Source organism: Lynx canadensis, chromosome E1, assembly GCF_007474595.2.
Source record: "Lynx canadensis isolate LIC74 chromosome E1, mLynCan4.pri.v2, whole genome shotgun sequence".
Taxonomy (NCBI): domain Eukaryota; kingdom Metazoa; phylum Chordata; class Mammalia; order Carnivora; family Felidae; genus Lynx; species Lynx canadensis.
In genome coordinates, this window is record NC_044316.2 from 38,833,407 (window position 1) to 38,904,459 (window position 71,053).

Consider the following 71,053-nt stretch of genomic DNA (forward strand, 5'->3'; position numbering starts at 1 on the left):
TGAACATCTGCCATTAATGAGGGGTCTGGAGTTTCTGAACCAAGGATCGAATTGCAAGGCCTGACAAGGAGACAAGATGTTGAAGCTTGGGAAGAATCCAGGAGGCGAGGCTGCGGGATCTGGGCGTACCTCATACCCCTCCGGTGTGGACATCGTTTTCTCCATTCCGAGGAGAAGAAAGCTGAGGCTGGGAAGTTGAGTGGCTTGCCCAAGGCCCTGGAGCTAGTGAGAAGAGGAGGTGGGGTTCCTGTGACTGCCTCTCCAGGGTGGGGTGGGGGTACTGTGCTTTCAGGGGCGGACAGTGCTGTTACTTTTTTGAGTCAAAGACCTTTTTTTCTTTTTTTTTTTTAAGTCTATTTATTTATTTTGAGAGAGAGAGAGTGTGTGTGTGTGTGTGTGAGCAGGGGAGGGGCAGAGAGAGAGAAAGAGAGAGAGAGAGAATCCCAGGCAGGTTCCGTGCCGTCAGTGCAGAGCCTGACGTGGGGCTCGAACTCACAAACCGTGAGATCATGACCTGAGCTGAAACCGGCTTACCCAACTTGCCCCGAATCCAAGGCCTTTTAAACTCGTATGGGACCACTGCTCTGGCTAACTTGCCTGGAGACTCCATTATTGTTCTTCTTCCTTTTTTGCTGTCTCTCTCCCTTCCACCCCATGTCCTGCTCCCTTCCCACTGATCCCTCCACTTCCCAATCTCTACCTTGCTTCTGGTCCCAGCTGCTGGCCTTGGGCTGATGACAGAAGCCAGCTGTAGCTGCTGGGGAGGCTGGGGACAGGAGGAAATGCTTTCCCACCATGCCCCTTCCCCAAAGCTTTGTTCGGCTGTCTCTCAACGTTAAGGTGATTGAGCTGTGCCAACAGGTGTGGGTGAACTTCAGGTGTCTCAGTGTTACTGGTGAGTGTCCATGGCCCCTCGGTCATGTGTGTGCTGCAGTGAGTGTGCATGGAGGTTGAGGGGACTACTGCTCTACGTGGGAGTGTATGCACATATCTATACTTGTGTGTGTGTGTGTGTGTGTGTGTGTGTGTGTGGTGTATATAAATGCTTGTGTGTTTCTTAAGCATATTGTGAATGTACATACTTTTGCGTGTACACCAGCAGGGTTCGGTGCAGAACTTGTACAGTCCAGTCCAGTGCAAAATGAGAATGCTGAGCCTCTTGTGCAAAAATTATTAAGAAGTTCAAGATAGAGACAGCTGAGCATTAAATCAGGTGTGGGCCCTTCTGAGCGCAGCTCTGTGGGACTGCACGGGTCTCAGGCCCGTGAAGCTGGTTGTGTATATGAGTGCGTGCAACTTGTATATGTGTATGTGCGTGCCGGTTGTGTGCAGGTGCGGTCTCGGGCATGAAATCGAAGCCTTTTCCTCACCGCCCCCAGGCCAGGCACCTCGGCAGCCGCTGGTGTCTATCAAAGGAAAGGTGTGTTTTATTTTTGGCACTTTTGGCGCCCTTTGCTGCCTGCTCCCATAGTGCCCCGGGAGGCTTTTGTTTTACTGCTTTGTTGGAAGGGTGACAAACACTTCCCTCCACCTGCTGCCACGGTGGCCCCACCAGAAACCACAGCTGGGGGTGGGGCAGCTTCCTCAGCCCCTCACCCACTCACTCTGTACCCCTTCCAGGCATCAGTGTGCCCAGAGCCCTGCCTGGCCGACCCCACCCAGGTGAGGAGCCGCCACCGCGTCAGAGCGGGAAGCAATGGTGGAAATCATTTGGTGCAGCTCCCCCACCTCACAGTTAAGGAGATGAAGGCCCGGGGTGGGGGTGGGGGGGAGCCACTCACCGGTGTTGCCCAGTATGTCCGTGGCAGAGCCCAGACACTTGCCTCCTAGAGCCTGCAGCCCTGCAGGGCTGGCCTGTGGGGGAAGCTTGGGTGGGAAGCAGATCCTGGAGGAGAGAAGGGGAGACCAAACTCTCAAGGAGCAGCAAAGACCTGGTTGCCACAGGGCCCGTGGGGTCACATCCCCCTGGTGGATGGGGGCTGTATCTTTGTTATTTGGTTCTCCCTCCTCCCAGGTCAGAGCTTTGTGTCCAGTAGGTTTTGCAAAGTTTTGGCTGGTACATTTTGAGAATATTGGCACAAGGCCTGGCGCAAAGGAGGGGCTCCATGCATATTTGGTAATGACCGAGCAGCTATTTAGTTGGCTTGTGTAGTCGAGTGGCAAGAACACGGGCTTCGGAAGCCAGCTGGTCAAAGAACTGGTCAAGAACTAAGCCACTTAGTGAAGATTTATCACGTAGCAGCTGTGCGTTTTGGCCAAGTTACTTAACCTCTCTGAGCCTCAGATTCCCGGCTGTAAAATGGGACGCTAGCAGGGTTGCTTGAGGATTAAATGAGTTAAGGTTTGATGCTTAGTGCAGGTTTGATGCTAACACAATTGTGGTAAGGTTGTAGTTATTCTTACGGCTGTGTTACTTCAGGTAAGTCACACAGGCTTTCTGAACCTCAGCGTTTTCACCTGTTTTAAGAATTCAGCAGGAGGTGGTATACCCAGCAGTCCCTGGCACATCATAGGCACTCAGTAAATGTGAGCCTGTCTCCCCTCCTACGTGAGGTCTTTTCCACCTAGAGGCTCTGTGATTCCTGCAGTCACTTCTGTGATAGCCTCCCACCCTGTAATTATCCAGCCTCTGACTCAGAAGCTCCACCTCTGACAGGGACTGAAGGATTTCAGGCAGGTGTAGGCCTGTGTCTTGATCTGAAGGTGAAGTTGAAGGCAGAGGGGCCTCTCCCTGAACTCCCCAGGCTCAGAGCTTCCCGTTGTTCTTCCTGCTCCCCTTTCCCTGGACCCCCAAGGCCAGAGGTTGCCAGAAATACCCCTTGGTAGCTGAGCGTCCCTGAAATGGGGGTGTCCAAAGAAGGCAGGTGGCAGAAAGAGGTGTTAGTGCAGGCAAGATGGCAGGGTCCGGGGAGTTAGCTACCGGGGTGGGAGCCCAGGCTTCCACGCAAGAGACAGAGCTGGTGCCACCAGAGGTGACTCCTGGCCCCTGGCTGGACCATAGGCTCTGACCATGCCACAGAAAACACCTCCTGGGCCTGGGAAGAATGCTCCACTTGGCCTTCACACGTGACCATGTTCCTGTTTCAGTCACTTGAGTAGTTTGCATAAACCATAGAAGATAAATGTGCGTGCATTTCCAGGCCTCCTTTTAAACTCTGGGAAAGGGTCTGGGGCATTTCATCTGTAGTATCTGCTGAACTTCACCGTGTCAGATATTTACTTGGGACTAATATAAACTACGCTGCCCTAAACAAGCTCTGACATAGGCAGGAGAGAACGCTGGGGCAAGGCATGTTTCCTCACTTGCCCTCTTGCTAGGGGGATGGCCGTCTGACCTCTGGACCTATTGCACCCGGAGGGAATGAAACTGGCCAGAACCGGGCAAAGCCTGACCCCACCCTGCTCGTGCAGGCCGCTGTTTATTTACACAGAGAGGAGCACCTGGAGGCCACACGGCGTAGTGGTTACTATTACACATAGAACAATCCAGCAAGTGGATTCCCTGGGGTTAGGAAACAATAGACAAAAATAAGGTTATATCCATCTTCACAGCGAGTGCGGGAGGAAGAGCAATCTGAATTGGCCACGCACGCACCCAAGGAGGGGAGTCGCGGAGCAATCACGTGCCCTTGCTGCTGGTTTTGGAGATCAGATGAGATTTGTTGGTCTAGAGCTGCTTTGGCTGAGCAAGGGGCCATGTAGCCTTTTCTACAGCAGACCCCTTGTCTGTATCTCTTTCTAGGCCCCCGACAAGACAAATGGCTGAGCTGGGGGGTGGTGTGTGTGCACACGTGTGTGTACGTGTGTGTGTGCGCGTGTGTGATGAGGCTTCTCCTCCCTGCAGTGCCTCTCAAACATCTGCTCTCAGAGTGGAAGCTGGGAGGGCTGACACGGTTGCTCTTTTGATTTCAGGGAGAAGACACCCGCTTCTTTTACTCCATAGGGTTTTTCTAGGGGCTCAGACTAGGGGAACTGGACTGTTTCTAGACTCCTCCTGGCAAAGAAGGCCATGAGCCCACCTGTGTCTTAGATTAATAGAGCCCCTTTCTCCTCACCTGTGATTGGGAGGCCCAGGGAAGCCGTGTGTGTGTGTGTGTGTGTATGTGTGTGTGTGTGTGTGTGTGTGTTGGTGGGAGGACATCTTTCCATCCACTGACAACAGTCTCCAAGTCTGGTCCCTACCTGAGTAGTCCCTAGAATACACCCCTGCCCCACCTTCCCCCTGCCTTTTGCCCCCACTCAAAATTGCGCCCCTCTGCTTCCCATCTTATTCACCTCAACTCCCACCCCCGCCCCCACAGGCCTGTTTCTTCTCCCTCCAACTATTTACCTTCAATACAGACAAATAACTGAGAACGTGACCCCCAGAAAGGATCGTTTCTTAAAAAGATCAGTTGCCTGAATTCCTTTGGGCCTGCTGCCATCGTTCTTTTCTTTGTACCTCATTCTCCCGGACTCAATGGCAAGGACAGGAATGATTTAAGGGGGAGAGGGGAGAGTCTCTTTAAGGACCTGGCCACAGGACAGGAGGGCTGGCGCTTGTCAGGGCAGAGCTACATGGTCTGGGATGAGGGTGGCAAACGCCAGGGTGGATGTGTAGGGCAGTGTGAGTGAGTGCAGGAGGTCCGGAGCAAGAGCTCTGGATGGAGCTTGGGAACCTGGGTTCAAGTTCTAGCATGGCCAAGAGCTCCTGAGAGACCCCAGGGGAGTCATTCACCTCTCAGAGCCTCAGTTGGCTCACCTGTACAATTGGTGGGAAGGACAGACTGACTAATCCTCAGCTTGTCTTCCAGCTCAATTTACAAATTGTATGAGGATGGAAATGGGGCTAAAGAATTGAATTTGGTTTCCTTGTGGTTAGCAACTTTTTTTTTTTAGTTACCATGTCTTGAACATTTCTGAACGATTATCAACAACACTTCCGTAAGGATTTCTAAGCATTTTACATATATGAATTTTATTTGCTCCTCATGACAACCCTAGGAGGTAGGTGCAATGATTTTTGTTTCTATCACATGGATTAGGAAACCGAGGCATGGAGAGACTAAGACCAGTAGCGCAGCTGAGATTCAAGCCAGGCAGTCTGGCCGCAAAGGCTGGGTTCCTCACCGCCACATGCAGCATTCCAGGCACCGTGCTAAATGTTTGCCAAATCCTCTCCACTTTGCAGTTGAGAAATCTGAGACTCAGAGCAGTTGAGCAACAGTTGGAGGTCACACAGATGGGAGGCAATAGAGTTGAGGTTCACAGTCAGCCAGTCTCCAGAGCCTCGGCTCTCCCCCATCCGCCTCCACAATCTTGCCAGATCCTCAGGCGCCCAAAGCAAGTTTATCCAGTATCCGTACATTGCAGTGTCGATTTAAGCAAGTCAGTTCCTCTCTCTGAGCCTCAGTTTCCCCATCTAGAGACTGATTGGGGCTTGGGCCAGCTGGAGGCCCTCCCTGGAAACACCATTTTGGGGATCTTTGAGGCCCCTTGCAGCTCCGTGAAACCATGATTCTAGAGGTGTGGTGCTTCTGGCTGGAAGGGCAGATTTGTGGCCTGGGGTTGCAGCCAGGGAAGCTGGGGGGCAAGGTGCTGGAGCTGGAAAGAAGGGGGAAGCTGTGGGAGACGGGGAGGGGCTGTGGGGGCCATGAACCTAGGAAGACGGGGCGGTTGTATGAAGCAGATGAGAGAGAGAGAGAGAGAGAGAGAGAGAGAGAGAAGCCCTTGGGGGAGTGCTCCCCAGTGAGTCGATTCTTTCTTCCTAGGGGTCCCCCAAAGTTCATTGAAGGCACATGAGGGTGCTGGGCAAGGAAACAGGGGCCAGGCCAGCAATGAGCTGAGATAGAGCAGTTTGGGGAATTAACTTTGCTGGGGTTTTGTAAATACTTGGAGATGTCCAGTTATTTTAGAAAAATGTATTTGAAGCTGAGATGGCATGTTTGTGCGGTTGGACTGGCTTCCTGTTCACGGCCATTCCTTTACATTTCTCCCTTCAGGAACTGAGGCTGGGTTTCCTGCCTGTGCCCTCGTTAGGATGTGCACACCAGTGGGCTCCACGCTCCTCTTGGGGTCCCACAGGCACTCTGGGGCTCCCCCTTTCTCCCCACACTCGTGCACACACATTTGCAGCTGCACCATTTAATATTTAATGCTGCTGCGGCAAGCACTGCCCCACGCTGACTGCGTCCGTGCCGGGTTCCTTTTTCCCACGGCGCCGGTTCCCGGTGTGGAAGCCGGCTGACAGTGCCCAGGGCATCCCACGGCAGAGGGTAATGTAATGTGCTTGTGAAATTGGACAATGGGCTTCATTACCAGACAGGCTTTTTTTCACTTTGTAAAGCTGATGGAATCACCTTTGCATGAATGTCACCCCCTTCCCCGCATCAGGCCCCCAAGTATTGGTGCTCAGGGCCCTTTAGACCCCTCCTCATACGTCACAGCTTGGGCTAACTTCTGCTCTGGCTTGGAGGGGTCAGGTTCTGGGCATCAGGGCACCCAGGGACATGGATATATGTGGAGGGCAGTGGCTGTTTCTTGATTCTTGCCCCTCCATGGTGGGTAACCATACATTGGCTATTGCTGCAACAATGGTCAGTAGGGAGGGACGTGGGTGAACCTGGCTTTCAAGCAGCCAACAAAGGGTAAGCCTATCACATGGGTCTCATCCCAAGCCCCCTTAATCCATCATGCTGTGGTCTCTGTGCCCAGGGGGAGGCCCTCCCTGGAAACACCATTTTGGGGAACTTGAAGGGACTGACAAAGGGTCAGGGGCTCTGGTTCCAGGCTGAGCCGGGACAGATGAGCAGATCAGTGTATAAATGTTCCTAAAGGTCAGGGAGAGCTCCCAGCCATTGAGGTTACAGGGACAACTTGGTTCTTTCCAAAGGTCAGCTCACACTGGTGTCTCTAGATCACTGCTGATGGCGCAGGCTTAGGTCCTCTCCCATGAGCTCTGGAAGGGCATTTGCAAGACAGGCACCTTGTGCCTCCCCTCCCCCTGCTTCTTTTTGTCTCTTGGGGCTGTGTCATTGGATGGGCTCAGGACATAGCTCGGCAGACCTCGTGGCTCTGAGCATCTCTGAGCAATGAAGACCGGGGCAAAGAGAGGAGTGGGGGTGGTCAGGTGGGAAGTGAGAGTTTGCAAAACAGGAACATGCCCATTTGTCATTTATCAAAAAATGTTCCCTTCTTTTAAAGCTGTTGTTTCCTCAAGGGAAAACTTGTATTTGTATGTGAGTAAACCGTGCTGGACAGGATGAGAGTTTTTTGTCCCCACGACTAAGAACAAAAAGCAGCTCATTGGTCTTTGGCAGCCAGCACTGTCACCACCCCCTGGCCCCTAACCCCTCTCCCTGCCCTCTCCTCCATCTGAGCAGAGCTGAGACCCGAGAAGGGCTGGCCACACGTCATCCTTGCCCCAGAGTCCTGGCTGGGAGCGTGGCTTTGGCCGGGCAGAAGCGGCTGGCCTGACCTGCAAGAAACACCACACCCCTCCCCGAGGAGAGCCTGGGAGGGCAGCAGCCTGATGAGAAGTGGCAGGCAAGGGGCAAGTGTGCTTTGGGGGAGGCCTAGAGGCTGCCATTTCTTGCTGGCTCAGATGACAGTGGAAAAAGCGATGAAGGCAGAAAGTCGGAGTTGGGCCCACTGGCATCCCCCTCTCGCTGCCATGCCAAGCCTCCCCACCATCTCTGGTCTTGGAGACAAAGCCTTGTTTTCTGGAAGACCTTGTCTCAGCCCTTGAATCTCAGGGAGGATGTCATTCTAGGTCAGAAGGAGTTTCCTTCAGAGGACCCGCCGGGCCCCCTCCGCCAGCCTACCTGTCACCAACTACTTGTTCACCCCAAGAGTGTGGACCGTATTCCGACTTCCACTTTGGGTTTTTGGTTTGGGAGACAACAGCCTCGGTTTGGGAGTGTTGCAGGACTTGGTGTGGCTCATCGGCCACAACTCTTTGCAACCTTGGTGGAGGTAGCTAGGGCCGGGGTGAAGCCCGGGCTGCGGCACGGGCTTTCCCCACGAGATAAAACTTAACAGCCAGGACTGCTTTTCCCTCTGCAGTTTTTGGAGCCCAAGTCATCTGCTCCCTATCCCCAGCCCAGAGGCCCTGGGGGAGGTCCATCTAGTCCTGGCAGAGGAGCCTCCTACGGGGAGAAGGTGGTGGTGGTCTCAGCCTCCACACTCATGGAGGAGCGCCGGGTGTGGCGGCAGGAAGACCACTGACGGAGCCGCTCCTGGCTCAGGCAGCCCAAGTCCTTGAAGAGTTTGAAGAGATCGCTTCTGAACTTGACGCCAATGAAAGCGTATAAGAAAGGGTTGACACAGCAGCGGACGCAGGCCAGGCTGTAGGTGATGTCGTAGGCGATGTCGAGCTGCTTGCTGAGCTCACAGCTGCCGCTGCCGGTGATATTGAAGTTGGCCACCGTCTGGGCCAGGACCACCCCATTGTAGGGCAGCTGGAAGGCTATAAAGACCACGACCACAGCGATGATGACCTTGATGGCTTTGTTGCGCTCAAAGTTGCGTGCCTGGAGCAGGGTGCGGATGATGACGAGGTAGCAGAAGCTCATGGCCCCCAGGGGGATCAGAAAGCCCACCACCATCTGGGCCACCTGGATGGTGATCAGGGCTTCCACGTGCTCAGTGATGAGGGAGCACCGCAGTGCTTGTTCGCTGCTGCTCTTCTGGAGGCCGCTGTACATCAGCTCTGGGGTGGACAGCACCATGGCCAGCATCCAGATGCCCACACAGGAGAGCTTGCTGATGAAAAGGACGCGGGCGCGGTGTCGGTGGGCCGACACGGCCTGGACAATGGCCACGTAGCGGTCAATGCTGATACAAAGAAGCAGCAACATGCCGCTGAAGAAGCTTATCTTGTAGATGCCAAAGATGATCTTGCAAATGTGGACGCCGAAGGCCCAGGACTTGGCCGCGCTGTATGCCCAGAAGGGAAGGGTCAGGAGGAAGAGGATGTCTGCCATGGCCAGGTTGAGCAGGTAGGTATCGGTCATGGTCTTGAGCCTCTTGAAATAGATGTAGGTCAGCACAACCAGCCCGTTGCCCAGCAGACCCATGAAACAGATGACGGAGTACATGACTGGCAGGAACCAGGCTTTAAAGTTCCGCACGTCTTTCTTGAAGCATACGGACTCATACAGCGTGTAGTCCACCGTGGTATTTTCTCCGATGTAATCATCTGTGACCTCATCTTGGCACAGGCACACCTGCGGGGACGGGAATAGGGCAACATGATCCAGCTTAGTGAAGTGGTTTCCAGCTCAGCTCAGCGAATCTTGCTGCCCTGGGATTGCCCCAGGGCAGTGGTTTCAACGTGTGGCCCCCACCACTGGCATCATCAGCATCACCTGCAAATTCTCGGACCCTACTTGAGACGAACCATAATCTCAGAGGGCGGGGCTCTATGGATCTGGGCCACTTTCCAGGTGGTTCTTTGGTGTGAAACCAGTGCTTCCCAAATTTTAACACACATATGAATTACCCGGGGATCTTGTCAAAATGCATGTCCTGATTTAATAGGCTGGAACCCAAGATTCTGCATTTCTAATAGGTAGCAAGGGTCTGATCTTGCCATCTCTGAGACACTTGTCACTACATGCCCTGATGGGGGACTGGAAAGTGTCTGGGTTTTGGGGTCAGATGAGCCTTGGGCCAGATAAACACACTTTATCTCTGGGCCTCAGTTTTCTCATCTGTGGAATGGACATGGGGACTATCTCCCTCACGTGGCTGTGGCGAGGGGCCTAACTTAGGTTCTGGCGCCTGGAAACTCCAGGAGAGTTAGGATGTGTGCCTTTCTTCTTGAGCCTCCTTTAGAATCTGCTAGAAAGATTTTTTCCAGGGAGCCTACAAAATACTTGAGCTTTTAAGGGAAAATCCACCTTGGGGTTAAGGTTGAGGAGGGCCTAGAGCGAGAAGAGAGGAAGGCAAATGCTTGGTTGAGAGGCCTTGAAACCCTGGTGTGGGGTGAGCTGCTGTGACTTTGGGTGGTTAGGGACTCGAAGAATTCTATGAATCCCTGGGGCCCGAGGCACCGTGCCCGGCACGCAGTAGGGGCTCAGACAATGTGGGCCCAAGTGCACTCAACTGCACAGCATGGCAGGAGTGGTTGATGCACCACTGGGCCATAGCCTCCTCAGCTGTGACGGAGTCCTCCCTGCACCTCAGGAAGAGAGTGTGGTTCTGTCTCCCTCTCCCTCTGTGCTACCCTCTTCCCCTACCTCTCTGTCTCTTTCTTCCTTGCAGTCTCTTCCGGCAGATCCCAATCAGCCAGGCTCAGCTGCTCAGGGCTTTTTTTAGCCTGTCTGCAGGGCAGGGTGAGGGTTCAGGCAGCCTGCTGTGATTTTATCAATGAAGGAGGACTCACGTCCGCCTGCCCCGTGCCTCAGCGCACAGCGATGGCTAAGCCTGTGCAGCCTGGCAGTGGGGCTGCAAGATCGCCTCAGGAAGCCCACGGTCCCTCCTCTGGGAAGTGGGCTCTGGGCAGCTCAACAGGATGGGGTTTGCATACAACTGGGGAGCTGGAGTGACTTTAGAGCTGAGGAAAGGGAGGCTCTTGGAGAGCCTCGCTCAAAGTTACACAGCCAGAGTGGAACCCAGTCTACTGACTTCCCCACATCCTGTCTCTCTCTTTCTTACTTCCGATTTCTGAATTTATCACTGTCCTGCTTGGGGACAGAACAAGGACAAACTAATGTCCAGGAGCCTTTCCTTTGGGCTTTGCTATCTTGAGCAAATATCAGTGACAACCCCCTTTCCCTCATGTGGGCATGATGGCAGCCTGGGAGTCCTGGAAGAGGCTGGTTGCTCTCAGCCACCCATGGTAAGGCCCAGGATTTTAAGTCCGGGGTCCCTGGACATAAGGGGGTACACCCAGCCTCTATGAAGCATGCTCCCCACCACCCTGTCCTGCCTTCTCTTTCTCCCCTTTAATACCTCCTGGCTCCAGGCCACCAGGCTTGATGCCTCTGTAGCCTTCAGCCCCACCACATCCTGCCCCATCTGAGCCACCCCCCTCCCCCCAAGGAAAGAGAAGAATGAGCCCCAGCTGTCTTGTCCCCTCCCCAACCTTCCAGGCTCCACTTGAAGCAACACAGCCCCTCCCGAGTCCTGGAAATGGGAAGCAAGAGGGGAGTGAGTGGTGATGAGGAGGGGGGCCAGGCTGTGGGCTGCAGCCCAAGCTCCGGGGGGCCTCTGGGATGGGGTTTTGGGAACAGCGCCCAGGTTGGGGCCTGCCTCTGGCCGGAGCTCTTGGAAAGCTGCCCCTCTGGCCTCCAGACCTGGGGAAGCGCCAAATTCTGAAGGACTGCCTCTCCGGTTCTGGCCTCAGCCTCCCCCTCCCCCTCCCCCCTCCAAGAGAGCTCCCGCCCCGAACAAATGGAAGAGAGTAGACTGTATGAGTTACAGTTTCTTCTAACTCTGGTACTTCACGGGGCCAGATTTCCTGTCTCCGTTTCTGGGATTGCGAAGCAGAACGTTGTAAACTGGGGGACTTTGCTCCTGCAGAGTTCAGGCCCCCATAAAGTATGTGCACCAACCCCCACCCCCAGTGTCCCAGGCCTCATCCTTTCTTCCCTCCCCATTAAGTGGGGCTCAAATGGGCCTCTTGACTTCACAGAAGGGACTGGGGCCTCCAGGGGAGGCTTTGGCTGGACACTGGGGGAGGGAGACAGCTTTGCGGTAACTGGATAGTAACCAGGCCACCAGACCAAGGGTTCTCTCAGCTCACGTATGAAGTTTTACATGTGTGGCTGTGCATACATATGCACAGACTCCAGTCACCTCACAGCCTTTGCTTTGTGCAGTTCCTTCCCACGAACTCAGATGGAGCCCACATTTCTGGATCCTGGATGGTGACAGTGGAAGTGGGGTGGGGGAGACAGTGGTGTCTTATTCCCTGACCCCATGTTTTCATTTAAATGGAGTAAAGGACATTCAGAGACCATCTGTGGCTTTGTAGGTCACTCAGCAGATGGAGAGGGATGGCCATCAGTTTAAGGAATAACGAGTGGGTTTGTGTCTGGGTCTATTTCCTTCCAGCAAGTGCCCACCTCCTCCACCAGGACCCCAGGGATGGGAAGGGGGGGGACTTGGGGAGGGGGTATGGAGGAGGGAACAGAGCTTTTCTCGGCCACAGATCTCACCTGGAAAATGACAAGGAGAGCCACCACCAGCACGCTTTTCATTGGTTTCCCTGTAGGAGACAAGGTGAGAAAGTTATTGCGTGGCAGGGCCAGGGATTTGTTATGAAAGAAAGCCTCTGGGAGGGGTGGGGGCACTGCTGGGAACTTTCATCACAAGCCCCAGGCACCACATTTGCCTGGAACATCAGAACCAGATTGTGCCTTGAAGCACCTGGCTGCCTGCCCAGCCTTGCCGCCCTCTCCTCCTCGTTCTCTACTCCGAGGTCCTGGGAAGGAGTGGGATCAGCGGGCAGTCCCTGCTCCCCACCCCCTTCTTGGTTCTTCAGGGTGTCTTCTGGAGTTGGAAAGTCCACTCTGGCCCATACCACCCCTCAAGGCTGGATTTTGATTGACCTTGACACCTGGGTCTGAGCGGCCCCTCCCAGTCCAGGTTATATGGGTAGCACAGCCCTGAGGTGGTGGTGGTCAGGGTGTGTGTGTGTGTGTGTGTGTGTGTGTGTGTGTGTGTGTCCTGCACCGTTCTGGTGCCAGTAGCCACTGGGGAGCATTTTTCCTACACCCAGGTGAGTGGGCAGCCCCAAATACAGCCCTGAGTGTCTTCTGGGTGAGGCCAGCTGAGGAAATAGGGTAATGTCACAGGGATGGGTGGAGGAGTGAGGTTATTTCCTGGCATCTCAAAGATGGGAAAGTGCTCTGGGGACCCATCTGCCTCCATAGCCTCTCATTCAAGTGACATTCATCAAGGCCAACTGGTGGTTTACTTTGCCTGTTCTCTCAGCCTGCTTTTAGAGCAGGGATCTCTTCCCTTTTACCCAGCGCAGACCCCAAATCAAGAAGGCACCCGGGAATTGTGTGTTGGTGAATGAATGAACGAATGAATGCCCTGCTTCCCCTTCTTCCAAGGGAGAGAGAGCACCAGGATGGCCTGAGGGGACACTGTCCTGTGACAGTGTGGTATGATGGGAGACTTCTCTGAAGTAACTACTTTTTTGGCTTGACTGAAGTGTGTGTATACGTTCTCTCTTTAACTTCTTTGTAATCCGGGGCCTTGTGTGATGTGGAAAAGGGGAATGTGTTCAGCTGTGGGGAAGGGACCCTGTCTGGCCTGTCCAGAGTGTGCCCTGGGTACATTCTGGAAGCCAGGAGGCTCTCCTTGAGTCTGAGCAGCAGGCCGAGACCCTAGGTGAGCACAGGCCTGGTGTGCTGCGGTCAGAAGATGGACAGTTGGCTGCTCAGTTCGGCTTTGTAGAGGAGCTGAGGGGCTGGAGCGGGAGCTTACTTCCTCTGAGCCTGAGCAGGGAGGACAGTTCACAGGGTACTTTATGTACAGATCACCTAACCTTCTGGGAGCACCCGGAGGGCAGGAATTGTGCTTTCTTGCCTTTGTAGCCCCCTCCCTATAATAACAGGACCCTCAGTTCCCAGCCAGGGCCTGGCCCACAAGACAGTCAATAACTGGGGTGCCACCAATGCATGCCCAGGCAGGACTTGCAGGCCGGTCGCACCTCCAGCCTCAGCAGGGACAGGGAAATGCTTCGGACTGTGCTTCAAGCACCTTCTGGAAGCCGGGGGCCCTCTTCCAGCAGCGAGGAATGCTGCTTCCAAGAGGGAGAGCACCAGAGTCTGTTTCCTTGGCCACAGCGCCACCTGCTGGAAGCCTCTCTGCATGACACCCAATTCACACACCGTGTGCTCTGATGGAGAGCCTAACGCGGGGGATTCTGGGCTTGGGGGTTCCTGAGTGAAGGAGGAAGGGCATCAGGCCACATAAGCAAATAGGTATTTCTTTCACGTCAAGCAAGTTATACGGCACACTACTGCTAGACACGTCTTTCTGAGGCTGACCTCTGATGCCCACACCGACCAGCTGTCCTCCGAAATCCTGAGGACCTCGCCATCCACCCCTAAGGAGGAAGCCCCCTTAGCTTAGTATGGCAGTCAAGACCCTCATGGTCTGCCTGCACCTGCCTTCCTGGCTGTCTTCTCTTTCTGAGGGCAGGCACCCACTAGCCCGTTGTCCCCAGCTTGCCCCCTCGTTCCCTGGTGGGGAACAGATTGTCATGCAACATCCTAGCCCCCCTCTCCCATCCGCCTTCCTTGCTGAATTACCCGGAGGGGCCCTGCCCAAGCCCACGTCTTTACTTCAGCCACGCTCTCGTTAGGGTCCAACGCGCACAGCCCAGCCTCCACTGACTCATCTTGGCGTGAAGCGCTCGAGGTTTCTTTAAACACGTACAAATATTTCGTTACTCTAGAGAAAGCTCGTTTTGACTGTCAGTGAGAACTGAGAAACCTCAAAGGTTTGATTAAGTCACAACGGGTGAGATACAAGGAGCAAGAGGTGTCTCTATTTTACTCCATCAACCCCTTCTCCTCCTGGGCCCTGTCCCATTCCTTTGCTCACTGGTGGAGGGGAAGAGAAACGGGGTGGGACCAGGGTGTGTGTGTGTGTGTGTGTGTGTGTGTAGATGATTTCTCATTCCAGGTGTGTTGGAAATGGCAGATGAGCAAGGATTTGTAGAACAAAAATAGGCCGTTTTCAAGAAAGGTTATCAAATGGGAATTTAGGGGAACTCTGTGGTGGGACAGGAGCCTGGTCAACGGCCATGAGTCAGATTGCTTCTGTCTGGCACCAAGTCATAAAGCAATGGACCCTGAGCACCAGCTTGGGTGAGGTCACTGACGTTGGGAATCTCAGGGGTTGAGAAGTGGGTGACTTACATGTTGGGTATTTTCTGAGTTCTTGAGTTTCTAGTAATAATCATAATGGAAAGAAAATTCCCTAGAACTCCAGCCTGAGCCCCCAGCAAGGGAAACTGCCTCCCTGTCTGGGAGGAGGGGACTGCTGGTCAGTTACTCCCCCAAATCCTGAACTTGCATCTCCACATTTTCCGGGCCCTCCAGGCTGCCCAGAGAATTATAGCTGCCCATCAACTGCCCCCTGCAAAGCCCCCCAGACTTTTTCCTCTCTGGAATTCCTCACCTGCTGACACTTTTTTTTTTTTTTTTTTTTACAGGGGGCAGGGTTGGAGGGAGAGGAGGCAGTGGAGAAGGGGAGGGAAGAAGCAAGGAAGCAGTAAGGAAATTTGGAGAGAAGGTGGGAGAACTGGGGGGGGGGTGCCCTTCAGGCAGTAGGCAGGGCTGTTGAACCCTGCAGTCACTGTGATATCAACTGTTTTATCCAGTGATATCATTCAGATCCCACTGAGCTCTCAGTCCACACCAAACCCTTCCCAGGTCTGATAATTTCATCCTCACAGAAGACCTGAGGTAGGTATTCCTGGTATCCCCATCTGGCACTGAGGAAACTGAAGCACAGTGAGATTGGTAATTTTCCCAGAGTCACACGGTCAGCAAGTAGTGGAGTTGGGCTTTGAATCCTTCCATCTCCAGAAACCACACTCCTAACCGCTCTTTTGTTCTTCCCTTTAGTCTTTGTGTATGTCTCCCTTGTAACATCCTGTGAGCGATGTCTTGCGATGTTCATACTGTATTCCCAAAAATAGAGGCCCAGAGAGGTTAAGCCACTTGCCTGGGGCCACACAGCTTCTAAGAGACCGATCTGAGATTGGAATGGAACTCTCACGACTGCATCCCATTACATTTCTGATGAACCCACTGTGTATAGGGACCTCCATGGGGCAGGATGGGAATCCTTACTTTCCCATATCTTGCGGATCATCCAGTTCTGTTGTTTCTATCCCCCTAACATCGCAGAACTGGCCCCACATCTGCCCTGACATAAGGGCATTTGACTTATTGGCCTCTGATGAAAATTGGATTTGTTATCCCTGCCACATCCCGCATCCCTTGTTCCTCCTTGTCTGGTTTGGTGACGCTTACCCACCTTTCAAAACCCAACCGAAATGCCCCTCTGACCCATGCTCACTATTCTTTTATTTGAGCTTCCCAAGTGCCTCACGCTTGCCCCATCAGCTTTGTATCTCGCTCTGTCTCAGTGGCTTGTTGACATATGTGTCTCTCACTCCACGAGACTTGTCATGCCCCAATTCGCCCATCAGTGATAGCCGATGGAAAGAAGGTGCCAAACCAAGAGGAGAGATTCCTCCAACAGCCCCCTCAGGCTGTACCATTCCCACCCCCACCCCCACCCAGCCAGGCCCCCAAAAGGCCGGGAGGCGTTGGCCCTGAGTTCCTTCAATACCCCTCTGCCACCATTTCAGGTCAAGCTATGAGAGAGAAGTCTCTGATGGGCTCATTTTTTTCTTCTCTGCTTTGGAGAATTCTGAGGTCTTAAGTTTCCTCCCTCGAAGGTGGGGAGGATGCTTGGAGTGGGGGGTGCTCATTCAAATCGTGAATCAAAGACCAGTTCAGTCCTGCTTCAGTGTTTTCATTTTGTGTAACAGAAACTCTGTCTCCTCGCCCACCTCTTGCTCCCTGCTGGGCAGATGAAGAGAGAAAAACAGATCCTCTGTGGCCCACACGCCTTAACCAACCGTCCAGAGTCCGTTCTGAGCAACGCTTCTCTCAGTGGCTTCCCTTCTTACCAGCATTTCAGGCTTGGCCGTTGGGGCTCTCTCTTGAGTTGAGTGAGGCAGGCAAGAACATCCCTTTCTCCTAAACCAGAGGTTGCCCTCCTTCCCCCCCATCAAAGCCTGTGAGACTAGCTCCCCAAACCTAGGTTGGGGAGGGGTGGGGGACCCTCAGTGGTGGACTAGAGAGCTGGTTCTCACAGGCCCAGGGAGCTAGTTGTGTACATCCTTCCCTGACTTGGTGCTCAGCCGTTTCATCCCTTGAAATTGTCTAAGGCTTGAAATTAACCATGGCGGGAGAATTTACACAATGGAAATTGGCAAGAACTACCAATCAGAGCCCTTCCTCCTAGGGGGGTCGGGGTGGGGGGAGCAGGTTTTCCAACATTTCCCATCATACCACTGGGACCCTGCTTGGTTTCCCTTCACAGAGGTCACACAGAGAGTCAGGGACCGCTTCTTAGGGGGTGATGCCTGCGTTCTGTGATTATGGTAAGTGGTGGGGGTCTGGGGAGTGGGATTAGCGAGCAGGCTGCTGGCAGGAGAGGAGGTTGGAAGAGATTTTTAAAAACTAAAATCAACTCAGAGTTCTCGATGTCATTCATTCATTCCACAGATACTTTCTGCTCACACCCCCAAAGCACCTGTGATGGAGAGGTAAAGATCAGACCCCACCTTCCCAGGAGCCCCAGGTGGTGGGGTGGGTGGCTACTTTAACCCCTTTACAGCTGATCGCTCTGTCCGCCCAGGGTTCCGGGCAGGTGTGGGGGAGGTAGAGTAAAGGCAAGAAGCTGTGGTGTGGTGGGAGGAGTATGAGGACAGCACCAGTGAACCTTCACTTTTTAAAGCCAACCTCTTGCGGCTTTGAGGCCGCCGTGGTGCTTCGCTTGCTGGTGAGAATGAACCATCCAGGAACCTGGCCTTTGTAGCCTCAGCCGGGTCTGACTTCACAGCTGAGATTTACAAATGGGGTGTCTGGAGCTGGACGTACCCCTCAAAACCCTCTCAAGAGCTTCGTTCCCTCTAGTTAAGACTGAGGTTAGACCAGAGGACAGGCTTTTTAAAGGGAAGACTCATCTGTCAGGGCAGAAAAAGCAATGAAGTGACGCAGAGGCTGTGCTGGAGGCCTGGGCTCTGACTTCAAACTGAATGCCCCATTGCGGTCCCATCTCCCCTAGCCCACCCAGCCTTTAACCTTCAAGAGGCGGCGGCAAAGCCAGAGAGGTGGGCAGCCGGCTTGCATTTGCACCGCCTATACCACTGGCACAAGGCATCATCTCCTATTCACTCCTCCTCGCAACCCTGAGGTAACAGAGCTTCTGATCCCTGGTTAGCAGGTGATAAAGGTGGAAATCAGAGGGAAGACGGGAAGCGGAGGGGCCCAGAGCCCTCTGGGGAGACTTTGTCCCTGATGGAACAGGTCCTAGAGAGCCTCACCCATCACCCCGAGCTGAGATGAGAACAGGTGCCGTCCAGATCACCACCAACCCTAGCCCTGCAGCCTTCTCCCGTCCCTACTGTTCTAGAAAGACACAACCTCACTCTGCCTTGTCTTTCCTGGTACCGATGGTTACCCTCTTCCCCAGGTCTGACAGGTGCATCCACCATGCCTGGGAGAACAGGGTGGCACTCTCTGGGACAGACACCAAATTCAGAACCTGATTCCTCAGGAGGCTCCTCCATACCTTCCATCCCCCTCCTCCACCTCCATTCCACAAAGTCAGGCTGGATGTCAGAGTGACCCCAGTACTGCTTTTTCTCACATAGGAGGCTCACTCACCCAGGTCCATGACACTCTCTGGGCGGCTGAAACCACACAGGAAGGCTGTGCCGGGTCTTGAGCTCTCACTGTCTGGGGAGGAAGTGCTTTTAAGTTGTGAGAGCAGCCACCCTCTTCTCTGCCCCTCCTACCCCCGCTCCTCCCTCCAATCCGGCCTCAACCCTATAGTGCTTTCTGGAACCAAGGGGAATGAGAAGGTGACAGTGATAGCCCACTCATTGGTCACAGGATCATGAATCATCAGGTTATTTATATTCAAAAAGCCCCCTGTATAGTCCAACAGACAGATCCCAGCCCAAGGCAGGAGAATAAGGGCCAGTTATAGATTTGACACGTGTTTATAGACTGAATTTCACGGGCCAGAGAATCAGAGGTGAATGAGGGGTTATCTCCATCCTTCCTCTGCCCTGCTCAGTGTCACAGGGAACTACATTTCCCAAACAATTTTGCCCCCCAGCTTCTTGGATAGGTTTGGCCAATGGGAGGCATTGAATGAATGAGAGACATTGTCAGAATGTTTCTTTCTTCTTTCTCTTCTCTTCCTTTCCTTTTTTTTCTGACACCTTTATTGAGCTATAACCCACATATAAATTTAAGATTCACTCTTTTTGGTTTTGTAGATTCACAGAGTTGTGCAACCTTTACCACAATCAATTTTAGAACATTTTATATCACTTTCCCCTGCAACCCTCCCCCTATTCATTAGCAATGACTCCCCATCTCCCCTCCACCTTTGCCCCCTGCCCCTGGTAACCGCCAATCTTTCTATCTCTATACATCTGTCTATTGTGGGAATGTCACATAAATAAAATTATATAATATGTGGCCTTTATATCTGGCTTCTTTCACTTAGCATAATATTTTCCGGGTTCATCCATGTTATAGCATGTCTCATTTCCTCATTGCTTCTTATGGCCCAATAATATTCCATCGTATGGATATACCACATTCTGTTTATTCATCATCAGTTGGACACTTGGGTTGTTTCTACTTTTTGTTTTTTATGAATAACGCTGCTATGAACATTCATTTACAAGTTTTTGTGTGGGGCATATGCTCTTATTTCTCTTGGGGACAAACCTAGGAGTGAAATTGTGAGGTCATATGGCAATTCCAGGTTTAACATTTTGAGGAGCTGTCAAACTATTTCCCAAAGTGGCCTCATGATGTTACAGTCTCATAAGTTCTATATGAAGGTTACACATCCTTGACAAAACCTGTTATTGTCTTTTGAATTCTAGTCATCTAGTGGTTATGAAATGGTATCTCACTGTGGTTTTGATTTGCATTACCCTAATGGTGTTGATCATTTCTATATTTCTTTGGAGAAATGCCTATTTAAATCATTTGCCCAGTTTTGAATTGGGTTATTTGTTTTTTTATTGTGAGTTGTAATAGTTCTTCATTATTCTGGGTATAAGTCCTTTATCAGACATAGGGCTCATAAATATTTTCTTCCAATCTAGTAGATTGTCTTTTCATGTTCTTTTTTTTTAAGTTTATTTATCTATTTTGAGAGAGAGAGAGAAAAAGAGAGTATGTGTGTGGGGGGGGGGGGCAGGGGAGGGGCAGAGAGAGAGAGAGGAAGAGAGAGAAAATCCCAAGTAGGCTCTGCAATGTCAGAGTGGTGGCTGACACAGGGATCAAACCCATGAACCATGAGATCATGACATGAACCCAAATCAAGAGTTGGATGCTTAACTGACTAAGCCACCCAGGTGCCCCTGTCTTTCACCTCTAACATAAAATTTTTAAATTTTAGGTCCCAATTCATTTATTTTATTTCATCACTTGTGCTTTTGGTATTCTATCTAAAAAACCACTGCCTAATTCAAGTTCAAGATTTAATTTGTTCCTATGTTTTCTTCTGACAGGTCTATACTTCTAGCTCTGACATTTAACTCTGATCCATTTTGAGTTAATTTCTATATATCATGTTCTCCTCTATTCCCAATTTGTTGGAGTTTGTTAAATGCTTTCTCTGTTTCCACCTTGGTTTTGTTTTTTTTGTCTTTTATTCTATTAAATATGGTGTATTATGTAGGTTGATTTTTGTATGTTGAACCAGCCTTGGATACCTGGGATAAATTATTGGGTTATGGTGTATAATGTTTTTTTTTTTCAAAAAAATTTTTAAGTTTACTTATTTATTTTGAGAGAGAGAGAGAGAGAGAGAGAGAGAGAGAGAGAGAGAGGAGAGAGAAGGAGTGCAGTGAGAGAGGAAGAGAGAAAATCCTAAGCAGGCTCCTCGATGTCAGCACAGAACCCACGGTGGGGATTGATCTCATGAACTGGGAGATCTTGACTTGAACTGGGATCAAGAGTGGGATGCTTAACTGACTGAGCCACCCAAGAGCCCCTAATCTTTGTTATATGCTGCTGAATTGGGTGTTAACATTTTGTTGAGGATTTTTGCATATATGTTTATAAGGGATAAAGGTCTGTAGTCTTATTTTCTTGTGATGTTTTTGTGTGGTTTTTGGGTATCAGGGTAAGTCTAGTTAGAGATCTTTCAATTTTGTAAATCTCTTCAGTATACCTGTTTTTGGTTTTATTGATTTTCCCTACTTTTTTGTATTCTCTATTTCATTTGGTTACATTCTTGCCTTTATTCTTTCTTTCCTTCTACTTGATTCAGGTTTAGTTTGGTCTTCTTTCTCTGATTTTTCAAGGTGAGAGCTAGGTTCTTTATATGAAATATTTCTTCTTTTTTTCCCCAATATAGTCATTTATAGCTATAAATTTCCAAGCACTGACTTAGCTGCATCCCATAGGTTTTGATATGTTGTATTTTCATTAGAAATATTTTCTAATTTCCTTTGTGAGTTCTTTGGTCCATTGATTATTTACAAGTGTGTTATTTAATTTCTACATATCTGTGGATTCTGAAATTTTCCTTCTGTTATTGTTTTTTTTTAAATTTTTTAATGTTTATTTGTTTCTGAGAGAGAGACAGAGCATGAGTGGGGGAGGGGCAGAGAGCGAGAGAGGGAGACACAGAATCCAAAGCAGGCCCCAGGCTCTGAGCTGTCAGCACAGAGCCCAACGTGGGGCTCGAACTCATGAACCATGATATCATGACCTGAGCTGAAGTTGGACGCTCAACTGACTGAGCCACGCAGGTGCCCCATTCCTTCTGTTACTGATTGTGATCAGAGACTATCATTTGTGTGGTCTTAGTTCTTTTATTTTATTTTTTTTAATATTTTTATATGTGTAGTTTTTTTTAATGTTTATTTATTTTGAGAGAGAGCAGGGAAGAGGCAGAGAGAGAGGAAGAGAGAGAATACCAAGCAGGCTCCACACTGTCAGCACAGAGCCCAACACAGGGCTCAAACTCACAAACCATGAGATTATGACCTGAGCTGAAATCAAGAGTCAGACCTTAACCAACTGAGCCACCCAGGCACCCTGATCTTAATTCTTTAAAATTTGTTGAGATTCATTTTATAGCCTAACATATGGTCTAGTTGGAGAATGTTCCATGTGCACCCGAGAAGAATATGTACTCTGCTGTTGTTGGGTGAAGCAGTCTATGGACATCTGTTGGGTTCAGTTGATTTATAGTTGGTCAAGTTTTCTGCTTCCTTATTGATCTACTGCCTAGTTTTTTAATCCGTTATTGAAAGTAGGGTTTTGAAATCTCCGATCATGATTGTTGAATTGAGTATTTCTCCCTTTGATTTTGTCAGCGTTTGCTTTATGTGTTTTGGGCTCTGTTTTTTAACTGCATATATGTGTATTTGTTATATCTTCTTGATGGATTGATCCCTATATCATTACAAAGTGTTCTTCTTTATCTCTATAATCAATTTTTGTCTTAAAGTTTGTTTCGTCTGATATTAGTATAGCCTTTCAAACTCATTTGTGGGTGTTGTTTGCATGGTATGGCTTTTTCCATCACTAGGGTGTTTCCTTCTCTGCTTCCAGTGGTGTCCCCAGCAGTGGCTTCATGTCTGTGACCCTAGAGTCCATCAGCCAGCCCCTGCTGCTGTGGTGCTGGCACCTGATGAGTACCCCCACCTTGGCTGCAGCTCCTGCCCTAGTTTCTGGGCTTTGGTAATACTACTTTCTTCCTGTGTCCCTCCAGCCGCAGGGATGCTGGAAACTTTCTACTGTTATTAATCTCTGGGCAGCCTCACCATCCCTTGTTTGACTTCTCAGCTCTTCCATCACCTGGATAACTAGCCCCCCATATTAAATTGATTTTGTTTTAAATATCTAGAGTGGGTCTTGCTTGCTTCAACCCTGACTGATACAAGGTGATTCCTGTCCCCAAAGAGTTTAAGGTATAGAAGAAGTTAAGGTTAGATTATACCCCTGTTCCCTACAGTTATAACCAAAACCAAGCATGAAATGACGCTTTACCTAAAATAAGGGGGAAAAAAATCCAAGATTTCACAGAGCAGATGGGCAAGTAGATAGAATAGGATTTCTTCTCCCCAGACATATGAACATTCTTTTGGGGTATAGTGCAGTGGGCTTAGCTCCCTGTATGATCTTGGGCAAATTGCCTCCCCTCTCTGGGCCTCAGTTTTCTCAAGTGCAAAGTGAGGAGACTGGGCTGCCTAGAAGATGCTTAAACTTTGGCATCTGAGACTCTGAAGTGCAGGACTTTTTTTTTTTATGGCATCCTGCTTATTGCTTAACCACTCCCTGTTATTCCAAATCCCTAAATGGAAGCATGAGAAGACCTCATCGAACTTTTCCTCCAGCCCAAAGGTTTTGGCTACTCTCATCATTGGCATCTGGAACCCATTTGCTTTTAGGGATATGGGCAATCTCTTGAACCAGGTGGAAAGGATCCTCAGGGGTTATATCTAGGCAAGGTGTTGGTAAGGAATGTCAGGACAACTTCAGTTTGGAATTATTCTGGAAGCTTCCTCCTGGAGCCCTTTTCCATGTGCCAGATGCTTCTAAGAAAAAATAAATTCAGAGGCAGAAGATCTGTGTTCTAGTCTTGCTTCTGCCATAACTTACTATGTGACTTTGCTCAAGTCACTTACTCTCTCTGGTTCTTGGCTGCCCATCTAAAAAGTTACAGGATTAGACCACATAAGCTCCAGACTCTCTTTTCAGGATATTCCTTGTTATCCTTAGGGATTTTCTTGGTTCTCTCACTGGTATAGGCCACCATGGAAAGTCCGCAAGTACACTGGGAAGGACTAGAGAATTTTGTGGCAGATACGCCACGTTTTTGGGGGTAGAGAGATAATGGGCTGCTACTGATTCTGGTCTCCTTAGTAGCTTCTGCCTGATGCTAAGTGGTGGTGCTCGCTTCAAAGCCTTTTCTTCCTCTCACTGTACTGCCAAGCCCCTCCAGCTCTGGCTACGTGGATGTGGCATGTTGTGGCCTGGGATACTTCAGTTTCAGTTTCTTAGCTGGTCTCTGAGTGAGACGTTGGGGATTCCCTAGTATTTTCAACACTGATTATGAGCTTTCCCTCATAATCCCTCATGCGTGTTAGCATGCAGTCAGTGACTATTTACTGTGAATACACTCTTTATGGGAGGTGCAGTGTAGGAAGAACTCAGTATGACTTTCCAAGTCCCATCCCATTCTTGGAGACTCAGGATGGCCCACCTCCTCTGCCCTTTCTTCTCTGCACTTCCATAGCACTTTAGTTTGGTGACACCCAAATTGGTATATACGGCCATGGCACGTGAACTATTTTCTATTCTGGAATAGACTCTATGCTTCTTGTAAACAAAATTGTGCTGGGTACTTTTCTGGGTCGTCTTTACATTGTCTCAAACAATGCCGTGATTTAAACAACAACAACAACAACAACATGAGATTTTTTATGTAGTTTGGTATAATTCAATAGTAGTTCAATAATGGGTCCCACAGTGATATCCTCCATCATGGAGGGTTCTGTCTCATCGCACTTGTTATGGAGCATGTGATGCATGTTGAGCAAGAGACTTGAAGCCAGCTTCTTGAGACTGTTGCCTCTTTCCCTCTGGAGAATCTTAGAAGTCAAAGCAGAGACTCTAGAAGTAAAGCCTCTTACTGATGCTTAGGGGCTCGTGGGAGTGGCCACGATCATGTTCAAGCTGTGCCATGGATGCGCTTAGTCTTATAAACTGAAGGAGAGGTCTTTGAGCTTATGTTCTCCATTTGGAGTGCCATGAATACTCCAAAGTGTCCATACGAAGGACATGTCCATAACAGAAGCAGACACATAGTGCTTGCTTATATCCAGGGCATCTTAGGACCACTAGGTCTTTGGTCTTTTAAAGACTGATTGCCGGGGCACCTGGGTGGCTCAGTCAGCTAAGCGTCTGACTTCAACTTAGATCATGATCTTACGGTCCGTGAGTTCGAGTCCTACATCAGGCTCTGTGCTGACAGCTCAGAGCCTGGAGCCTGTTTCAGATTCTGTGTCTCCCTCTCTCTCTGCCCCTCTCCCACTCGCACTCTGTCTCTCTCTCTCTCAAAAATAAAATAAACACATAAAAAAACTAAAAAAAAAAAGACTATTGCCTTATAGAAATGGAGGCTGTCCAACACTGAATTCCTAATAAGCGGGTGCCTGATAAACATTTAATTGGTCGCTAAAGCGACTTTCTTAAGATGCCAGCACTTCCTGCACTATTTTCTTGCGAATTCCCTTTTCTCCTCTTAAATTTACTTTGTTGGGAGTTGACTATAGATAGTGGTCTCAGCAGCAGCTTGAATAGGACCTGTATTGTGGCAGAGCAGAGAACACTTTGGTCCCGGGGAATAGACCCGAGGACATCTGTTTTGGTTCTGCAGTGACTTCGTTTTCATTCATTTTACAAATATTTGACAAGCACGTATGTGTCAGGCATGGCTGTGGAGTCTACAAAAATGAACACCCATGGTCCCTGGCCTTTCCTAGCCCACTTGGGGCACAGTGGATGTAGCAGTCAACTCAAGCTGACAAAATACCATACATTGGGTGGTTTAAACAATAGAAATTTATTTCCGCACAGTTCTGGAGCCTGGAAGTCCCAGATCAGGGTCCAGGAGGGTCAGCGTCTCTTTCTGGCTTGCAGATGGCTAGCTTCTCACTATGTCCTCACATAGCCTTTTCTCAGTGTGTGCAAAGGGGCGGGAAGAGAGGGAGAGGGAGAAGGAGAGAGAAAGTGAGGCCTCTGATATCTCTTCGTATAAGGACATTAATCCTATTGGATCAGGGTCCCACTCTTACGACCTTATTCAACCTTAATTACTGCCTTAGAGGCCCCACCTTCAAATGCAGTCACCTTGGGGTTAGGGCTTCAACATATGGGTTTTGGAGACACACAAACATTTATTCCATAATAGTGGGGAAGATGGAAAAATAAAGAGGCAGTTAACCCATAAGCACTGAAAGTACAAAAATGTGCATGGCAAGGCATACATTAAACTCAATATGGGAAGGGAAGAGGTTGCAAATGGAGAGGTATCTAAGAATATGATTCTATTATTCGTTATACCTTTATATATTTAAATATTTCAGAATATTTTTAAAATAATGGAAGACAAAATATAGTACAATGTTGTAGGAACGAATGGAGTAGGGGTGGGGCAAGCCCAGGAAGCCACTAGAGCACACAGGAAGGGAATCAGGAAGGCCATGAAAAAAGTGCCATCAAAGGGGAGTCGGAGTGACCCAGGGGAAGGAAGGAAGGTAGTGGTGAGTGATCAGTAGTGAGTGCCAAGTCCAGAAGTGTCGCCCAGCAGACCTTGAACAGGTTGCTTACTTTCTCAGCATCTCTCAGTTTGGGAGTTCAGGACACAGGGAGAGCCCTACACTGTTTAATTGGCCCTCTTGCAGGGAACACGTAGCCTATGGGTCAGGTTTCTGGCCTTTGTTACCTGAACGATGGGTAAGTTGTGTTTGGCACGTGAGACATCTTTTGCTTTCGCTGTATCTTTGGAGCGAATGAATCTCTCTCTGCTGTTGTGATGTGTCAATAGATGGTGTGCAAAGCATTTCCTAGAGTTGACTGTTCCTCACGACTCTGCTCGTCCATTTGTCCATCCATCCATTCACCTGGCATCCATTTACTGAGCCCCTACTCAGCCAGGTGTTGAGTCAAGTGCTAGGACTTGAAGGCCCGATAAACCATAGTCAACTAATGACCAAAGAGCATGCCAACTAATGGGAAGTAATAAGTCTCTGCATATGCATGGAGCTTGCATATTTCTAAGCACATTCTTATATCTTATCCATGTAACCTCCAGGGCTACTCTGTTCGCTACGTTTCAGTTTTCTGATTAAGGAAACTGAGACTTCCAAGAGAGAAAGTGACTTGACCTTTGATTCCAAGCTAAGGGGCTTTTCCCATCATGCCAGACTGACGCTAGGCATGACCTGACATGCATGAAAGACAGGTCCTGGCTGTCCCCCTCCTTGCCTGGAAAAGATGCCCTCATACTACACTTTCTGCACCCTGTCCTATTCTCCGAGGATGTGCGTACTGCTTTTGGGGAAGTCCTGCCCATGAGCAAAGGTTTCTAAGAAGGAGCAGGGAGCAGGATTTGCAAGAAACTTTTGTAGTTATTCAGTTCAACCACCCATATATATATATAAGAATATACCTTAGCTGAGTTGTCTCTGTCTGCAAAACCTTGAACGTGGTCTTGCTGTTTCTTACCAATTCTCGGACCCAACTTGTATCCTTTTGATGAACTCCTTTTTCGGAATCAATCGGTTAGAGTTGTGCTTTCCAATTAAGAAGGTAGGCTGCTAGACTTTGTAAAGAGTGATATACTATCTACTGATCTGATCCATCAAGTTTTCTCAAGTGAAACGTGGTCCATGTGCTAATTCTGACAACAAACTGGGAAAATACTGATTTTTCAAGATTAGTTTTTAAAGGCCTAGGTTAGACTAACCGGTCTACTCAGGTATATTATATAGGACATGCAGACTAGATGATATTGGCTGAGTACAAAATCCGGAAGAAATTAAAATATACCAAAGGCATGTCTGAAAACAGTATTTAAAAGTCTGGATTTTCCCTCTTCGCTGAAATCTCAAAAATGTTAATAAAAACACATTTATCTTTGTCAAACTGAGGCGTCAGCTGAAACATGAGACCACAAGACAAGGTGGGAAGAGTTCAGGAGCAGTAAAGACTGAGCAGGAGTGTGGTAGGAAACATGGTCACTGTAGGCAACCCTGACGGGCAGTATAGTTGAAAGTTCCTAAGAGAGTAAATCTTAAGAGGTCTTATCACCAGAAAAATTTTTTTTCATTTCTTTTTGTATCTATGAGATGATAGATGTTAACAAACTGTGGCAATCATTTCACAATATGTGTAAATCAAAGTCATTGTGCTGTGTACCTTGAACTTAATACAGTGTTTGTTATGTCCATTATGTCTCAGTAAAAGTGGAAAACGTAAAAAATAAAAATAAATAAATACAAAGGAATAACTTAGCTTACCATAAACTCACCGCCCCTCCCCCCCCCCCCATTACCATCGGAAAGAACAGGGTGAGTCTTGAAAAGGGCAAGAGAGAACAAATGATCTTCTCTAGAAGGTCTGATCTGGAGAGACCTACCAGAAGGAAGCATGCCCAGAGTCCCTTGGAGGGAGCCAGATCTGCAGAAACTCAGTCCTGCCTTTCCTGCAGCTGGAGCCCTGGTCAAAGCACCAATTTCCTGACTCTCCTGAGTGTCCTCTGGCTTCCAGTCCCTCTGGGCAAGTAGATCAAGTCCACGGTCATATCTCTTAGCCCTCCCCCAGCTCCAATCCCTGTTTTAGTTTATTTGGGAACAATCTACTCCCATGTGAAGCCAAGCAGAGTGGGCCTCCATCAGTGCTGGGTAACTTGGTTAGTTAGATTTAGGGCTCCAACCAGACAGGGACGCCCCAAATTTGAGAAACGTTCTGCTTTGAACTTACCTAGAATTTTGTAACCCAAAAATCTAAAGAAGCAGCTCTCTTAATTCCAGCATATGTGTGTGTATGTGTGTGTGTGTGTGTGTGTTGGTTGGCCAGTGTTACAGATTACATTTGGAGAGCGGCTATAATCTTTTTAGGGTTTAGGGCCTTTTAAGGTCTGTATCAGGCCTTGGGCCACCACGAAGGGCAGGAGCAAGAGGTATGAGGTGAAGAGCTGTCAGGCTGCAGGAGGAAGGAGGCGGCTGTTTAGGAGGAAGAAAAGGAAGGAGGGCCAGGCACAGGCTAGCAGGAGGCGTCAGGTCACCCTGACACCTGTTGCCACGGCCCGGTGGCGGTTTCCTGCTGCTTGACGGGACACGCGTGCACGGAGAACACAATGGGTTTGCCTTAACAAGAAGATGCTTCCTGTTTTGCCACCTGGGTTCAGTGCCGAGAGGAAGAGTTTATAGGTCTGTGTTTTTCATGTCGCCAAGCTCTGTGAGGGAAGGAGTGGGGGCAGGTGAGGATGGGGGTCTGAGGAAAGGTGAAAGGGAAAGCAAGGGAGCAGTTGTTCTAGAATTGCTCAGAGAAACCTCATGCCATTCTAGTTTCAGCCCGTGGGGAGAAAGGATGGCCACACTATGCCAACTGTCCCAACAGCTCCATGCCAGAGCCCCTGTGTGTGGTGGAGGGCTGCCCAGAATCCCCTTGGCTCTTTTTGTTCCTTAGTGAGAACCTGGTGATGACTTCTGCAGTGACCTTTATCTCGGGGAGGTGGTGAGGACGACTGGAAACTCGGGCTAAAATAGCCTCTGTGGTGAAAGCAGGGGCCGGAAATGGTGAGGTTGATCTTAAGGCAAGTGATGGGTGAGAAATCCACAGTGCCAACTCCCCACCCCCCAGACCGAGCCCACCATTAGGCTAATCCTACATATTTCACAATGGAGTCTGTACATGTTAGTTAGTTAATTAATTAATTAAGGTGTGTGAGAGGGTAAGCTTTATTTCTATTCTCAGACTCTTACAACTTTCCATAAAGTCTTCATCGTTACCTCAGACATGGCAGAAAATAATAAATGATCCACCTCTGTGCATGACACACTGAATTTTAATGTCCACCTCCTCTCGGGGAAGGGAGGTCACACTACACGCTTTTGGAGACACCCCAAAGGTTTTCTGGCACTTTGGTACAGAGAGGATTTGGTCCGAGTCCTTGCTGGCTTAGGATACTTGAAGGTGCGTAAAGTTTGGTTGCTCAACCCCCCTGGGCTGCAGTGGGGCAGAAGGTGGACAAGGAGGTGGTCTGGAGCAGATAGGTAGACCATGGATGCGGGCTCGAGTTCTTGCTGACAGAGGTAGTTGATCCTGGGTGGCTGATGGGGCGGCTGAGGGCAGCCTGAGGGCTCAGGCTGGGTAAATGCTGCTTTGGTTGGCTTCGTCTGCCCAATCCACCAGCTCACTGCTCTGGAACCATAGCTGGATCTCCGTCTGGGCCCCCTCCATGGAGTCACTGGTGTGGCTGATGTGGATGCTGAAGTCCCCTCTGATGGTGTCGGGGGCAGTCTCTGCTGAGTCACTGTGTCCTATCAGGGCCCTTGAGGACCAGACCATGTCGAGGACTTCCCAGACCATGGCTGCCACCAGCCGGAGCTCCCGCAGCTGAGGAGGGCTCATTAGAAGGGCTTCGTCTGCAGGTCACGACCGTGCTTGGCAAGGACTCTGGTGCCTGTAGCATCTTCATCCCCACCTGGCTTGAAGCCCCTCCTCTCAAAGCACAGGATCACATCCCCAACAAGCCGCTGCTGCATCCCATCTGACTTCACCGCAGTCAGGGTCCACTCCTGGGTCCAGGAGGACCCTCCTGAATTGGGGCATATGAACAGGCTCAGGCCCAGGGCCTAGAGCCACTCAGCAGTCCCCACGGCACATTCCAAGAAGCTGCCCGTGATCTCTCACCTGCGGGCTGCTGGCTCAGTGCCTGGAGTTTGTACATGTTAGTTATTAGAAAGCCCAGTGTCTTTATGCTTGTTTAGCTCAAGACCATCTGTTGTGGTGGGAGAGTTTGGAGTTCCAGTCTCAGCCTGGCCCGCCAAGTTTCCAGGAGCCCCTCTCTTGCTTCCTCCTCTGGGGGCTGAACCAGATGATCCTGGATGTCCTCTCTGGCCTCACGGTTGGGGATTCCATTGATCATCTCCAGGAGGGGCTGTGGCATTCAGAGAAGCTCCGTTTAAGCACATTTCGGAAATCTTAGTAGAGCATTGGTGAGAAAGAAAACACAGGAGGAGTCTTGAAACCATCCTTCTCACACAGTTGTTTAGGGAGACCATGTCTGCTTTGTTCTCCTCTTGTGCATGCAAAGCCCTTCTCAACACAGCTCATTCACCAGCCCTGGCCTCAGTCTCCAACCCCAACCTGTACCCAGCCTTTCTGGGCCAACTTTGAGTTCTCCCAAAGCACTATGCACTTCTCAAGGGGAGAAGTCTATTTCTTCCCCTGTTAGACTCTAACTTGTTATTTAAGACCCAACTCAAACAGCCCTCAGCTCCTGAGGAATTTCTGATGTCTCAAGCCCACAGCACGCCATTCGCACCTGATGCCCACACCATGCTGTTCACACTGCTGTGATGGCACCCTCAGTCTAATATTTATCCTAGGCATGTATGCATCTTTCTCCATCAGGGTACAACTAAGTGGCACCTTATTTATTTCTTAGATGTTTATTTCACAGCACCTGGCATATTTTTGGTGTTCAACTAGTGGATGTTAAGTCACACCAAAGGGTTTTTCTGTTGAATTGACCCCAAACAGGATTCACCTAGAGCTCATGAAATAGTGGCCACTCTGGTACAACAGGGAGGATTTGGGTGGAGGAGGGAAGCTTAATGTGCCTATCTCTACCTAATTGCATGGCCACCTGCCCCTGCTCCTTACAGGTTATCGTCAGCTTTGGCTTCTGAGTAAAACTCATAGGGTCTGTACTCTGGGAAGGCTGGGAAGGCAGGGCCATTAATTTCAAGGATCTTACCTACCGTTTGAGGAAGGAAGGGAGCTAATACTTATTCAGACTCTGCGGCATGCCAGACCCTGCATCACCTCATTCGATCTCACAATAATCCTGTGAGGTAAGTATTCTGCTGCCCATTCTACAGATGAGGAAATAGAAACTCAGAGAAGTTAAGGACTTTCCCAAAGGGGACTCACAGCCAGTAGCCGAGAGCAAGGAATGGAACTCCCCCATCCATCCTCTTTCCCCTCTACACTCCACCACCGAAAGCCCCAGAGTGGACCGCCTCTACTGCCAACACGTCAGCAAAAATGTAAGCCCCTTACTGTCTGGGTGTTCACACCTACTCACTTCGAAATCAGTCTTCATTGCATTTCTGATTGGCAGAGAGTAGGTCACGTGCTCATGTCCTAGCTTCAAGGGAGCCTGGGAGTTTGAGTTCTTGACTTCTTCCTGGGGAGGCAGGACCTTAACAAGGGAATTTCCTCCAGAAAAGAAAGGCTATCCGTAAGATGATGGGCATCTACGAATGTGACAGATGTTCATGACACTGACTCATGCTAAATGTCACACTGAAGGAAGTTATTTTGGGTGCCTGAACATATTTCTCTTTCAAATCCTGCTCCTTTCTTAAAATGTGGTTTGACGAAAGAACTTTTATTACATAATTTTTTGGGATATAATTTACGTAGAGTAAAGTTCACCTAGTTTAGTGCCCACGTCTAGGGGTTTTTATAAATGCATACAGTTGTGTAACCACTGCCACAAGTGAGACACAGTATGTAACAGTTTCATCATCCCCTATAGCTCTCAGAGCAAAGATTTTTTAAGCAGAGAACAAAAATAGAGCTGAAGAGATTCTATGTGTAACTATCAACATAGGCACATCAGAATCTCCCCCTCCTTGGCTCCTGCCCTGCGGGTAGAGAAAGACAAAGATTACTGCAAATAGACTGAAATGGTCAAAAGTATAATTTCCTTTCAAATGTCAGGTTTAGGGCTTAACAATAGAAGAAGGATGAGGTTAACTGTCGTGGTGCCAGCTCACTGCATGAATTCCTGCTTAGTAGGACAGGCACACAGTGCCTTGACCACATGCAGTGCTTTCCACAGATCCGGGTAGAGGAAGGCCCATTTCTGGCCTTCTGATGGCCCTCCTCCCTGTCGGGCAAATGAGGGGCACGTGGTGGGTCTGTGTCCCCACTTCCGCGTCATGCTCCAAGTCACAGCATCCAGAAACTCCCAGGTTTACGAGGTGGCCAAAGGCTGGCAGTATGTGTAGGTGGTGGTGTAGACATAGCTTAGATGTGCAGGCAGGGGCGGAGAAAGAGAAAAGGGGAGTGGACTGCAGGCCTGCGCTGAGGGCTGGGAGGGAGGCTCTCCATGGAGTCTGAGAACTCTAAATTTGAACACGGCCTTTTAGGTCATTATAAAATACATTTTTCATTACGGAAACATAGATTTTCAAACTAGGATAGAACCTATGTTATTTAACAGTTTATTGGCTTGATCTATAACATAAATATCTGGGCATGTGGTAAGTAGGCCTCCATTGCTTGGTACTCTTGCCTGGGCCCTGCAGATGTTTGAGGCAGGCCTAAAGGAATCCATTCAGCTTCCTCAGAGATAGTTACCAAAGCTTCCCGTGGGCCCTGCTCCCTGGTGGTAGCCTTGTTCCCCTCTCCCGGGGAGGTAAGAGAGGAAGAGAACGAGCAGTTTTTAGACATCAACTATGTGCTGGGATCTGACCTGGGCCCAACTACCCTGACAAGTGGGTATATCATTGCCAATTTATAGATAAGGTAATGGAGGCTTAGTGACGTGTAAGTGCCTCCAGGGTGCAAGCCGGGATTCCAGCCTGGATCCAGCTGCGGTGCCCCATGTTACTAGAGAGTTGTATCTCACTCCTGTTCTCCAGGATTTGTATGGGGCAAGCAGTCAGTCACTTGGATGGGTTGGAATCAGGCCTGTGCCACTGCTTTGAGGGGGGAGGAAAAAAAAAACAACCTTATGTTTCCAGAACCTTCCCTGGGTTGACCCTATTTTTGTTCCCAAGCATAAAAGGGCAAGGTACAGGTAGCTAGGGCAGAGAGAGTGCAAACACTCAGGTCAAGGAGGTACGTGGGAGTTGGCTGTGAACAAGAGAAAAGAAGGGAGGCGGGAAGGGTTTGGCACAAAAACCCTGGGTTTTGAGTCATTCCTGATTTCAAATCCAGGTTCCACTACGAACTGATTGATTTTGACAGTCATGTAACTACCTGGAACCTCGATTTCAATACCTGCGAAGGTACGATCGCTCACAGAGTTTCCTCTGTCTCTGGAAGGACGACACGAAACAGAACCAGGAAGGTACCTGGCCTGAAGCAGTTTCTCCACAGGGCTCGGTCCCCCACAACTCCTTCCCCTTGTTGACTGAATCACTGAACTCATTTTGGCATCTTGTAGATTTCTACAGCTGAGAAATCTAAAAATAAACTTGAATATGGTGGGTTTAGCCTTGAGGTCACTGGCAGGCACTTCTGCGTAAATAGCAGAAGTGAAAAAAAAAAAAAAAGGCCATTTCATTTCTAGTATTTGGAACCTGAGTAAAAGAACTCCTATCATGTGGGCAACTCATAGTAGAGGGGCGGGGGCGGTGAGGGGGCAGGTTTGGTATTTTTTCTTTGTTGTTTTTGTTTTTGTTCTGTGTTGATGTGTGGGACTCTCCAGGGACATGTATCACAGAGCTATAAGGAGAAGGGGCAGGTGGGAAATTTCATTCTGTTCCTGACGTTATAGGACAGATCTGAGGAAACGGGGAGTGTAGGTCAATGGATGGAAAAGGGGATCTCACATTCAAAGGTCCTGTGGCTGTCATGCCCTTCATACCTCTGGCTTCAGGTCACGGTTGGGCAAGTTTCTTAATTCCTTTTTCGTGAGCTTCTGAAGAAAGGCCATCTTTGGGGACTTGCCTTATTCCTGAAATGCCAGTATGTCTGAGACTTTAAAGTTTAAAGTGTGTGTGTGTGTGTGTGTGTGTGTGCCACAGAGACTCATAAAAAGAGAAAGCGAGAGGCTGGCTTACTTGGCCATTGCCCACATTGATGGGAGTTACAGGTTCTTCATCTCATTGTTATTTTTAGCAAAATGCTTTCCCACCCCTCAAATCTAATGGTCATGATTCCTACAATCCATGTTTTATAGGCTCAGTGAGATGAAGTGAATTCTCCCATGGTCTTAAGTGGAAGAGCCAGGACTTGGACTGGCTGCCTTCCTCTTTACACGGGGCTGGCATGGGCCATCCCAAGAAGAGTGTACAGGGTGGGCTCGGGGCCTGAGGCCCGGGGAATCCAAGTCACTCAGACTTTTTCCCTGCGACCTGGAATGCTCTGACTCACTTTTAAAATGGACATAATGACATTATATGTCAGTGTTCCTTAAAAAAAAAAAAAAGGAGTGAATAATCCAAATAAAAACATACCATACCATGCTTGATAGTGCATTGATCTAGAATTCTCTGAAGGTGACTGTGGACAACCAAGTCATCTATTCCCATTGCGAATAGCTGGAAGGAAGGGATTTAAGTGTCAATAAGAGGCTGTGGGATGATGGATCTAAGGGGGAGCTTCCTGATTGCAGGGAGTTGTGAGAGCCACCGAAGCATGGAAGTGACACCTTTCCAGTCCCTGAGCCTCCAGCACCTTTCGGTGTTTGCCAAATACCATCACCTCTCACCACCTGTTGGTGCCTGTATTCATCCGTCTCGAGCCGGCTCAAATGCATCCCAACCCCCACACCAGACTTCCCCACATCATCATGAAGAATTTCGAGCTTTTCTTCCCTGCTCCGCAGCATGGCTTTCCTACCTGTATTTAGCATCCATGTTCTCCTTGACTTAAAGCCAAGCCCTTGAATTCCTCCCTGCCCTGAGTGCTCAGAGGGCAGGTAGGTGTTCCATTCATCCTTATCTCCAATACCTAAGGCAGTACTGGCACATAGTCAGTCCTCATTAAAGGGATGCCAAACTTCACTGTGAGTTGCCTGTGGGTGGTTTTTGTTTTTTTTTTTTCAACCTGGTTAAATTTGAGAACTCAATCCCCAGTGCTAGCATGCATAAAAATAAGTACCCTCATGCTCTGTTGGTAAGAATGTAAACAGGTTCGACAGGAGAGTCACTTGAATTACTTTGAATCTGGTATGCCTCTTGACTGTATTGTTTTCTTTTCTCTTTCCTTCCCCCCCCTCCATCTTCCTAAGGGGTTAGTGAATGGCTTTTCATAAAGATATTGCTATTGTTATGTTCCTAGCGATTTTTTTTAAACAATAGCAAAAATGGGACCAATATTCATATGGATTTGGATAAAAAAGTTGTGGTTTATACATGTGATAGAATACCAGGTAGCCATGACAATCGGTACATGAATGGGTATTAACCAAGTAAGCAAAGTGCCAAAAATCCATCACAAAATAGGAAGCATGGTATGGCCCCAATTTTGAACAAAACATAAGGCTATATCCACGGGAAAGTGGGAGGATTTACATCCAAATGTTTTAATTCTTTTTTGAGGTGGTGGGATTTTTTTTTTTTTTTTAAATTTTTTTTTTTCAACGTTTATTTTATTTTTGGGGGGACAGAGAGAGACAGAGCATGAACGGGGGAAGGGCAGAGAGAGAGGGAGACACAGAATCGGAAACAGGCTCCAGGCTCCGAGCCATCAGCCCAGAGCCTGATGCGGGGCTCAAACTCACGGACCGCGAGATCGTGACCTGGCTGAAGTCGGACGCTTAACCGACTGCGCCACCCAGGCGCCCCGAGGTGGTGGGATTTTAGGGGATTTTAACTTTCTCCTTTTTATTTTTCTGAATTTTCTCCATTTCCTACATGTCCCTATTACATTCAGAGCACGGCAAAACATTTTCAAGTGCTTGAGTTGATCCCCTAAGTAAACGCCTTGGTCCTCGAATTCTGAATACTGCAGAAACGAAATCAAATGTAGGAAGTTAGGGTTGGAGGGGCTGCTGCAAGTTGTCTGGGCCAAGAGGTTCTCAGACTTGGCTGCATATTAGAGTTGCCCGTGGAGCCTTCAAAACTCTGCTGCTTGGTCCACACCCTCTGCCAATAAATCAGAATCACCTGGGGGTGCATCCGGGCATCAGAGTGTTACATTTGTCCATATGATTCTAATGTGCCGCTTTGAGAGCCACTTCTGTTGAGTCGCACTGTCCCACGTGGCAGCCACCAGCCTCATGTAGCTATTTAAATTTAATTAAGTAAAACTAAAAATCCGTTCTTTAGTCACACTAGCCATGTTTTTTTTTAATTAAAATTTTTTTTTAGTATTTATTTTTGAGAGAGAGGGAGAGTCAGAGCGTGAGCAGGGGAAGGGCAGAGAGAGGGAGAATCTGAAGCAGACTCCAGGGCTCTGAGTTGTCAGCACAGAACCCAACGCGGGGCTCAAGTTTGACCACGACCGTGAGATCATGACCTGGGCTGAAGTTGGACGCTTAACCCACTGAACCACCTAGGCGCCCCACACCAGCCACATTTTAAGGGCTCAGTAGCCACATGTGGTTAGAGGCTACCATATTGGACAGCACAGCTCTACAGCTATCCTTCAGTTTTCAGGACAGGAGATCAGAAAGGCCTCTTTCTTGGAGGCCTGATGCTCATGGAAAGAGAAAGTCCCTATCCTTGCCTGCTCCAGGGCTGCCTGGGCCATCAATAATGCTGTGCCTAGAAAGTTCCTTATGCTTTCTTGTGTCTACCCCATCCTCCACCTTGAGCAAGGGGAAACTTTATGCCACATGTTTATTTTCAAGGGCTCGACAGGCCCAGGCCCTTCCGACCTGTTCAGCCGGGTCAGGCCAGCAGGCGAGCTGTTTACATGGAATCCAAGTGCTCAGCGGAGAGTAGAACAGGGCTGTGTTTTCCACGGCTGCTGAGAAAGGTGAGTGAGCCGAGGCAGAATAACAAAAAGCCACTTCAAAAACATGCCAGAAAAAGTCAGAAAGCAGACACAATCAGAGGTTTGAGAGACACACACTCCCCCCACCCCCCTCCAAACCCTGAAAGAGAGCAAAAACAAGTCACGGGGGAGCCTCTAGCCCTGATAGTTTCGAGACGGTCGCGGTTGCTGACTTGAGAACGGGCCTGTCCCAGCAGTTCTGTGAGGGGCCGGGAGCTGAGACTGTGGGGGCTCAGAAACTTCACCTGAGTTCTGAGAACATTGTGGCCTGGGAGGTGGGACAGTCCCTGAGCACTTGAAGCTCTGGGAAGACAGAGGTGTGTGGGAATGGCAGGGCCAGGCTGTCTGGGTAAGAGTGTTTTAACCCAGATACTGGTAATCTGTTAGGAAGCAGAATCCCACATGGTCCTGAGCTTTGGGAACTTACCACCTGGGAGGGTGAGGTCCCCATGGACATAGTTCATTGTGGAATTCAAAGCTTAAGGCCACCTATGTCCAGGAAGCCCTCCTTTAGGACCTGACATGAGGACCCAACCACAGAGACACCAAATCAGAAAGGGAAACCTGATTCTCCCCTCCCCACTCCCATTTTCCAAACTACTGTAGGCCAGTGAAGTACAGTGAAGGGAGCCTTGGAGTTGGAGACTTGGGCTCAAGTCGCAAGCACTGTCATTCCCTTGCCATGTGAGTTGGATAGATCAGTTTACCTCTTGGACCTGAGCTTCTTGACCTGTAAATTGTAGGGTTGGTGTCGCCCAATAGTTCTCAACCCAGGTTACGTATTGGAAAAACCTGGTGAGATTTGAGCCGTTCTGAGATACAGAAATTTTCAAAGCCCCTTAGATGATTCCAGTGTGACCAAGATTGAGAACCACTGGTTTATCCAGTACATCTCAAATGTAGCATAGGAGACCGTAGGAGCCATTGTGTTAAAATTCAGATCCTGATTCCATAGGCCTGGCGTAGGTTACGAGAGTCTGCATTTCCAACAAGCTCACAGGGGATGCCCACGAGCCACACTTGGTAGTAGCAAGTCTATCTTTTAAAAAAAAATTTTTTTTTAACATTTATTCATTTTTGAGAGAGAGAGAGAGACAGAGCATGAGCAGGGGAGGGGCAAAGAGAGAGGGAGACACAGAATCCGAAGCAGGATCCAGGCTCCAAGCTGTCAGCACAGAGCCCAATGTGGGGCTCGAACTCATGAACTGTGAGATCATGACCTGAGCCGAAGTCGGACGCTCAACCGACCGAGCCACCCAGGAGCCCTGCAAGTCTATCTTTAATATCCACTTGTCTCTAACTACCAACGCTTCAATCTATGTTGCGTTTTGGGAACTAGCACGGGTTGCCTATTTCTGCCAATAGACACCATCACTTCTAGCTTCTTTCTTTTCTCTCCCTCTCTCACAAGAATCAATGAAATTCTCACTTTTCATTTGAATTCTGACAGATTTGAGTCAAACACATCTCTTCCCTTCAAGGGCAGAAGATGAAAGATAAAGCCAGGTGGTGATGTGAGTTCCAGGGGGCGGGCAGAGTCCATTTTGCTGGGGCAGGGGCAGCAGGTGGAAAGATACCAGGTAGCTGATAATAACGGGCATTGAGACCCCACTTCTGCTGGGCACTGTTCAAGTGCTTTTTACAAGTTGTCTCACTTACTCTTCACAACAATTTTACGATAAGTACTGATAGGGCCCTTGTTTATACACGAGGAAGCTGAAGCTTAAAGAGAAGCAGAGACTTTTCCTAGCAAGGAGCAGTCTGGGAGTTGAACTTAGGTGTCTGTGTTGACTACTAGTCCATGTAGAGCAGGGGTAGTAGTTCAGCTCCATGCCTGGACAGACCTAACCAAACGCAACCAGACCTGATCAGACTTGACCAGACTCAACTAGACCTGACCAGATCTGACCAGACCTGACTAGATCCAACCAGATCCAATCAGACTCGGCCAGACGCAACCAGACGTGACCAGATCTGACCAGAGTCAATTAGACCCAGCCTCTTGGCATCAAGTTGTTGGCAGGGAGAGGGTTGGGAAGGGGTTTGCATAAGTCTAGTCTACCTGAGCAACCTCTCCACTCACCTTCCATACCTCCCCAACCAGAAAAGGGGAGGTGGTAACAGTTTTCCACCCCCTGCTGCTGGGGCCAGGCCTCAGGGCCCTTGCGTGGAGTTTGGCACCTAGATTCACACCTTTCCCCCCCCCCCCCCCCCCCGCTTGGCTGTCCCTGCATAATTCTCTGCTGCCTGGATATTTTTCTACTTGTATCATCTTCTTTTCTCCAGGGGAACAGGCAGTGTGTTCAGCTTTGTGACTGTTTTATCTTCCTTTTGTAGGCTTGTCCCTTCCTAGGAGCCTAGAGTAAGGCTTACCCCCAGCCCACTCCAAATAGTGCCACAGAGAAGATCATCTGGGCAACCAACATTACTGCACACTCTAAATGTCTCAGATTCTACTGGGTTCTTAGCCAAAATGGTAGCCAACAGCCCAACCCAATAGTTTTTCCAACTTGACTCAACCCAGGCTTGTCTTACTTCCTGATATCAGGGATATGGGACTGGAGTGGGGGTGAGGGGGTGAGAAAGAAAAAAGGGAGACTTTCTTATTGCCCTAGTAGGTCTTGAGACGTTGGAGACAAGGACTTTGTCTTTTCATTTTTGTATCCCCAGTATAGAACATGGTGCCGGGCAGATAAATGTATAATATTTGTCAGATAAACGAATGAAGGTGATAAGGGGGCCTCATTGCACCAAATGACTGGCAGCACTGACAGCTTGTCCTGCTTGACAGGAGAATCACCTGGCATAGACAGAGCTTGCGAAGGCCCCGGAACCACGTGGGCACAGTTACTGAGAAATCTCTCTCTTTCACCACATCTTCTCAGATTCTGCAGAAGCTCAGGAAAGTGAGGTTTCCTTACAGAGCCCCAGCCCCTTGATACACTGGGTGCATTGCAGAATGCTAACATTGAGAGCAATTAGGAGAGGCCAGGCACTACTTAGGCAGCCCTGGGATTATAGGATGAGGGAATGAGGGGACCCCTCTCTTCTTTACCTTCTGCAGAAGGGGATCATAATATTCTCAAAACTGGGTTTGGATATCTAAACTTGGAGGCTGGGATGAAAAAGGTAGCGTGTTCAATCCACATGGAAATTTTCTCTGCAGATAGTTTTTCTGCTACCAAGAAAGAAAGAAAGAAAGAACAAAAGAGAGAAAGAAAGAAAATAAAGAGAAAGAGAGAAAGAAAGGAAAGAAAGAGAGAGAAAGAAAGAAAATAAAGACCCAAAGAAAAGAAAAAAGGAAGAAAGAAAGAAGGAAAGAAAGAACAAAAGAGAGAGAGAGAAAGAAAGAAAAGAAGGAAAGAAAGGAAGGAAGGGAGAAAAAAGGAAAATACAGAGAAATCAGATACATGCCAAGGTGCTAAATGTGGATATGAATCTAAAGTGACTTTGCATTGGCCCCAGCCAGGGAAATGTTCCCATTTATTTGGTTTGTGCAAGAAAATGTTCTCAAGTCAACTCCTTAAGACTCTGTCCTGTGTCTTGAGCCTTACAAGAAATAAGCCAATGAGAAGTATGCCCCCACTGTTTAGGTACCTGTTCTGGTAGGAGTGGGTCCAGCAAGAGGGGGCAGAAGTTAGGAGAGGGTCCCTAACCAGACCCTCTGGATTCACATGGGTGCTACTGTTGGGATCACGTTATTGCTGTAGACCCAACTCTTTTCCTCTGGTTTTCCTGGGGGACTGTGAGGTTAATTCACTTATACCATCTTCTCTGAAAGCATCATCCAGTCCAGGGGCATGAAAACTGGTGATTGGTGCTATTTCTATCCCCTCCTTCAATAAATAGCTGGTTTTCTTTATTTAAATTTTTTTAAAATTTCATTTATTTTTGATAGAGAGAGACAGAACACAAGTGGGGGAGGGGCAGAGAGAGAAGGAGACACAGAATCAAAGCAGGCTCCAGGCTCTGAGCTGTCAGCACAGAGCCCGATGTGGGGCTCAAACTCACAAATTACAAGATCATGACCTGAGCCAAAGTCAGACACTCAACCAGCTGAGCCACCCAGGCGCCCCTGCTTTTCTTTATTTTAATTGCCAGGGTTAGAGTTTTTGATTGTGTGGAACCATGAGGTGGGCCTGGGAGAATGGATTAACATTTCTTTCCTTTAACAAACATCTCTCCTGGACTCCCATGACTTTTATCTGTATGTTGCTGACTTTTAAACCTATGTCTTTGTTTTGACCTCTCTCCTTAACATTAAGCTTACGTTTCTTCTTCTTTTTTTAAGTTTATTTATTTATTTTGAGACAGAGAGAGAGAGAGAGAGAGAGAGATTGAGCAGGGGGAGGGGCAGAGAGAGAGAGAGAGAGAGAGAGAGAATCCTGAGCAGGCTCTGCACTGTCAGCACAGAGTCCGATGTGGGCCTCAAACTCTGAACCGTGAGATCATGACCTGAGCTGAAACCAAGAGCCGGTTGCTCAACCAACTGAGCCACCCAGGTGCCCCTAAAATCACCTTTCTAATAAAAGAAAAAAGAAAAGAGAGAGAGAAAGAATGGAAATTGCACATAAATGATTGCTGTTAGCTTGCGGAAGTCATTCTGCAATACAGTCAGTGACTCCATTTCCAGGTGCAGAGACTGAGGCCACGAGACTGGCTAGATTTGCCTAAAATCTCAATAGAAAATTCGTGGCAGTGCCTCTGTTCTGAGATTCACCTGCATCAGAAACAAACCAGGTTCCCCAAAGGGGGGAAAAAAAGGAAGAAAATTCATGGCAGAATTGGGAGCAGGGCTTCCCCACTCAAAGCCCTGGGGAGAGCCTTAAAATTAGGGCAATGGAATTGATGCGTGTCATCTTGAGTCCCTATTATTAGGCACAGTCTGCCTTCCCCAGGGAAGGGAGCTCTCCTTTGTCTTCCTCTCCCCTGCACCTCCCAGCCCAGTGGAGGGCACATGCTGGGGGGCTCAAGGGGGATGTAGGGAGTTGAAGCCGGTGGTTAAATCTGACTCGTGAAACTCAGTCATAAACAGCATTAAGTGAGGCAGCCTGACCCCTCCCCATCCTTTCCACTCAACTGTGTCCAAGAGGCTTAGCTCAAATCACCCCATTTGTAAGAAGACCTTCCAGAAGAACTTAGTCTCTAGTGTTTGAAACAGTTCCTGCCCGTTCCCCTCATTGAACACCTTCTCGATGTGCTAATTTATGTGGGGAAGGGGGAGTGTGGCATATTGGTTTCAAGCGTGGGCCGTGGCATGAAACCCGTGGTTAAGCCCCAACTCCACCACTTTCCAGTCCTGTGATCTCAGGCAACCCCTCTGAGCCTCAGTTTCCTTATCTATAAAATAGGTCAAGTCATAATTCCTCCCTTCTAGGCTTTGTTTGTTGCGAGGATTATTTGGGACAAGTCACACAGCCTGTGCAGTGCGTTGCCAGGCACTCGGTACATTCTGGCTGCTATTGTCACAAGTTTCCACAACGAAATGTGTTGTTCTTCCACCTTCTTGGAGGATGGTTACCTGTCCTGTGAACGGAGGGGGGGGAAATAATACCAATCTTAGTGGATCGTCATGACAACGAAACCAGAGGATACAAATGCTGTGTGAACTTTCTAGGTTTGGGTGTGACGTGTGACTGCCCCCAAGGTTACACAGCTGGCACCAAGTGGCGCCCTCCTGGAACCGCCACACCCTCCCCCAGCGGGGACACACACCTACACGCAGACACAAACGGGCCCAGGGCCACAGCCGCACCCCCCTGGGAAAGGGGAAAGCTCTCGGCGGTCTGACCCCTACTGGCGGCCTGGGGAAGTTGTTCTTTCGTCCGGGGATCCGAGCCGGCCCTGGCTGCGGGGAAGCAGAGGGAGTGAGGCGTGGGCCTCGCTTCAAGAAGCTTCCGGCCTGGCCTGGCCTAGCCCGGGAGAAGTGTCAACAAGTGTGACTCTAAATGAGGCCAGAGGACACAAAAGTGGTGGCAACAGAAAGGTGGGAAGAGGGGCAGTTTGGGGGTGAAAGGAGGTTTGGGGGCAGGGCTGGCATTTGAGCTGGTCTTTGGAAGATGGGTAGTGTGTTAAGTTAGTTGGGCTGCTAATTTGATCTTAATTCCCTCTTTAAAAATTTTTTTCTCAGGGCGCCTGGGTGGCTCAGTCGGTTGGGCGACCGACTTCGGCTCAGGTCATGATCTCACAGTCCGTGAGTTCGAGCCCCGCATCGGGCTCTGTGCTGACAGCTTGGACCCTGTTTCAGATTCTGTGTCTCCCTCTCTCTCTGACCCTCCCCCATTCATGCTCTGTCTCTCTATGTCTCAGAAATAAATAAACATCAAATAAAAAAAAATTTTTTTTTCTTAATGTTTATTTATCTTTGAGAGAGAGAGAGAGAGAGAGGGAGAGAGAGAGAGAGAGAGAGAGCATGAGCAGGGGAGGGGCAGACACAGAATCCGAAGCAGACTCCAGGCTCTGAATCATTAGCACAGAGCCCGATGTAGGTCTTAAACCCATGATCTATGAGATCATGACCTGAGCCAAAATCAGATGCTTAACAGACTGAGCCACCTGGGCACTCCTGACCTTAATCCCCTCTTTAAAGGTCCTGTCTCCAAATCCATTCTGAGGTAGTAGAGATTAGGACTTCAACATATTAACTTGGGGAAGGGCACAACGCAGCCAATAGCAAGTGGGATGTTTGCTTATTACATTCGTTCAATTGCAAAAGTAAAATGTGAAATGCTGAGAAGTATGGAAAGGAAATAAACCACTAAGAGATGACCATATCTGCTCAATCTTTTTTTTTTTTTTTTTTCCTAAGTAGGCTTCACACCCAGCCCAGAGCCGAAACTCGGGGCTCCAACTCACAACCATGAGATTACGACCTGGGCCGAAACCAAGAGTTGGACGCTTCACCGACTGAACCACCCAGGCACGTGTCTGTCCAATCTTTTTTTTTTAAATAAAAGAAGGGACGCCTGGGGGGCTCAGTTAAGTGTCTGACTTTGGCTCAGGTCATGATCTCACAGTTTGTGGGTTTGAGCCCCGTGTCGGGCTCTGTGCTGCTGGCTTAGAGCCTGGAGTCTGCCTTGGATTCTGTGTCTCCCTGTCTCTCTACCCCTCCCCAGCTCGAGTTCTGTCTCTCTCTCTCTCTCTCTCTCTCTCTCTAAAAAATAAATACACACTAAAAAACTAAAAAAAAAAAAGAATATATGCCTTTCAAAAATAGGTATATAACACCTGTTGTTTTGTAATTGCTATTTTCATTTAACAAATACATCATGAACTTTCCTCCTTGTAATTAACTATTCTTTCACAACGTCACTTTAAATGGCTGTATAGGGGCGCCTGGGTGGCGCAGTCGGTTAAGCGTCCGACTTCAGCCAGGTCACGATCTCGCGGTCCGTGAGTTCGAGCCCCGCATCAGGCTCTGGGCTGATGGCTCAGAGCCTGGAGCCTGTTTCTGATTCTGTGTCTCCCTCTCTCTCTGCCCCTCCCCTGTTCATGCTCTGTCTCTCTCTGTCCCAAAAATAAATAAACATTGAAAAAAAAAATAAATGGCTGTATATTGGGGCACCTGGGTGGCTCACTCCGTTAAGTGTCTGGCTCTTGATTTCTGCTCAGGTCATGATCTCGTGGTTCATGAGTTCGAGCCCCAAGTTGGGGCACTGACAGTGCAGAGCCTGCTTGGGATTCTCTCTCTTCCCCCTGTCTCTCCCCTCCCCTACTTGCTTTTTTCCCTCTCTTTCAAAAATAAGTAAATAAACTTAAAAATAAATGAAAAAACAAATCTATGTCTAAAAAAATAAATGGCTGCATATTCGTTCATTATAAGGATGTATCCACTGTATTCAAGCAGTGGGAGGTGGGATTTTGATCGGCCAAGCTGGGGTAGAGAAGTAGATTTGTGGGAGGGAATGATATGAGCTCCAAGAGCATAGTGTTGGTTACATTTCAGCAGAGTGGAACTAGCCAGAAGAGTTCCCAGAATCAGGTAGATTACACTTACATGTATGTGTAATTTTTTGGGGTGGGGTAGACAGTGGATGTGACAGTGCTATTTCTTCTGAGAATTCCTGAGGGGTCCCAAGAATTGAGACAGCTGTACAATTTGTGTCTGACTAATCAGGATCTCAATGACACCCCATAAGGCAACCGAAATTCAATATTTGACTCTACAGGGTGAGACTGAACTTAAACACCTACAAGTTTTAATTGAGATGCTACTTTTTTTTTTTCACATTAGTGACTCTTAGTGATGAGTGACTATTGTTTTTCCCATTTCTCATTCCCTTCTCTCCCTCCCAACTGTTTATCCCTGATGAGAGAAATCTTTGATAACACGAAGCAAAATGACAGGGACTTAATGATAAAAATTTGTTTGTCTTGTTTCACACTGAAGACTCTGAAGGGTCCAAAGGGGAAGTTCAGAGTGGACGAGGAGGGCCTCTTGGGGAGACAGGTGTCAGGAAGCACATCTCCAGGATGCCCACACACTGTGGATTTCAAACAACTCAAAGGGCCATTCAATAGAGAAATAATGCTTAGCCCTGTTAATTTCAACACCTGAGCCTTTTAAATTATGTTATAAAGCCCACAGGCTGTTAGGTTTCATGTTTTTCTATCATGCAAGTGGGAGATGAGGAAATGGGAATGGCTTTGTAGATGATTTGATAGAGAAACTGACAGAAGAGCGTAGAAATATGAAGATGTCAGTTTCTAGATAACAGCCCATTCTCAAGTGAGCAAACCAGTCAGAACCACAGATGTCTGTGAGGGCTTTTGGTTTTTTTCTTTTTTAATGTTTATTTCTTTCGAGAGAGAAAGAGAGGGAAAGAGAGAGACAGAGAGAAAGTCCCAAACAGGCTCCACACTGTCAGTGCAGAGCCCGACTTGGGGCTTGAACTCATGAACTGTGAGATCATGACTCGAGCAGAAATCAAGAGTTGGACGCTTAACCAGTTGAGCCATCCAGATGCCCTGGGGCTTATTTTTTCTTATCTTTCCTTTCCTTTCCTTTCCTTTCCTTTCCTTTCCTTTCCTTTCCTTTCCTTTCCTTCCCCTTCCCCTTCCCCTTCCCCTTACTTTTTCTTTCTTTCTTTCTTTCTTTCTTTCTTTCTTTCTTTCTTGGACATGGCAACCACTTCTAAAGCCTTAGGAATCTTACCAGACCGCTTTGTTGAGTGTATTCATCCAGGGACAAATTTATTCTAACTAAGAGAACAGTGATGGATACCCAAGTCTACACCCTGCCCTGGAGAACAAGATTTATATTTTTGTAAAACTTTTCATCCTAACACCTTGTCAGATCTGATTCTTTGAGTTGGTTTTCTGATGTAGAGTGGCACCTCTCCCTCCTTAGCTGTGTGGGGAGAGAGGCCATTGTTTGCAATCCCTTCTTAGGGACTTATGTTCATGATGATGGCTTGCTTTTTGAAGGCAGTTTCATCAGTTAGCATTATAAGAAAAAAAGCAGGCCTGCTGAGCTCAATTTTCCTAGCAAAAATGGGAACAGAATGAAGGACTGACTTACTAACTGTGAAACGCGGAGCATAGCTTGTTTTGTTTACCGACACCATCATTTGTATTCCTTTCAAGGTGGAAATTCTGACTTTCTTTAAGTAAAGGGATTAGGTTTATACCCTTCTCTAGTGCTGTGGGTATGATAAGGATTGTGTAACTGGTGGCTACTTTTAGGAGCTGTTAGCCCCTTGACTTCAGGGAGCCCATAGGAAAAGTGAATCTGGAAGGATGCAGTTCACTCCAAATCTTTAACAAATCCACATCCTGAAAACTCAATTCAGATGATTTGCTCTAGAGGGGCACCTGGGTGGCTCAGTCGGTTGAGCATCTGTCTTTTGATTTCAGCTCAGGTCATGATCCCAGGGTCATGGGATAGAGCACTGTGTGGGGCTCCATGCTGAAGCATGGAGCCTCCTTGATATCCCCTCTCCCTCTGCCCTTTGCCCCCTGCTCTCGAGCTCTCGAGCTCTCTAAAAAAAAAAAAAAAAAAAAAAAGACTTGCTATAAAAAAGGATTTAACCACGCTGCAACAATTCACCACATGATTACTTTAAATAGACAGTTCTTCTTCTGCATTTTGTATCTTTTTTTCTTTTCCCAAAAATGAATTTTTTTTTTTTTTGAGGCTGCACTGTGTGCCTAGCTCTATAAGAAAACCACATAGGCCAGATCTCTAAGGCAAACAGACGCCCCCTCATGCTGTGCAAGCATGTTTTTTGGTGTCTTTGAGCACCCACCTCCAGTGCCTAGTGAGATAGTCATGCCACCCAGGAAAGTGGGAAATGCTGTCAAAGAACGGCACCCACATCCCAGCAGACAGTCATGCTGGGGGGTGGCAACCCCTCTCCAAATGCCTGTAACACAACAAACACGTGGGAGGGCTAACAGACCCCCAGGCAGAAACCGGGTAGCCAGAGGAAGAAAGCTGGGGCAATGCCGGCAAGGTGCCCAGGGTCAGGGTGGCCATAGGGACATTTCCGCATCACTCAATTATGAAAGCTGATTCAATTTAATTCACTTTAAGTAAAACAGGAGGGTCAGTTCTACCCCTGGGTGGAAGACACTGTCTGGGGATGCAGAATGAGATGTGAGAGCCAGGAAGCAAAAGTGTCACCTCCCTTGCCCCTGTCACAGATGACAGAGATGGCCCCATTCTACTCCTGTGTTGCCCTTTGTGAGTCACTTGTCTGTTATCCTTTCTGAGGAACGCAGATTTTCCTGGAAGGAAGCAGGGCATCACCAGTGCCTCGAAGGGCTCAAGTCTAGGGCCTTGGACAAACAAGGAGAAGGAATGAAAGGAAAGGGGTTTTTAAATATTGACTGAGGGGCACCTGGGTGGCTCAGTCAGTTGAGCATTTGACTTTGGCTCAGGTCATGATCCCGCAGTTCAAGGTCTCATGATCTCCTGAGTTTGAGCCCCGCATCGGGCTACCGGCTGTCAGTGCAGAGCCTGCTTTAGATCCTCTGTCCCCCTTCTCTCTGTCCCTCCCCTGCTCATGTTCTCACTCTCAAAAACAAATAAGCATTAAAAAACAATGTTGAGTGAGGTAGTCCTTCCAATGAGGTGGCTGCTTCACTGTGAAGCCCTATGGGGACAAAAGTGGTGTAAGGTAGGGTGTCTGTCTTAAGGTCTGGCCATATGCTAGCCCTGTAATCACTTGGCATTCATTCATTCATTCAAAGAACATTTACCCAGCCCCTCTTCTGTAATATACTACCCATCACCAGCCAGGCTCTGAGGTTACCATGGTGACTCACGTTGGGACCACACCCTTTGGTAGGTAGACATTCACTGGGGTGGGGCTAAGGGGAGCATTTAGGCAGCATGTGTCAAGGCCTACAGTCTCTCAAAGGCACACTGGGACCACCTTCCAGCCACACCTCCTCACTCTTCACTTCCCCACTATTGAACCCACTGAACATGACCTTCCCTCTTGCTAGTCCTTCATTGTTCTTCCCAGCTTTGCTCACCCCCAGGCCCAGCACAATAGTAAAGGAATAGCACAGATATGTGTTACTATTAATCCCAGTAAATGTAAGAACAGCTCTCAGAGCTTTGTGACATTATCCGTGCTGGTATGGCTACGGGACTGTGACTCCCATTTAGTGGCTGCTCCTTGGTCTGGCTTCCTTGGGAACTTCTTGTGGGAGGGGGAGCAGGCTTGGCAGGATTGAGTATTTCTGGGTTCTCTGTGCCATTGAAATACCACCTGGCCCCCACCGGAGACCAGTGGGTGGTAGGTCCACGGACTCTAGCATAATCCAGAGACAGTGTCTTCACAGAGTTGCCTGAAGACAGTAACAGTGTGGGGATCATTTAGAGGCATCCACATCCAGGCTGGAGGGGCTTTGACAATATGGTGGTGCATTGGACCAGAAGGCATTACCACTCACACAATTTGTTTTGGTCTCGTGATTCTTTTGGGCTTTGCATCTGGAACGTCAGAACCCAGTCACGTGGCTGCCACCAGAAGATACTGCTAAAATGCAACTCGAAATTTATTTTGGTATTTTTATACATCAGCTGCAAATCTTTGCAGGATTTTCCCCTTCCCAGGGTAAAGAGAGAGAAGAGGAAGTGAAAACAGGAGGGGAGAATTTTCTTACAGCGCCTCTTGCCCTGAAGACAACAACCGAAAACCCCCTTGGGTTTGAGCAGAGCCTTGTACTTTTTAGTAGCTTGTGCCCATCCATGGATTGCCTCATCTGGTTCTCAGAGCTTCCCCCAGGTGGGAGGCGGAATTCTGAGCTGCCCCAATTTCCCTCTCATTTGCAGATAGGAGGCACTCCTGGGGTTGGAGGCGAGGGCTGGACACTGGCTATTTCTGGAAAAGGAGGTAATTCTTCAGAGCTATTCAGCTGGGGTTTCTGAGTTTCTTCAGGAAAGCTCATCCGTACTGGATGGAGAAAGGTCTGTGTGAACAGGGATCCCAGCCGACTATCCTCTGGGTGGAGCCATTCGGCCATGGAAGACAGAGGAGCTGTGCTCCCCAGCCCCGAGGCTGCTCATTATCTGCTCATTACTCTCAGCTCTGGGACTCTCCTGGATGCTGGGGATCCCCCACCCCAAAGCCCAGGGACTTTGAGAGCTCCTAATTGCAGTATCTGCTCCCAAGAGAGGGCTGACTTCCCCAGAGTCTAGTAGGCATGCATCCAAACTTTCTGGTTGCTTTGGCAGACTTCACTGACAACTTGATATATGCAACAGGCTGATGGGAAGGTGGGGAGAATAAAGAGCCAAGGGATGAAGCCCCTGCTTTCCAGGAGATTTCAGTCTCCTGGTGCGGACAGACTTGCACACAAACACAAGGGTTAAATAGAGGAGTTGGGGTGGGGAAGGGAGGGAGTGCTAGAGATGACTGAGGCAGCCTGATGTTGGAACCCCGAGGCCAAATCCCAGGACAGAGTCTCTGGACCCAGTGGCCCCTGCTCCTGGGACCACATACTCTGGGCTGAAAATCAGCAATGCATGATAGGGCAAGTGTGAAATTCCAAAGCAGCCAGCATGTTTGCAGTTCAGATGGTCCCATTCCTATTTCCCCTTGGGAGCACTCCCTCGTATAGCTTAGGTGAACTGAGAATAAGGGTCTGGGACATGGAGGATGGACAGGGAGCTTGCTGGGGAGGGCACATCATGGCGGCCCTCTCCTGCCTCCCGTGGGTTTTGGCTTGTTTGGGGTTTGGGAGCTTGGGGCTGGAGAAGCTGGGGATCAGGGTTTCTGGGAGGGAAGGGTTTATTCTTCCCTTTGTTTGACAGATATCAAAATACAGGGCTACTGGGCATGCCCACTGGACTACAAACCAAAGTGCCCCAATGGGGAAGCATGAAGATCATCGTGCAGGGGGCCCTCTGCCCCTCCACACTCCAAGGTTTGCTATGTCCCTCCTCCGAGCTCCTCTGGCTCAGAGGCCAAGAATGTGACCCCAGCTTGAGGCATTCAGTGCATCTCTCTCCTCTGGTTTCAAGATTCCACCCCCTTGGGCCTGCGCCCAGGTCCCCCTTATCTCAGAGTGTACCCTATCACCTGGCTATCTATTAAGCTGTCAGTAAGTATTGGATGAACACGTGAAAAACGATCCATCACTGGCTGCTCAGCTACCATCTTCTTTTCTGGAGAAGAGGCAGTCTGTTTTTGTCTGTGTCAGAGGAAGAGGCTGGGGACAAGGCTGGGAAGGAAATTTCATAGCAAATCCTCCCCCTGCATCTGAGAGAGCTGAAAACTCATCAGGGTCAGGATCCAGACTCAGGAGACACCCAGCCAGGGCCACTGGGAGTAACAGAGCACTTTGCTTGTCTGACACAGGAGAAAGAGGGCAGAAATGTTTGCAATCTGGCCCTGGCATTGCAGGAATTTGCCTGGCCTAGGGGCTTGGGATGGAGGTCGGTTGGTTTTCAGGTGAGGCCAGGAAGGTTCTACCCAGGTGGATTCCAGTTTCTTCTGTCTTTCTAGGGTACAGCAAGTGGGGTGAATGGCAAGGGGCAGAGGTGCTAGGCGACCTCTCAGGGTGGCCACCTTGGCCCCCAGAACCATGTTTGCAAATGGATAAACTCTGGTACGGAGTTGACTCAACAATGGTTCAAATTTCCTACCAGCTAATACTTACTTCCTTGTCCACAATCCAGGCCAGACCTTGGGGGTGGGGGAGGCCTTGGGTCCTGGGATAGGCCCTGGGTGGAGAACATAATGTGATAGGGCTTTGCTGGTTTCCCTGCAGCATTGAAACCGGATGAACAGGACGCATCCTGTTTAAAGTTTACATAAACGATCCTAAGCCTTTTCGGAAGTTCCACGGAGAGGGGGTGGGGGGATCCGGGGGGATGTGTGAGGGGGTAACACTGGACCCACCTCTGAGCCCCAGAGCCGGGCCTTCAGCAGCTGGGAACCTGTCCTGGTGGCCTCCTTGGTCGTCCACACACACCCCAGCCCTGCGGGACCCCGAGGCTCAGTCTGGCCTCACTGTTGAATCAGAAGCTTCCATCTCTTCGTTTTGCTGGCAACTTGGATTCGTTATCCTCCCAAGACCATGTGTAGGAAGGACACCAGCCTCTTGTTACATCTCCCAGCCTGCCTGGGGGCAGCTGGGCAGAGCCGATGTCTTCACTCCGGGCCTGGGTGTTCCGACGCCAGCTGTGGCACCAGTTAGGGTGGGAAGATCAACAAAATAATTAACCCCATGAGTTAAAGGAGAATTAATTCTGCTGCGCAAACTTTTGTTTCTTCTCTGCCTGGGGAACTTCAGATGCGTTCATCTAGGACTGTCCTTTCTTTTGTAACTGGTCTATTTCATAGCAGTCATGGGTTTTTGTTTTTTCTTTTGACTTCATTTTTCATTAACGTGTAGGACATGTGAACTTTATAACATTAAAGACATTTGTCCTTGTTTGTTATGAAATAATGTAACTTTATTAAACCCAGTTTTCAAAAGAGAAGAATAAAAGGTCACCCCTGATCTCACCACAAACACACTGGATCCAATTTCCCTTCCAGTCCTTGTCCAGACAGGTATTTAATTGTGCATGATATAATCCCAATATACATTTACCTTCTGAAAGAATCTAATCTGAGTTGGGGCGCCTGGGTGGCTCAGTCAGTTAAGCGTCCGACTTCGGCTCAGGTCATGATCTCACGGTCTGTGGGTTCGAGCCCCGCGTCAGGCTCTGTGCTGACAGCTCGGAGCCTGGAGCCTGCTTCAGATTCTGTGTCTCCCTCTCTCTCTGACCCTCCCCTGTTCATGCTGTCTCTCTCTCTGTCTCAAAAATAAATAAATGTTAAAAAAAATTTTAAAAAGAATCTAATCTGAGAACACATGCATGGTCCCATGTCGCTACATGATCTTTCCCATCATGGATAACACACAAAATACCTCCTGTGGTTAGAGATTTGATTGCTTCTTTCACACTTCCACCAAGGTGTTCACCTGTCTTTTCTGGGCTCTGTCAATTCCTGGAGGCCAGGTAGAGAAGGTGGGCTAGCTTTGGGGATCTGGCAGGACTCAGGCGACTCCAGCTGTCCCTCATATGCTCCCCCAACACAGGCCCTGGGCCTGATTCCTGCCAAGCGGTTCTTGCTGTACTCAGGCGCCCATAAGGAGCTCCTCACTGCTCGGTAGGGTAAGGGCATTTCCAGGGCATATTTGGGCAAAGTTTTTCATCCATGCTGGTATTCACCCACTGGACTCTGACCTTGTGTATAGACAACTCCTCTACCAGGTGAAAGGCAGGGGCCAGGTCATACTGGATCTTTATTACTGGTGCTTTGGAACGTTCTTGGCATATACTAGGTGTTAAATAGTTGTTGAGGGAACAACACTTGAAAGAATGATTCACAGCTCACCAAGAAAAACAGAAATGACCAACCCCAGCTCTTTCCCCAGGCTGCTGCAGAATCTGACACATTTCTTTGCTTCAGGGCCGAGGGGTTTTGACTCAGGGAAAAGGGCTCTTTTATTCAATAGCTCACTTCCAACCCCCAGATAGCTCCTGCCCCTCTCTCCTTAGAATTCTGGTCCATCCATGCTCTCTCCTCCTCATTCCCTGATCTCAACCAAAAAGTGAAGGTGGTTTAATAACTCAGGATCTCTACCCCTTACACCCGGCTTTAGATCCCCTTTTAGTTAATAGGGTTCCCCTTTTAGTTAATAGGGTGGCCAGCTTGTCTCAGCTTGCCTGGGACTTTCCCAGTTCTAGCACTGAAAGTCCCTCCTCCGTCCCAGATAAATGTGTGAACTTGAGGGTTTTGTCCCAGCTTCCTGCATCCAGTTCTTGGCAATGTCCTGTAGAGGGTGCCGGAGGCACAGCCTGGGAGACAGGCACCCAGGTGGATGGAGCATTTGCCTCCCAGGTGCGAGGCAATACCTCCAGGACACCGTCAGACTAGGGATTCTGTCTCTGGCCAGTGTCTCAGGAAACAGCCCATCTCCTCCCCCTCCGGCAGGGAGCTCACACCTGTTGGCAGAAGAGGGCGTTACCTCATGAGACAAGCCTGGTGTTAAGAGCCCTCTCTGTTTCTTGACCCCGAGAAGGGAAATCATGTATAAATATATTGCACTTCGTCTCAGGCTATCAAACTACCCAGTGTGTTCTAGCTGACAGCAGCTCTAACGCCCCTGACAGCGGGATACTCCAACTTGTGTTGACTAGAACAACTTGGACCACAGCAGAGCAAATCAGCTTGCTTCTTTTTAAGTGTGTCAATTAACTATCCACCTGTCCTTGGTCTACAGACCAATCTCGGGAAGTGGGAAATCATAAAATTTACTTTCAAAGTCGGTAGGGTGGGGGGGGGCGTGCGGTGTGGATAAAGATGAGATAATCTTGCTGCAAGAGAGGACACCCAGGCAGATCCTGCTTTGGGCCTTCGCTTGGCTGTAACCAACAGTGAGTCAGCTATTCTGATAAGCACAAATTTCCCGCTGCTTCAACACATGAGTCCTCTGCTTCGGTGCATGACACCAAGTGCTGAAGTGTTGGTGTGCTCAACTGGGTTGCGAAGTGTTTGGAAACAGATATTATGGTGGCGGGATCCTGTACCAATTCTTGCATTTGCTCACTTTTTGTCATGAAGCTACACGCTTCGGTGATCATTACAGTTCAGTGAGAAGCCTAGGAGAACTGTTTGGCAAGGAGGGCCTGGCTGAAAACACCAACAAAATGATTAATGATTTTCTTCTCCATATCACCCTGGGAAATTGGTACCGCAGTCATTTTGTCCCCATTGTGCAGACGACAAAACGGAAATGGCGTCACTGGACTTGAACTTGGAATTGCACGAAAGCAACGTTCTTGACACCACTCTTCACAGCCTCTCTTCGCGTGGTGGATCTCACCCTGTACAGGTTGGATTTCACTGGTTTTGCTTCTGGAGAGCACATCAAACTCTAGGCTCCTGGATACCGGTCACAACTGGTTTGGGGTTTCTGATGACAACTCATGGTGCTAGCCTCTGCTGTTTAGCGGGGAGAAGTAGGAAGGTTTCTTTGCAAGGAAAGTGATCCTGATCTAAATAAATTGGCAGGTGAAGGATGTCAAGCTTTTGGCAAAGTTCAGTCCAGCTGGGCTTGCACAGGTTTTTGAAGGTCCTGAAGATCTGAAGGAGGGAGAAGCTGTAGAGAACAATTCTAGGCCTGGCTCCCAGAGGGTTGGCTCCCGGATGAGCCAGTCGCTCAGGTCTCTTCTTTGGGCCTCAGTTTCCCCTTTTGGAAAATGAGGGGATTAGACTAAATTGGTGGTTCTCAAAGCTTTGATGTGCTGGATTCCTAGGCTTCCACTTGGCAGGCTTTAATTGGGTAGGATTAGGTGGGGCCCGGGCAGCCTCCCTGGGGAAATTTTGATGCCCATTAATTTGAGAATCATCCATTTGGACCATGACTGATATTTGATTTGAAAGCTAACGTCCCAGGATATGTGGAGTGTTTTTTGAGGAGGAGGAAGACCCATCCAAAGCTCACACACAGGAAGAGGCGGGTAAAGTTTACAGAATAAGTAACTGCATGGCAGCCATCTGATATTGGTACTTCCTGAAATGTCTGAGGCTCAACCAGGAAGGTCTTTTCAAAGGGTTCCCAAAGCTCACAGACTGACAGGAAACCACAACAGGGGTAAAATGCAAACACAACACACCCTATCAGACATGGGAGTCATTCTCCATGCCGCATGATAACTTGTATCATCAAAGTTTACAAGTCATTAGTTTTAAATCGGTGCATTTTTGTTGTTTATTTTGGTGGTACGGAGAACTCTGAAGGAAAGAAGACGACGATTCAAAAGGGAATATGTTTTACGCATACAACTCCCAGTGTAAGAACACTGACCTCCAAGTAGATTCTTTTGTCTTCAAGTCTTTTGGGTTATTGGTCTGCAGTGATGAAATCCTAGGACACAACTTTAATCTCCATATCATTTTAGTACCTTGTGCTACAGCCTGAGGCTGTTTTTTTCTCCAAGGAAAATGGTTTGTAGGGGTTGATTAACTTTGGCTTAAGATTATAAATACAGATTTCATTGGTAAAGTGATCTATTCTAATATTAACTTTAGGAAATTAGAAAATAAGACTCAAAAGTATGAAAAGCACAGAGGCATATGGCAAATGCTCAACAGATGTTGATTTTTAATATTAGGTGATCCCAGGGTCAGCTTTCACTACTTTGTCCTTGAATTACAAACTGCTGTTGACCCAGGGATAGTTTCCTGGGATTCCAGGTAACAGGAAGTATACCTTCCTTTTATTGCAGCCTTCCCCAAAGATCTTTATCCAGTCTACTACATGGGAGCCTTCAGATGATTTTGGATGATGTGCAGATCTTTTGAACTCGCGAATTGCGAGATCATGACCTGAGCTGAAGTCAGATGCTCAACCAACTGAGCCACCCGGGTGGCCCTGTGCAGATCTTTTAAATAATGTTCTTTAAAATAATGTGATTTAAGGGGCGCCTGGGTGGCGCAGTCGGTTAAGTGTCCGACTTCAGCCAGGTCACGATCTCGCGGTCCGTGAGTTCGAGCCCCGAGTCGGGCTCTGGGCTGATGGCTCAGAGCCTGGAGCCTGTTTCCGATTCTGTGTCTCCCTCTCTCTCTGCCCCTCCCCCGTTCATGCTCTGTCACTCTCTGTCCCAAAAATAAATAAACGTTGAAAAAAAAAATTTTAAAATAAAAAATAAAATAAAATAATGTGATTTAAGTATAAACACAACCAGCAAAATATCTGTATTTAAGATTATTTTTGTTTTATGACAAAAGATAATGGTTTCACATTTATGCTGATACAAAGTTTCCTTCTAAAATAAATGATTCAAGGGGAATGAGTAAGTTGATTCAGAGAAAGCTATTAAGTAATAATGGTACAGGTGGTACCTAGAAATGGTAGTTGTGGTGATGTATGCAAATGATTGAGCTTTGAGAAGTACCGTGTTAGTGAATTGAGCCCCCTTGCTCCCCGTTTTGGTCCATATGAAACTATTAATCAACACTCATTGTACGGAGTTTGCATCTATACCATAGTTATAAAAATTTTATGCCAGACAGGACCTTAAGGGCATCATCGAACAGCCCTCCTTATTTCAGACAGGTGGTTTCTGACGTCTCGACATGTGCCTTGATTAAGTGCAGTACACGGCGGAGGAACTATGACTTTACCCTATTAGAGAGAACATTAGTGCTTTCTAGCAGTTCAGACCTGAAGAGTAGAAAAGACATAGTCCTTTGCCCACAGTTCATCAAGAGACACTGGACGGGAGAAACTGTGTCCTATGGCCGGATCTCAAGGGGCACTGGTCTTGACATATTTGAAGGTGTTTTACTCAGGTGAAGATTACATTTATTCTCTTTGATTTCCAGGTGTGGGAGCAGGACAAGAGGGTTGACATTATAAGAAGGCAGATTTTAAAGCTCAATGAGGAGAAATACTTTTGAGTTAGCTAAACAAGGAAAGCTCTGTCTTCAGAGTGGATGGGTCCCCCAAGACCAGAGATTATTTATTTTAGCAGCACATGACAACTCTAGGGAATACGGGGAAGGGGATGCTCTCTGTCCTAAGGCTGGATGAGACCTAAGGTCTTTGCCACTTTTGAATGTCAAGGAGTCTGGGGCAGTCTTTCCTTCCTTTCAAATGGCTCAACATAGGAAGCCATTATCTGCAATTGTCTCAGTTTTATGTAAAAAGCAATTAAATCGTTGGGGAATTTCCCCTCCCTACACAATACTTTTTACTCCTGATACATGCAAAAAAAAAAAAAAATAATAATCATAAACTTTTTGGTGCTAAATTAGAAAACATGTGAACGTAAACCTGTTGGTTTAACTCTTTCCTGCAGTGTATTTTCTTTTTTTTTAATTAAAAACATTTTCTTTAATATTTATTTTTGAGAGAGAGAGAGAGTGTGAGCGGGCAAGGGGCAGAGAGAGAGAGAGGGAGACACAGAATCCAAAGCAGGCTCCAGGGATAAGAGACTCTTAAAAAATGAGAACAAACTGACGGCTGTTGGGGGGTGGGAGGGAGGGGAGGGTGGGTGATGGGTATCGAAGAGGGCATCTTTTGGGATGAGCACTGGGTGTTGTATGGAAACCAATTTGACAATAAATTTCGTATATTAAAAAAAAAAAACCTACACAATAGATCTGAAAAAAATAAAAAACAAAAAAAACCCAAAGCAGGCTCTAGGCTCTGAGCTGTCAGCACAGAGCCTGATGCAGGGCTCAAACTCACAAACTGTGAGATAATGACCTGAGCTGAACTACCCAGGCGCCCCGCCTGCAATGTATTTTCAAAATCAGTGGTTAAATACTTGATAGTTTGGGATTTGCATTTGAATCAGGGTTTTATTTAACAATATGCAGTAATTATTAGAGAAGTATATAGATCAGCCTGATAAATCGAAGGTTCTATCATTTCACACTCAGAAAGCTGCTATTTCGAGCTTATGCTTGGACTATAAAATGCAAAATTACTAGGCTGAACCAGTTGAACTTGTCATTTTGTAGACAAAAACCTACATTGACAATTTCATATGGTTCAACCTAATACTAAAGACATTCATAAATATAGTTTGATAGTTTCTAATACACTTAGACATTGTTTTCTACTAAATTCAGAATTTTCCTTCCCATACTGATCAAAGAAGCATTATCACAGTAAGCCAAATTATAATTCAGCATGATTTCTTCTAAAAAGCCTCCTTTTGACAAGTTCCTTTTAACTTGTTTTGCACAGTGGATTTTTCATTCACAAAGACGTTAAGCCCTCTACTGTGCAAATCATTAAGAAGCCAATTATTGTTCCAGCAAGGTGTGCCCAGTGGTCAGAAACAAGATAAAACCCCTGCGTATGCTGAAACCAGGTGGGGAGACCATGTGTGGTAGTGCTTGGGGGAAGAGGGGGATTATTCATGAACCGAGGATTTAACAAAGCATAATCCCAGCTTCCTTGCCTGTTCACGTGAGAAACCAAAGCTTCAATTTAACTGCAGGCAGTGGGAGTTTCACACTGTCAGCACCAACTGTCTGAAACCCCAAACTGGTATCTAAATGTGAAGGACCAAAACTAAAAATTTAGAGCAACTTAGTCAAATGTCAGATTTCCCTTTTCAAATATACAAAGTATTTTATCTTTTCCATAGGACATTCTACTATGTTAAAATGGGATAGCTCCTAGTAACTTTCTCCCAAAGTTCTCTTTTACAGAATAATGTTCATGTACTGTAGGAGAGCCATTTAAAAATACATGCTTGTTGACAGACAGGGTAAAAAATGAAATTTGAAACTCCTGTAAGAAAACTGGGGGACTGTGGGGGATTCCCCCTCCCATTTTTTTTTTGTTGTTAAAAATTAATGAAAATATAAGCCCTTAAATTCTACGCATTCATACTCAAAATAAATGCCCTAAAGGTCATGGCTCTTTGGAGCAGGAAGACACTGAGACAAAGTAGTTCAATCTATTTTACAGTTGAAATAGCCTGAGAGTTTATGTGACTTGACCAGTGCCTATGGGAATATGGAAAACAAAAAGAAAATCAAAGACCTCAGCTCTATCCCACATTGTCAAAGAAACATTGGAACATCTCCAGCATTGGTGACTTCTACACACATCGTTCTGACAAGTGGGAGTTTTCATTCAATCTTCCCTGCCCTGTGGTTAAAAGCAGTCACATCGGATCTGACTGAATTCATTCTCCAGCCAATTGGCCTAGCATGGTGTGGGCAGGCATATGTAGATAGGCTTGTTTTTTGGGGCTGAATCCAGCCTGGCAAAAGGCACTGATTCTGTCATCTTAAGACTTCAATACCACGGTGAATGACCCGAATCTTGCTCTGGCATGCTTCTCCACGCATATATTTAACTTCTCTGCCCAGTTTTGATGGAGGGAATACACCAAGGCAGTTATCCAGTCTGTTGGGTAGGAGATGCCTACAGGTGTTGGCCTTACGATGTCCGACACCCAGAAACTGATCTATTTGACCGGTTGGTTCTTCAATTCACAAACAGAAGAAAGATCCCATGTGCTATTTAGAAAAAGAGATCGAGGGTTGTTCCCACCCAGTATCAAGCTTCCTTTCCCCTCTCATTCTCTGGCGCCTGAGTGAGTGGAGTCAGCCGTGGTTACTATGTGCTGTGAGCTCAACAGCAGGAAATTATAAAAAACATCACTATGAATTAAGTCCTGTCCGTATGGAGTTTTCTCCATGTAAGTTGGGGGCTTATTTATTTACCCACTTTTTCAAAGGTAATTTAAATGTAGAGGGGCGCCTGGGTGGCTCAGTCCCTTGTGTCCAAATTCAGCTCAGGTCATGACCTCATGTCCGTGAGCTTGAGCCCCGTGTCGGCCTCTGTGCTGACAGCTCAGAGCCTGGAGCCTGCTCTGGATTCTGTGTCTCCGTCTCTCTCTGCCCCTCCCCTGCTTGCACACTCTCTCTCTCAAAAATAAGTAAATGTTAAAAAACTTTTTTTAATGTAGAAACATACTTCCTTTTAGAGTCAAAGACCAACCTTTATATGTGGCATGACTATAAGGAGATGGATTTTTCTAAGTGTCTTGTACAAATGAACTTACTACTGCAGCAGTTTACAGACATCGTTGGGTGACAGAAGGGCCCTGAAGATGCAAATCTATAATGGCTGTGTGAGGCCACTCCCTGATGTCACAGTAACAAAGTATTTGCTTTGCATAAAAATAGTGCATTAAAAACACAGAGACATTTTTTTCCACTTATTTATTACATTTGGACCTTTAAGAAACATATACCATCAGATATACCACTATTCAGTAAAAATCTACTCTAGTTTTTGGGACGCATACGTGTCACAAACTATCTTTCTTCTAGTCTCCAAGACTTTACTAAGAATTTATCAAAAAGGTAGACTCTGATCTATGGGATCCTGAGCCTTGAGGTTTTGAACGTTTTGATTATTGTAGAACAATTCCAAGTGGATGAACTTAATTCCCAGCTGTTTTCCTTCTGGAAATGGGCTAATCATTTTGAAGTTGTCTAGTCCACTGCAAGACTATTCAATTCCTTAAGCTTTGTGATCTATTCTGTCTTTGGAAAACTTGGTAAAAAAGTAATTTTTTTTTCCTGTACAATAAGGATGAATTTATCAGAACACACCCAATATTAATCATAACAAAAAGCAGTATACGTAATGTGTATGTGCCATGTTGACTTTAATGACTACTTCAGAAGCTGGTAACTACTCTACCTATGGAAACTATTTCTGGATCAATACAACCCAAGCTCAGTTGCAGTCAACTCCTTAACACAACTCTTGGTATGTGACATTGATTAAAAATAAAAAAGGGTAAGTGAACAAATACATACTCATACATGATAACGTTTTCAAGAAGCTACTCTTTGTGGAAGGCTACAGGAAAGGGGACTTTCAGGAGACTGTTGACAGGGACCGGGAGGTTTAAAGCTATGGCTTTGGTAAGCACCCCAGTGAGCTATAGGAAGGCATTCGTAAGAGTCGGATTGTGCAGCATCAAAGGAGAACTCTCTAAAAGAGGTGGGTGTTTTCTCAATTCATTTAAATTCTGAGGCTTTCAGTAGTCGAGGGCTAGAAATAAGACCCAAAGAAAAGAACCATCTTCACAACGGCTTAAGAAAGGTGACTGTGCCATTCGGCTCATGATGCTAAATGGTCCAAAAGCATTTGGTGGTGTGATATGGACAAGAAAAATATTAATACACAAACCACATAACACCATTAAAACTCAAAAAACATCTTTTTTTCATTTAAAAAAGTATTTAGAACACATAAAACAAGGCAACATTTATTCTTTCTTCTCGTCTTCCGGTGTGGGGTCTGCTGGTGGTTCCTCCACGGTTGCACTGTTGCTCTCTGAGCCAGTGTTACTATCACTGGTCCCTTCCTCAGCCATACTGTCCACCCCCTCTTGCCCGCTCTCCTTGTCCTCAGGAGTAGATGTGCCTTCTTCACCATTCTGTTGGCTCTCCGTCGCTTCTTCAAGGTGTGTCTCCTCTGTAACCACACATCTGTCACTGTTAGTTCCAAGACACAAATTCATTCTTCTAATTATGCTGACAGTCTAGAGCTGTACCGTCCAACATGGTAGCCACTCACCACGAGTAATAGTAAGAGCCAGCATGACTGAGGAACTGTTAGCATCCCTGAAACAATTTGGGTTTGCAAATCTACTTTTTAGCTGTAAATTTACAAAAGCTAAATACAGATCAAGTATTTCTGATGAAAATTTAGCTTCTAAATTTAGATGTGCTACAGGTATAAAATACACATCAGATTTTGAAGACTTAGTATGAAAAAGGAATGTAAAAAAGTAATACTTAAAAAAATATTGATTACATGTTAAAATCTTGTTCAAGACATACTGGGTTAAACAAATAAATATATTATTAATATTAATTCATTTGTTCTGCTTTACTTGTAAAACATGCCGTTAGAAAATTTATAATTACACAGCGACTTACATTTTATTTCCATTGGACAATGCTGTTCTGGAGTGCTTTGGATTTAATTAGTAAGAAAGCAGGTGTGGAAATGATAAAAGGGCGATATTTTAGGTACTTTGTTAAATGTCATGCTGGGTTGTTTTCTGTACGAAATTAAGAGCACGAAGTTTTCGCTCTAATATTCTCAATTTCGTCTTTTTCTTTAGCTAGAAGGATAAAATCTAAGTAAATACTATACAGGCATGCTCTACTCATAGACAGAACAGAGGCAAAGGACAGAGTGTTCCGTCTACTTGCAAAATAAGCAAAGAATCATACTCCATACCCTAATTCTCAAGCTCCTGCTTTAACCACAAAAATGTGCTCATGCTCCAAATTTGTTAAGATAAAAAATATGTTCAAAGCAGAAAAAGAGTCAGATAATGAAACTTAAAAATCTGACTATCTGAAATGCTAATCTGCTGAATTAGATCTTGTAGAAACATCTGGTAAAGAGATCTATATTCCATGAAATGTTTTCCTGATGTCAAATCAGAAATGTCAGCTGAATACCAAGTATGAAGACTGTCCCTCCCCCTTTTGCAGTGATGGTCCAGGGAGCCTTTAGCTGTATCTCCCATGATACTTTGAGCTCAGTCCTGTTTGCACAGGGCACAGGACAGGGTCAAAGTAGTACCTAAGGTGAGGCGATCTCAAAATTTCAAGTAATTGGTTTAATCAATATTTTATGTGAGTTTGACATGTTATTTTGTGCTTTGAGAAATGCTTTTAAACAGGAAAACCAGTAGGCTTGGTAGTAAGAACTTTTCTCAGATGGGGTCAACAAGCCTTTTGCGTAAAGGCTAGACAGTCAAGTATTTCAGGTTTTGTGGGCCAGGCAGTCTCTGCAACCACTCAACTACACTGTGGTGGCCCCAAAGCATCCAGACAACATGTAAGGCTATACTCCAAAAAAGTTTATTTATGACAATAGGCGGTGGGAAAGGATTTGGCCTGCAGGTGTCCCTTGCAGGTGTCCCTGATCCTTAAAAGCAACAACCACAAATCACATTTTAGCAATAAAGGCTAAAATACTGACTGCCAACACTACATCAAATCCAATACTAAATGATTTTATATACATTTCCTTATTTATCCTTGGGCACTCCTTCTCAGAGGCTGGCACCAGAGTACTTACACGAAGAACCTGTGATTAAATAATTTGTCCAGTCATATGCTAGCAGGTGGTGAAAGAGTTCAGACCCAGATCTGTCTGACTCCAGGGCCAGGATCCTAACCTTTGTATCATTATACTTTATATTCCCAAGCTAGAAAATGATGCCTCGATCTGGGCAAATACCTGAGACCTCAAATAGCCAGACTAAATACCAATGCCCCACTGCTGTTTTGTGTTGACAACAACATTTTAGCTGAATCTAGGACAGAGATTAAGATTTGCAGAGAAATGTGTAGATCACACAGAGAATAACCCTGACATTCACTTTGCTGTCAACTGGCAGCTCACCTGTCTCCATTGGGACACTCTCGTCATCCTTCTTGTCCTCGGTCTTACTGGCAGCTTGCTCTTCCTCAGGAACCATGCTGCTCTGACTGCGTTCAGCTTGCTCCGCTGCCTCTTTTTCTCTTTCCTCCTGCCTTTTGCGAGCCTGTTCCTCTGCCTGTGCAATTTCAGCGGCAATTTTTTCCATATCCACTTCCACTTTCAAACCGCACAACTAACAGAAAGAGAGAAAACTCTCTTAGTAATGTTCTTTTCTTACAATCTCTGAACCAGAGAAATTTTATTTCAAAAGGGGGCTTTCTTGGCTAGGAACTATGTACATGTATACAGGAAGGGAAAAAACATGGTTCTAGGTCTGCTCTGAAACTCTGTGTCTACAGGAAAAGAAAGCAGCCATGTAACCCCAAGGACTGCAGAATGGTTGGGGAGGCGATGCTGAAAGTACTGGGTTATATACAAGGTTTCATTTTTTATCTCAAGCTACCTAACATTAGATGTACTTGTTTTAATACAAAGTACACAATGTAAACTAAATTTAATGAAAACATTTAATGAATAAATCTCAATAAAATGAAAACAAACTCATGATTGCAGGAGTTTAAATTAAAACACCAGAGGATCCAGAGTCTACGGACTTAGCACGTGTGTGTTTTTATATTTTAAACCTACTGCAATTTTGCCAGAAAATGGGAATAATTTCATAAAACAAAGATCTTACTGGTTATAGCAGAGTTAATTCTATTTGAAAGTGAGTAACATTCAATAAAAACACTATTTCAGAAAAAAGAATGAGAAAAAAAATAACAGACACAGTGATAAAAAGTACAGTGAACACATTAAATTGATACCCTTTTAAGTTCATTGTTAAATGAATCTGTGCTTTCCAGGAATTTCCTCTTCTTTTCCTGGTGTCTCTCCTCTATTTGAAGAAGTTCAGCTTCTAGTTTTCGCTGAAAGACACAGGATCCAGCTTTCTTATTACTGAATTACTTTCTCAAAAGCAAATGTCAAACACAGGAAATACATCTCATTTTGTAGTGGTCTATACTTTTTTTTTTTTTAATTTTTTTTTTCTCAACGTTTTTATTTATTTTTGGGACAGAGAGAGACAGAGCATGAACGGGGGAGGGGCAGAGAGAGAGGGAGACACAGAATCGGAAACAGGCTCCAGGCTCTGAGCCATCAGCCCAGAGCCTGATGCGGGGCTTGAACTCCCGGACCGCGAGATCGTGACCTGGCTGAAGTCGGACGCCCAACCGACTGCGCCACCCAGGCGCCCCTAGGTCTATACTTTTTTAAAAAAATGTTTATTTATTTTTGAGTGAGAGAGAAAAACGGAACCAGCAGGGGAGGGGCAGAGAGAGGTGGAGACACAGAAGCTGAAGCAGGCTACATGCTCTGAGCCGTCAGCACAGAGCCCAACGTGGGGCTCGAACTCACGAACCATGAGATCACATGACCTGAGCTAAAGTCGGACATTTAACTGACTGAGCCACCCAGGCACCCCTGTAGTAGTCTACACTTTTTAACAGTGTGACAAAAGTTTTGAATTTTTTATTTAAATCATTTATTACACAATGTGTCTAGCTAAGATCTTAAAAGCAAAAAATGCAGTATAGAGGAATGATTACAATTAACAAGTAGCTGTTAAAGAATATTGTTTCAGGCTTAATTTCTTCAGAAAAAAATATTTAGTTAAGCAGTAAAGGTTGATAGGATGTCTTAAAATTGTGAATGGACATACTTTCCATCACAAGGGTCTTTGGTACAGTTTTAACAACTTATTAAATCCCTGGGAAACCTCCATTTCCTCTAGCTCTTCTCCGAATCAGGAACAGATTACAACGAACACAGAAATACTTAACAGGCACACTGCTGCATGGTATAGAATCACGCCACTGGGGGTCTGTGACACAGGCCCAACTTATTATAACAAATGGTTTGTGACTTTACCTGATGAACCATTAAGGACTGGACCTGTCGTTTGAGGACCTGCATTCTAGCTGTTGTGACAACTGACCGAACGTCTGGCACCACACTCTCACTAAGGATTTCACTGATGAGGCGGTGGTTTCTCTGGAAACGGGCGGTGGCTGTATGCTTCATCGAAAAGCCATCATCATAATCTGGAATAAGCAAGATGTTCTGGAAATGAGGTCACCAGTAACCATAAACAGGAGAGAGTAACAATGTTAATGCTTTATTACCAAGGAGCCATGGCCCTCACTGGTCTAACAACGGGGCCTAACAAGGGCATTGTGGGAGCACCGGGGCAGTCACGTGATAAAAGTCATACAGAGGACATAACATGTTCACTGGCCAAGGTATTGGTTTTTCTCACAAAATCTTTAAGTGATGATATGTGTCTAGAAGGATTTGGTTGAAACACAAATGAGATAAAGCCATGTGTCTTCTGGCCTGGAAATCCATCAACGGGAAGGCTGCATGTTACAGCAAAAGTGAAATGCTGCTGAATGGTTCACTTTCTTGGTAGTAATTTAAGGCATTTACACCTAATGACAACATCTGAACGGGGCAGTGTCTTTGTCCCTGTTTAATTTTAATAGTAAAGTAATGAAAATGCCCACCGCGGAGAAAACATTATCTCTAGCAATACTGTTTCCCAGACCAGCATATACATTTCATTCGATTAAAAAACCATTAAAGCCCTAAAGTAATTTTATAGGAAAAGAATGTTTAATACCAAATTTTACTTTTATTAATCCACATACAAATATAGCTGTTGCCAGTCTGTAAAGCTATTACTTTGTTTTCATTCACTCAAGTTCATATATAGTATGGATCAGGCTTATATGCTTATTTTTAATAGCTATGAAACAGTATTTCCTTCTTCTCAACCCTTGCTCTATCACCTCCATGATTTTGGACATACCTGATAATAATCTGTACTATTTTTATTTAACATATTTATTTAAATTAACTCACTTAAAAAAAAAAGCTCCCTCTAAAGCAGTACACATTAAAATAGAAGTTCCTCTCCGACCCACCTAAACTATCTTAGTGGCCCACCAAAGGTGGAGGGACCATGGTTTAGGATACTTTGCTAGAGGCCCGAATTGTGTGGCTCTATCATAGTTTAGCACCTCCGTTATCATTTGGTAATCAAGTAGTTCCTAAAATGCCCATCATCATAATACCACTGCTACAAACTGCTGTGCAAATTACTTTTTGTCTCCTTTCGAGTAATTTCTTTAGGACACATACTTCTAAAATTAAAACTACTGAAAGAAAGAATACTATTTAAAAAGATTGTGACCTTTTCTATTTGTTAGGGAAGTTTTCCATATTCACACTTGAGATTACACATGGTATATTCATGCTACCTCTAAATTATATATATGTATTTGCTTTTTGATGTTTTCTTTCATTACTTGGAGCCAGTGTTGACCACTTGGAGGGGAAATCAAGTCTTAGCAATCTAGACTTGTGTTTCCTGCCACTTCTAGTTGTCTAATTTGGGTTTTTTGGGGGGAAGGAGTAGGCTTATATTTTCTGGTTATTTTCTAATTTCCAGCTATTTACTTGATCTCATGAATATTCTCTAAATGCCATTTAAAAAACTTTTCACTGCTTTGTGTGGAAACTGTGTATGCCTTCTCTGTAACAGAAGCTGGCAGCTGCTGTGCTCACAGGGACCACCCTTCTCTTGGCCTGATGCTCATCCTCACCTCCCAAACCTTCCTCTTTCTACTCGGTTCGGGGGCATAAGTCCAAGGTCTAAAGTTATTCTTATCCTGGCATCTTTATTTTCACCTTACTTTCTTACCAGCAGCTTTAAGTTCCTATCTTAAACTTACAAAACATAATGGGCCAAAGTCTGAGGAACAGAGAAGAGATCTTTTGAAGACTGTTTCTGAATGAATCTCTGCAATCCTGCTCGATGTTCATGCAGCCACCTTTCACCTAACAAAAACTGTTAACTGTTTCTACTTGTGGCTTCCGTGTACTCTTATACTGAACCCTCACCATCCTTTCAATTATTTGTGGACTGGATCTTCTTCTATTTTTTAGTTCAGTATGTTTTTCTTGCATTAATTATCCAATCTGAGTAATTTTTGGTCTGTGTTTGCTAGTGTGTCCTAAGCACTGCTGACTCTGTTAAACAGAGTTTAACACTAGGCATTGTTCCTAGTCTGTATTCTACTCTATTATTATTAATTACAGTATTCTATTCTACTCTGTATTTATGTGAATATCTATCAACATCCTAGTCCATTCTTTTAAAAAACCATTGTTTTTCCTCTCCTTCTGGGTATATGTTTATTCATTGTGTTTAGGTGACATTATTGCTTCCTCCCTCAATGTTATTTTTAAAGTTCTTACAAGCTTCCTCTTTGTTACCACTATGGGATCTTAAATTATTTTCTTGATGTTTTTGTTACTTGTAGCTAGAGCTTCTGGCCTTTTCCACATCACAGCCACACAGTGAGAAAATGTTATTTGTACAGCAGGCTTGATTCGTGGAGGAGAATGCTCATAGCTGCAGGAGGCCAACTCTGAGGCTCCTTGCAGTGTCAGACCCTGCCTGGCTGTGGAGAACCCGGGATTAATCTGTATGCCTGCAACCTAGTCACAGATTGCCCATCAGGAAGCTCTGCTATTTGTATGTGTATACATTTGTACATGTGCATAAAATTTGTATGTGTTCCCTCACGTGTCACCATGAGTTATGCTGGATTTCTGAATTAAATGGCAAACAAATTTGTAATACTTCTACCCACTCAGTAACCTTCTCCCTTAAGAGCCTTTAATTCAGCAAGCTTAAGGAACCAATAAGAAAACAGGACATAACAAGAAGGCATTCAGCTCTTTAAAAGCAGGTAAGGCAAAATTCTGACTCAAAAACCTTTCCTGCATTCTGAGTATAAAGATTCTGATAAACAATAGTTTTTGCTATTTTCTGCACTAACAAAGATATCTTTTTCTTGTGGGAAATTCATACACAGATCTTAAAATAATTAATGAAAATACTGAAATGGCACTTAAATATGCTTTGTTTTCCATTTAGGATAGGAAATAAAAACAAACTTAAAAGATTCCTTGTAATTTTACTTCTCAGAGAATGCATAAACAAAACCCCACTTTTTTTTTTTTTACCATCTGGATCTTCAGCAGGCTGAATGCTCATGTAAGGTTCTCCTTTCTCCATGCGAGACTGTCTCTGTCGACTTTCTTCCTCTAAAGCAGCTTCTGCACGACTTTTTGCATTTATATAAGCAAGGTATGCGGGGGAATTATGATAGGCCTTCATAGATTCATTGTACTCTATCTGAAATTCAAATGTTTTTCAGTTTTATAATTCACATATTACAGGTTATATGAATACCTTTATCTCATTCGAATATCAAAAGATAAAATGATTTCCTTTTTACAGACAAGGAGTCTGAAGCGTAGAAAAATTAAGGGACTTGACCCAGGCAGACAGACAGTGCAGCCTTAGCTGATTAGATCTTTTGTTTCTTTTCTATACAACAAGCAAATGTTTATGCATTTTATATTGTCTCCATCCCGCTGTGGTCCCCATTCTACCTTTTCTGCTTCGTATTCGTTTAAATATTCTTGTTTTTCTTCATCAGTGAGATCTCGCCACATGCCACCAATAATCTTGCCAATCTCCCACAACTTTAGGTCGGGGTTGGAAGCTTTTACTTGGTCCCAGACCTTAAAAAGGAAACATGAAATTTCAGTATTGATGCCTAAAAATATAGACCTTTAACAATACTTTTTGATACAGAAACTTTTAAACATGAACAAAAGCAGAGGGAATTAATTGTATTAAACTCCTGTGTTCTGATCAGCCCGCTGCAACAATTATCAATAGCTGGCCAATCTCATTTCATCTATACTCTGCTGGATTAATACACAGCAGATCTCAGACATCTCCGATCACTGTTAACAGTTCAGATGAACTAACCCAGTAACAGTCTCTGTCTCTTTAAAGGTTCACAGAATTTAGAAGGAAAGTGGTTAATCTGCTAACACAACAGACCTTATCTTCAAATACATGTACAGTAATTATGACCCAAAATTTCTAAATAGTGGCGAATATGCTAAATGCTCTTATCATTAATAAAGACACTGGCTGTGTTTGTTATTTTAAGAGAATATAGGTTTGTCACCAAATGGAACTAAACAGAACAAAATAAAAACATGAGGGAAAATTTAAGAAATGCAAAGAAAATAAAAATTACCATAAGCTTACACTGTTTGGAGACAACTACTGCCTTCTGGGCTTTTTTTCCTTCAAACTAACATATAGCTGCCACTGTTTTAATAAAAAATATGACACAAATAAATAGATGTAGTCCTGTATTCCTTTTTTCACTTCACCCTTTTCTCATGTCACTGAATTTCTCCAAAAGACTATATATTGGCTACATAACATTACCTTCTGGATTTAAACCATTTTTATTTAATCATGTTATTCTTGTTGGATTTTAGTTCTGGACTTCTGAAATCAGAACTAAGTTCTTTAAAAACTGCAATTCCTTATCCTTCCCTCTGTGCACAGAAAAACTGGCTAAGCCATTATGAAATGTGATGGAAAGCAAACAAGCAAAGACAGTAGTCCTCACTCCCCTCTGGCTCCTGGGCACCTACCTTTCTGCTGTACCTCATGTAGGGCATCAGCGGCTTATCTGGTGGCTTTGGGGGTTTTGGAATCGTAATACCAGAGGAGGCCTACAAAAGAGTTAAATATATTCATTATTCAATCGCAAGTAGTTCACCAGCAAAATGAAAAGAGAGTCCCTTAACAAATTCTAATGCGCCTTTCTTCTACTCGTCCATGGATACAAGATTCTTATATTTTCTCCACTGAAAATAGCTATCACTGCAAATTCAGAAATGTTCACATCAAAAGAAAATAAAGAAAATGACTTTAGGCACAAAATTTTAAAATATTTTACTTAGCAGTTTATTGCTACTGCTTTGACAACCTGGCTGTAAGAACAAAGTATTACATAATAATCCATACATCAAAAATATAGAGTTACAGATCACATGTCTCATGTTAGGACATTACCTAGCACCCTTTTGTTGTGCTTAATTTACCATTACACATACAGTCAACACTTGATTATCTGCCCGAGTCTGGGCTCCTTCAGCACTTACCACACTCACAGTCTGAGGGGGGCTTTGTATCTACTCGGACAGTTTCAGGAATACACTGCACCCCCACATGAATGACACCCCTACAAAAACTACCTCCTAGGTTCAAAAACAGAAAAAAAACCAACAACCCTTATTTCCTTTGTCAGGACTACACATTTTATTTTTCTTAAGGTTCTGTCTGTATCTAGTGGTTTTTATACAGGGGATCCAAAAGCGTAAACTAAAGTCATACCTTTTCTTGTCCTGAGTCTAATAACAGTGCTGGAGTAAATAAATTA

General features: G+C 46.7%; 2 protein-coding genes and 1 pseudogene across 2 annotated transcripts in view; all 3 read right to left on the bottom strand.

Moving 5' to 3' along the window:
• Window positions 1-4,930: 4,930 nt before the first annotated feature.
• Window positions 4,931-18,483, bottom strand: CCR7 (C-C motif chemokine receptor 7). The gene is made up of 3 exons (XM_030295532.1): window positions 18,417-18,483; window positions 12,144-12,193; window positions 4,931-9,206 (listed from the first exon to the last, which is right to left on the bottom strand). The coding sequence occupies exons 1-3, from the start codon at window positions 18,424-18,426 to the stop codon at window positions 8,127-8,129; spliced, it is 1,140 nt and encodes a 379-aa protein (XP_030151392.1). The 5' UTR covers window positions 18,427-18,483; the 3' UTR covers window positions 4,931-8,126.
• An 11,183-nt stretch (window positions 18,484-29,666) lies between these two features.
• Window positions 29,667-30,036, bottom strand: LOC115501802 (annotated as a pseudogene).
• Window positions 30,037-60,406: 30,370 nt separating this feature from the next.
• Window positions 60,407-71,053, bottom strand: part of SMARCE1 (SWI/SNF related, matrix associated, actin dependent regulator of chromatin, subfamily e, member 1) — a 20,706-nt gene continuing 10,059 nt past the window's right edge. The window contains exons 5-11 of the mRNA XM_030295452.1: window positions 70,263-70,343; window positions 69,192-69,323; window positions 68,760-68,931; window positions 65,595-65,767; window positions 64,490-64,591; window positions 63,645-63,855; window positions 60,407-61,691 (exon numbers count right to left, since the gene is read on the bottom strand). Of these exons, the coding sequence (XP_030151312.1) occupies window positions 61,483-61,691; window positions 63,645-63,855; window positions 64,490-64,591; window positions 65,595-65,767; window positions 68,760-68,931; window positions 69,192-69,323; window positions 70,263-70,343 (1,080 nt within the window). The 3' untranslated portion in view covers window positions 60,407-61,482. The remainder of the gene's footprint in view (window positions 61,692-63,644; window positions 63,856-64,489; window positions 64,592-65,594; window positions 65,768-68,759; window positions 68,932-69,191; window positions 69,324-70,262; window positions 70,344-71,053) is intronic.

Coding starts and splice junctions, on each gene's coding strand:
- CCR7 (XM_030295532.1), bottom strand. Junction 9,207..12,143: donor CTCTCCTTGTCATTTTCCAG/GTGAGATCTGTG, acceptor CCGTCCCCGCAG/GTGTGCCTGTGCCAAGATGA.